This window comes from Cetorhinus maximus, chromosome 26, assembly GCF_964194155.1.
Source record: "Cetorhinus maximus chromosome 26, sCetMax3.hap1.1, whole genome shotgun sequence".
In the NCBI taxonomy this organism is placed as follows: domain Eukaryota; kingdom Metazoa; phylum Chordata; class Chondrichthyes; order Lamniformes; family Cetorhinidae; genus Cetorhinus; species Cetorhinus maximus.
Window position 1 is genome coordinate 27,476,543 of NC_135904.1, and position 72,089 is coordinate 27,548,631.

A 72,089-nucleotide genomic window follows, 5' to 3' on the forward strand; every position below is an offset into this window, starting at 1 on the left:
CTCAGTGGGGTTGCAATATAAGATTGAGGAATTAATGCTTCAATTATTCAGTGCCTTGGGCAGGCTCCACCTGGAGTGCGCTGTTCAGTTTTTGACACAGATCCTCAAGAAAGGCAACCTGTGTTTGCAAGGGTCACAGTGCAGATTCAACAGAATGATGTTTAATCGGTTAAATTATGTTACATGAACCAATTGCGCTCCTTTGGAGTTGAGAAGGTTAACGAATGACCCACTCATCTTGTTTGAAATGATAAAGGCTGGTGTTCTGAAGATGTGCAATATAGACTATTAATTTGTAATGTCATCTGCTTTTTGAAAGGAAGCATTTTGTACTAAACAAAGGACTCTGGCCTGCAGCAACTACCAAGTTGCATTTGTGAAGGTCACAAGTCACTTTTTGGAGACACAGCGTTTACATTGTCTCTCAGAGACAATGGCTAAGAAAAGCCCCAGGTTGAAACCAGAGAGAGATCACATGACCCAGAGCTTGGGTGTAAAATATACTGGATTTGAACTTTGAACTAATAGATAGAGGCTGCCACAGGGACAGTTGGGGCAACAGCCTTACCACCCATCCCCCACCCCCACCCCACCCTCTCCCTGAAATCTCTCTCAACAAAACTGAGCCCAGTTTGTGGTTTGAAAACCGACCAGAAGATCTCATTGCTGCAAACCAACAGTTCTTGAAGGAGGATTCCAGTTCACCACTGGCTTCAAGAGTAAAGAGGATGAACAAACACGACTGCAGAGTGGCTGCTTCAGTGAGAAACCAAAGTATCAGCAGCTGCTGTGGGAAGTGACTCTTTAGCTGTGAACAAGCATTCAGACAGCCCATGAATATTTTTTCTGACTTCACTGTTTTTTTTTTACTCGGCTAAGTTTTAACATCTGATACTCTGTAAAGTTTTATTGCTTTTGTACACGCCTGGGGAAGTTGTGTGTGTGTTTTTTGCATTAGTGAGAAGTTGGACATGTTTGTATTTTAAACCTCTATGTTAACAATTTCTGTATCTTTACCTGAGCGAGTTTCAGTAATAAAACAAACTCCTTACTTGTTGACTTAAGGAATCTGGCTGGTTTAATTCTTACACTGAGCTGTACACAATTAAGTACATATTGAATTGGCAGCACCACATCATGGGGCAGCAGTGGTTGGCGCTACTTCCTCACAGCTCTAGGGACCTGGGTTTGATCCTGACCTCGGGTGTCTGTCTGCGTGGAGTTTGCACGTTCTCCCCGTGTCAGCGTGGGTTTCCGTCTGGTTTCCTCCCACCATCCAAAGACGTGCTGGTTAGGTGGATTGGCTATGGTGAATTGCCCCTTAGTGTGTGTGAGTGTGTGCCCTGTAATGGACTGGTGTCCCGTCCAGGTTGTACCCTGCCTAGTGCCTGTAGAGGTAGGCTCTAACTTCCCGCGACCCTGAATTGGACGAAGCAGTTCTGGAAAAGTGAAAGTGAATGAATATCACATCTATTTTAAAATTTAAACTCTGTTATAACCAACCCAGGAGTGGGACAAAGAGAGGGGTCAGCTCACCCCACCTAACAATAGGATTGGCAGGATGAGGTTTCCGTGATCAATTAAAGAAAAGATTAAAATGTTTAGAAAATGTTTTTACCATGCGTATGTTGAGGCATCTCATTCTGGCGCGTGGACATTTTTTCTGATTTTACATTCTGCTTTTATTGATTTTAAATTTGTCAGTTCCCTGAGGCAGAGTGCTGCCTCGGAGAGCTTTCCTTCCCCGTTCCCCCAGTGCCCGCGCTGACTTCAGCGCTCGCCCTCCTTCCGGCCCCAACCTGGTAGCACTGGGCCTTTCAGCACGCCTTTCACACTGGCTGGCCAGCCAATGTGAAACCGCGGGTTGGGGGCTGATCACAGTTGGCGGCCCAATCCCGGGCTGCAGCCAAGCCCACCAACCGCGGCCGCTCATCAATCTGAAAACTCTGCCCCAAGAAGCTGTCTCTAATACAAACAGTGATACAAATCTGGAACTCTCACTCAAAAAACTGTGCATGAAGGGGCAATTTTCAAGACCAAGATGGATTAAATTTTGTTAAATAGAGTATAAAGGGATGAGCAATGGGTATCTAAAAGTGATGAATTGTTGAGTATTGGAACTGCTTTGGATCAGAGCTTGAGGGAGGTGCAAGTGGGTTCAGAATTTGGCTGCCAGATGAGAGCACATCAGCTTCAGTCTAAGTGAATTGTGCCAGAATCAGGCCATCCCTGTTTTGTGCGCAGCTGGTGATACTCTCGCCACATGATCTTCTTCCTCCTGCTCTAAGGACCATCTTCCTCTTTGAGCTCCAGTCCTTGCTGCTACACTATGTTGTGGAACACACGGAGAACCACCATCATTCCGGGTATCCTGACTGATGCATACTGACAGGCACCCCTTGATCTGTCGTGGCATCTAAAGCTCATCTTCAGTACCTCGACTGATTGCCCAATGCCATCTCTGGTTGCCAGGGGACTCCTATTATACCTTTCCTAGGCATAATTTTCTGGACTCCTAATGGGTACCAACAGCCATGTCTTCAGTGAATCTGTCTCCAAGGAGGTATCCATTAATTCTAGAAGTTTTCATCACCTATACAAAGTCTTGGTTAAACAACACCTGGATTACTACAAGCAGTAGATTGGACAATAGGTTGAGTGGAACACTTTGTTGCCTTTACGGTTGGAGCATCCCATTTCTATTGTACTGTTTGCTTTTCTTACCTTGGGAGCTTTCTTAAGGTACCAACATTTTCTGCAATTCTCTCCAGATTCTGCAGGCACTGTGAACAACGCTGGACCGATCCACAACCTCCAGCAAGCATGTCTCTGGAGAAGGTATCAAGGATTGCTTAGCAGAGCAGCAATATTCATATAGCAACAGCTTCAACTAGCTGTCCATCAAAGGAGGCCTTCCAACCCATCCTATCACTTGACTAGAGTCTTCATTTAATGTTTCCACATTTTTTGGTTCCCGCCATTGTTTTCTCCCCACCCAAATGCTTTTGCATATTTTTGACAGTGCATTTTTATCATCACATTAGTCTTCAAATGCAATTATTTTTGGCAAACTGCATTTGGCCACTTGCTGGCCACTTGACTTTAAATGATAATTTCCCTTTAAGCAGTGACTGCAGACTGCGGCACAGCACGAAAATCTTTGCTGCACTCTCACTCGCATTGTGTGAGCTCTCCACAGGAGGTGCATTTTCAGACTGGCAACTGAAACTATCATGATGAAAGGCATCCAGGAACGATCACATGAGCAAGCTGGAAGAATGCAGGCATGCAGAAAGCCTGCAGAGCACCAGCCTGACTCCAAAAATTCCTCGTTTAAAAATCTGACATCCCCTCAATTGGGTAGTAATGCTCAGTTCTTCCTGAGTGAGCACATACTGGGATGAAAGGTGAGGGGAGCTAAATGTGATATTAACCTGAAAATGGGCACGCAGGATCACGATACACAATTAACCCATGCCCGTTCATTGTGATACAGACAGCAACACAACTTGCTTATCTCTTTGGCATCCAGCCAGCTCTAAAAACGCTCTTGAGGTGCTGGACACATCAGCAGGGGGACAGCATCATGAGTGGCGAGGACCACTCAACGCTAACCTGCACCTCTTAAAGGGGAAGTGCATTGTGGCAGGAGCAGGCACCAGCAGCCATGCAGCATGTCACTCTGATGTGAAAAATATTACAGAATTGGGAGAGCATGGACTCCAACATTTCCAGACACTGCATTGGAGACCCTTGCGGAAGAGGTGGGAAAATAGGAGAGATGTCCTTTATCTGCAGGGGACCAGGAGATTCTCCAGACAAATGCTCAGTTGGCAGTGGCAGCAGTTAGCTATGGACGTCAATGCTAAGAATCAAGCACTGGAGGATGAGGTCGCACATGTGTTCTTCAGCAGAGCCTACAGAAGAACATTGATTGATATGCAGTAGCTTTGGGATGCACAAACCTGTTGTACTGTCCTGGGAAGACAGCATTCATGTTCCCACAGCCGCCACTTCACCAGTGACCCTGCTGTGGTGTGGCAGCCAGCCCAGACTGCCGCTCCCCGTGATGAGGTGGTGCAGTTTGAAGTCGGGACCTCAAGGCTCAGAACTGCTCCAGGGGTGTCCTGGTAAGACAATATAGTCTTCCCGACCAAAAGTCAGCAGTCTTCCACCAGCCATGCTCCATTGGTACTGCATAGGACACTAGGCCAAAATACCTGCAAGATAGGCACTAAGGGAACCAACATAGGAATTTGGGAACAGGAGAGGCCATCAGCTCCTCGAGCTTTCTCCAACATGCAATGAGATCATGAGTGATCTGCGACCTAAATCCATGTACCCGCCTTTGGCCTTCATGACTTGATACTTTTGGCTAACAAAAATCTCAAATTTATAATTAACAATTAACTAGCATCAATTGCCACTTGCGGAAAAGAGTTGCAAACTTTCACCACCCTCTGTGGGTAGAAATCTCTCACTTTATCTCACTTTCCACAGCTCGCCTGCTTCTTGGAAATGAGGCCTGTGGCCCGAAATTGGGGGCATCATTGGTTTTGCCACTCAGCCACAATGAGTGTACCCTGTGCCCCTCTGTGACTGCAAATGGGTGTGCCCAATTGCTATGCTATACTCTTTAAGCTCCAGGGTGCTGAGAATAGGAGACTGTAAGTATTTCAATAGTTAGGTATCACATAGCTCTGAAGTGTGGAATCCTGGTTCTCCATTACAGAGCGCTCCAATATATCAAAACTGGTGATGCAAAGTTAATAGCTGCGTTCGGCAATTGTGTGGTATTGGCACGAATTCAGAGCAGCATGGCAATTGATTCTCTTGTTGTGAATGGCTTGGCATATCCTTTGCTTTCCTAGTGTGTTTAACATCACTGTGAATTTTGGACCACTAGCCAGTTACCTTATTCAAAAGGCAAGCAGCACTGGCTTCATGAGCAACATCCTGGTCCTGTGGCAAAGGAAACTGTCAAAGCAGAATGGCCGGTGGTCTCATGAGTAATGATGCCAAGATGCTCTGCCACAAGAAATGTTGTGCTGGCTAAAAAGCTTGGTCTGGGTTTGCATGACTGGTAATAGGGTTGTCTCAGCGACAGGTGACCTAACTCATCATTTTCTTACCTCTACAAATGGAGTTAGGAATAAACAAAAGCTAGAGTATCCAACCAACCTGTTCACCACTGGGTCACGTTAAGCTAAATATGAAAGCAGGAGATCAGTTAGATTGAAGTAGACAGTTTTTAAAACGGTGTTTGAAGTTTTCTCAGAGCAATTGAGAGCTGCCGCGAAGCTAGAAATGATGTAACTTTTCATGAGGCTAAAAGGATCACTACGAGATGAAGCAGGTCAGTAAATTATGTTCATCAACAAAGGCTTGCAATTACACAAAAATTATCTTAAATTATTTTTCCGTTGCTTAAAATCTGTCACGAATCATGGTTGAAAGGATTTCTCTGGGCTGGTGCCAATGACTGACAAGTCCAGTGCTTTTCAATAAACCCTTCAAGGCATCCTTGAGATCTGGAGAGAGAATTAGGTTGAGCTGGCATCAGACCCAATGGGCATTAGTAGTCTATCTGCATAAAGTTGGAACTGCCAATGGAATGTGCTGTGTAGATAGAAGACCTTAATTAACCAGTTCACTGGAAGAAAGTGAACTCCACACTGCAACACCTAGTTAATGGCATGGATTTTATTTATGCTGAATTCTTAAAAGTTGCTCTAGGCAATGGAGGGAGGATCCAGTTAATAGTCTTAGAAATCAGTGCCAAAGGCTACCTGCTTACTATGGAGTTGCTCTTCTAAGCTTGGGGAATAGGATTCCGTTTGATGTGTTTGATTCTAGAGCATACTTGTGGTTTCTATCAACAAGAACAGGATTCTAGTAAAACTGAAAACTGCTGAGAAATTTCAATCCTATCAATGATTCCTAAGGAGGTTCCTATTGAAAAACAAACAGGCAGTACTTTGTTTTTGTATTCTTGTGCTTACCACGTGGATATGTTGTTCAGTGTAACAGTTCAGGCAAATTCACTTATATAGCTTTCAGCAACTTTTATAATGATTTTGACCTGGCAGCTCACATGGCCCTCGCAAAGAAACTATAAGCCATGGGAGTAGCACTGAATCGTTGGATTTGGTCCAGGGTATATGTTGCCATTTCACGAGGCACATTAGGGCAGGTTGGAGTCCCATTGAGCCAATGGAAACAGAAGAAAGGCAAAGGTGCTCACTGTCACCCAAACTATACCCATAAGGCATTCAACAACATCATAAAGATTGCTTTTGAAATGCCTGCTTCAGGTATTTCTCGAAGAATTGCTACTTTTCGCTGATGATACGTTGTTGACAGTCTCCCCTGAGCATCTCGTGAACTTCATTGCCACATTCAACAATGGCCTAATCTGCAACATGTTTGTATTGGATATCTACTGCATGATATGATGGCTCTGGAGACCTTGGAAGTATATGTTTGGAAGATACAAGGGCCAGCTGCCTTAATTATTGATCCCTTTGAAGGTTCTGGTGAATGCCAACTTTAACTTACTACAATTTAAACAATTTTAACAATTCTACAGATCCTCACTGAGAAGATTCACATTTTTCCTATTTCCCTTCAGTGGTAGCTATAGTCCCCAGTGCAGGTAAAACTTGAGATAAATGAAAATTCTCTCTCATGATTTAAAATTGCTAGGCATGCAACAGCCAAATGCAAGGTCCAGAATAAAGAGGAGTTGTCACAAGAAGGGGCAATGGTTTTGAGGAACAAGAGTTCCAACCTCATTAATCTGTCACTCAGCATCTTGGAGGCAGGTTATAGCCAGAATTCTCCCCTCCCATAGAGTTCATGGCGGGCAAGGGCGAAGAATATGCCAGGATGAAAAAAATTTGATTTCCCGACAGTGAGAAATGATGGCGGGAACTTGCGATCCCTACTATTATGGCGGGTTAATGGTGGGTCACCCTTCCCACTGAGGCTCATTGGGAAGCGAATTTCCATGTCACGTATGCTAATTAAAATGCCAACAGACCAGAATCGTACCTCCTGGCATATCTTCTGCTCCGCCAGCAGGAATCCATGCCAGTCTGATTCACGACCAGACAAACCCAGCGTTCATGGCGAAAAGTTAAGAGCACTTACCCAAGAAGCCACGGCCTGGAGCACCGGGTGACTGCACGACCCCAGGTATGGTGCACGCAGAGGGGGCAACCCGAGGATGGGGTTGGTGAGTGGGGGTCACTGGCAGACACAGGGGGTGGGGGTTGGAACATACAGGAGGGGGTTGGTCTCCCGGAAAGCTTGGGTGTGATGGGGGGGAAGTTGTTCAGAGGGAGGGGTCAGTGATGTCAATACTGGAATCTTGGGGAATGAACCGAGGGTACTGGTGGTACTGGGAGAGGTGGCAGTGGGATGCTGGAGGATGGGAGGGCGAGTGCCCAGGTGTGGTGGGGGTAGTTCTCATGGCGAGGGTGGGGGGTGCCATTGGCGGAGTAAGAATTTTCACACGGATCTGGGGAATGGGCAGGATCAGAGTGGGCATGTCGACTGTGACAGGTGTGGGCTCAGCAGGGAGGGAAGGCATTTGAAGTGTGATGGTGATGGGATTTGGAGTGATGGGGGGAGGTTCGAAGGTAACTGATGGAACGGTGAAAGTAACACCGGTGGCAGGGTATCGATGGTGATGGGAGGTACGGGTGGGTACAGGAGGAGGGTAAAAAATGGTGGACGCGCACCTCAGGATGTCAACCCCCTCGATATCCAACTGAAAAACTTCTAGGTGGGAGGAGGGTGATCGGGTGGGAGGAGCTGAGGGTCAGGTTAACTGGACAACTGAAGGAGGATCCTGATAATCTAACCTGATGAAGCAAAAGATCTCTCGATAGGATATAGAGGGCAGTGGAGGCAAGAGGAAAAGTGTGAGTGAGAGGCTTCTCGCACATGACTTGCATGAGCCTTGGCAAAGAGCGATGCCTCAATGTGCAAGCGTCATTCAGAGGTCATGGACCCAACCTTGTGCCCCGCTGGAAGGGAGTGGGGAGCACAGAGGCAATAACACAAGCAGTAGCAAGATAAACCCAGGAGACCTCCATGGTGAAATGATTCATGTATTTATAAAGGTGCTAAAACTATATACAATGATTGTACACCCATGCCACAAGGGTGAACTTAACACTTGTTCATTTTTCTTACCCTACCACTATGTCTAGGTGCTTCCTCGACATCTGGAGCAGGGCTGGAGGCAGCCTGCAGGCTAATAAACCCTCTGGTCAGTGATGACATTGGCGGGCGAGCTCTGGAGGGCCCCGACCTTCTTTAAGTCTCCTGCTCTGGGGCAGGTGCACCCTCAGCAATCTCAGGAGCTGATGGGGTCACTGGCAGAGGGGACACCTCGGAGTATCCTGGGTGGAAGCCCCCAGGCGGTGCACCTGATGCTTCTCCTCCCTTTGGGTGCTCGAGGGCCCCTCCCTGACCCCTTGAGGTGTAGGGGCATCTGGAACAAGGTCGAGGTGCCCTGTTCCCCTCTCGTTTAGCCACTGCACAAGCTTACCCATGGCTAGAGTGATGGAGTGCAGATAAGAACACATATCCGGCAGAAACTCTGCGTTCTGCAGGACCAGGGGCTCCGTGGCGTCGGCCATCCTCCCCAGAGAGACTCCCATACACACACATGCTGGAGCCACGACATCAGAGAACATGCGGACACACTCCTCCATCTCTCGTGCCACTCTGTTGAGAGCCTCTGACATGTCTGCCTGATGTGCCCCCTCGTCTGGCTGATGCTCCAGCATCTTTCCCATGATCACTTCCAGAGGCTCATCGCCTGGCTCACACCCAGCAGGGGTCTCTTCTCCAGCAGTCCTCAGAGTGGCAGAGACCTTGGCTGTCACTGCCTCCGCCTGCTGTGGACACGTGTCCTTGCAGTGACCACCAGAGTGTCAGCCCGAGCGTAAACTAGGTATGTGACCCACAGAGGTGGGTGTCTCTGGGCCATTGGACGGTGTGGGGGTGGGGCCCGCTCACCGACGGGAAAATAACACGGGATGATGTCGGGAGGAACCCCTGACGTCATCCAGGTCCCTTTAAATTTTTAGGAAGGTGGGCGGACAGCGAAATCAGCTGTCCGCCCGCCGACCTGTCAATGGCCAATTGAGGCCATTGATAGGCTAATTAAGATAATTAAAGACCTGCCCGTCCAACCTTAAGGCTGGCGGGCAGGCCAGGAGCCCCAGCGGGCTCCTGATAATACATGAAACCTCATCCACTGGCGGGATGAAGTTTCATGTCCGTTTGTAAAAACTTTAATACATTTTATGTGATATTTATTAACATGTCCCATCTCGTGTGACATTGTCACTTGAGGGGGACATGTTAATAATTTTTTAATTTTTCTATTTTTAAAGTTTTCTGGAGACAGCACTTTGTCTCAGGGAGCAGTGCGCACTTTGACAGCTGGGGATTCCCTCCCCCTCCCCTGCACAGGAAGTGCATAGCACTTCCCGTCGGGGAGGCCGCAATTGGCCCATCCACTCAAAATGGCGGCGGGCCCCGTTTCGGTGGTGGGGGTCAGCTGTCCGCCCACCGCCGAGCCGGTGGGGCCCGCACGCCCACCAAGGGCAAAATTCTGCCCATAGGCTTCTTGGATAGCACCTTCCAAAGCTGCTACCTGTACCACCTAGAAGGACAAGGGGAGCAGACTCATGGGCGAGAATCTTTCCTATGGCGGGCAGTCTGGGCGGGGGCGGGCAGGGGCGGGTGCGGAGCCGATCGCCACCTGCGATCATCTGCGTGCCGCCATTTTACGCGGGTGGGCCAATTAAGGCCTGCCCAGCGTAACACGCGGCCGGTAGCGCTCAGCGGTGCCTGTGCGGATGGGGGGGGAGTAGGGAGAGTTGGGGCCTGCGCTCTTTTGCGCATGTGCGCGAAACAGCACAGCAATCTCCCCGAGGCACGGAGCTGCCTCAGGGAGATTAAGCAGATAGCAAAACTTTTTTAAAAATAAAGTTAAAAATTATTTAAACATGTCCCCTCATGTGACAGTGTCATATGAGCTGGGCCATGTTTGTGAAGTTTACAAAATGTATTTAATTATTTTATAAAACCTTCAGGAAACATCATCCTGCCCGTGGATGAGGTTTCCTGAAAAACGCGAAGGCCGCTTGGGATCTTCGCCTGCCCGCCCACCTTCAGGTTAGACGGGCAGCATTGTTAATAAGTTAAATTACTTTTTTAATGACCTTAATATACCATTGACAGTTCAGTGGGCGTACAGCTGCCTCTGGCGCGCGCCCACTGAACTAAAAATCAAAATGGCGCACAATGACGTTGGGATGCACGCCCGACGTCATCACGGGTCATTTTATGCGTCGACATGTCGGGCCCTTCCCCACACACCGACGGCAACATTCTGCCCATGGGAACACCGCCACCTGCAAGTTCCCCTCCAAGTCACACACCATCCTGACGCAAAACTGCAAGGCTGTCCCGTCACTACCGCCGGGTCAAAATCCTGGAAGCCCCTCCCTAACAGCGCTGTGGGTGTACCCACACCACGTGAACTGCAGCAGGTCAATAAGGCAGCTCACCGTGACCTTCTCAAGGGCAACTAGGGACGGACAACAAAAATGCTGGTCTAGCCAGCAATGCCCACGCCCCACGACAAAATACCAGAAACTCAGTGGCGATGTGAGTTTGGAGCGAGTAGAAGGCTCACCTACCCTAGCGGAGTGGATATCATTGACCCATTTCCTTCACTGCAGTGCGGTCCTCAGTTGGAGCGCACAGCCCAGACCACCCTGGTGACCTCCTCCCAGGCTGCTCTGGTCAGACCGAGGGGCTTCCTGTTGCCATTCCCCCCATCCTTTCCTCGCCCAGGGAGGCATCACTGAACAGGGGGGGGGATGGGGGGGTGGGGGGGGGAGCGGGGTGGCGCCGGTGCTTGCTGCCTTCTCCTCAGCATTTTCACCATCTCCGAAGGTCCTGGCACAGTGACTGAATGGCTGTCTGGCTACCTCTTAAATATGGTGCCCGGACATGATAGCCGACTTGCTGCCCGCCCCATCGCGAGATTCGAAGTGAACCTTGCAGCTGCATAATGAATTAGCTGAGCATCACGCCATTCGGCGGGTTTACCCGCTACATCCTACGGGGGAGGGGCGAGGGGGGAGTCCCTCCAACCTCCCACCCCCGCCACAATCCTTACACCCGGAGCGGGAGGCTACTCCCTATGTCTTTGTCAAAGCCCCACTCACAAGGACCTGGATTGTGTTGTGTGCGAATGTGATATGGCATTAGAGTTGGACATCTGGCGCATCTAGTTGGTTGAAACATTGCAAGGAGCTCTGCACAGGTCTTTCCATCATGCTGAAGGCTTCAGTTTGAAATATAGCCGATGCGGAAGCTCTGAAATTTGGGACGACATCAACTGGAAGGTTTTATTTGGAGAACATGTATTTAAATTTTAGTGCCTACTAAGATTAGGCTACAGGGAAGCAAATGGAATCACTGTATGATGAAGAATGGAATGCATGCTGTGTTCAAGAGGACGGTGGTAATGCATTCATATATCTCATGTGCACTTGTGCAATTCATGAAGATCTGTACTCCATTATCTACACATTGGATAGGCTCAAACCTGCACTTAACATGGAATTTTAGACCAGTTACATCATAAATATTGTTTTCTGTTGACCAAGCAGTGATTATCCACTTTAAGAAGAAGTTTAAGTGTAATTCCTGTGGAGCTTGCCTGGCTTCAAGATGTTCCATCACATGTGGCAATTAAGATGCAATGGAGTAGATCTTGTATGGCAGTTGATAATTTACCAGTCACCCTTGGAAGAGTAGACCAAATCACTGGGAGTTGAAGTTCTTCCCATTCATCGCCACAGAACAATACAAAGTAACATCCTAATTATATAGTGGTTCTAGCTGGACCAACAGTGAAAAGCCTACCAATGCTCTGTGTTGGCAAACTTCACACTTTTAGGTAGTTAAGCCTCAGCAGTACTCTTAGGGGTCACTAAGCTATGTCCCTTCTCAGCTTGCTCTTTTAGGAACATCAGATATAAGTAAATAGAATGTGTCATGCATGAAGAGAAGGTACACCCATGTCAGATAAACAAAAGATCAACTTAAGAGTGAAATCTCTGTAATTCAGTTTGAAGTCTCTAAAACATTTCACACGTATTAGACACCCAGTGTACCAAAAAAAACCAGCCATTTAGTTTGTGTAGCAAAGATTGGCAATATAGCTGCATATCTCGTGTCAGAATTACATATTTGATTAATTATATCATCTAGGCAACCAAAACAGTAAATATCATAAAACAACCAAGTAGACATGATCCTGGCACAGAAGCAGGTTGATAAGTCAGTTGGATTCAAAGGGATCATTTGATAATTTTTTTTTTGAAAAGCCAGTTTTGCTTAAGCCACAGCTGCGAGATTCCTTCGCAGATTCGCTTTCAACCTAATATTACAGCAGTCATAACCCCAGCACATACAGACATAATTGCCCGTGACATGGGGGCTGCAAACTGGCAGAGGCTTGATAAGCATTACATACAGATGACAGAAATCAGAGATGTATTACTGGTGCTGTGACATATTGCATTACCATTGTGAATAAAATAAGAGATATACTAAATGCTTAGGCAGTTCAAAGCTGAACCATTTCTTGACTCTCTGGTGGGGCCATTATCTCCATTTACTGCCACTGATAGCCTGGTTGCAACTGTCATCCAGGGATCCAGTTGCATTTCAATTCAATAGGAACTGCTAGGCTCATGGTGAATCATGGAGTCCTTCAACACTTGAAAAGCAATTTATGTTAATTTTTTTTTACACTGGTTTTTCCTGCTCCCTGTTAAAGAGCCATGTGACATGTAATCTGAACCTCCTGATATGGGGATAGGTTCTGATAGCAATGACATTAAATGGTTTATCCCTGTTAGAATATAAATTACTTTTACTATGACAGGCCTTTGGGAATGATGTACTGTCAATTTAATTTCATCGTAACATCATTTAATGTCATCAACAAACCAAGGGATAAAATTACATTTTAACATGGAATTTTAGACCAGTTACATCATAAATATTGGAATAAGCTATCAAGCTCAGTTTATCAGTATGCCAAGGAACAAAAGGTTCAAGTCTAGCATATCAAATAACTATTTTATGCATTCAAAAGTAAGATATTTAGACAAAGGTTTGGCTTAAAGGTCAACTGTCAGTGTAGGAACATATTGCATATTTATGAGGCTTATTTCTGTAAATAATAATGGGTCAGTCTCAGTAGTGATGTTATTTATTGTTATTGCTTATTTTCAGTGTTTATGATGCCTTTAAGGAATCTTTCCACATTTGAGTGACTAGAATGACTTGCCTATTGGACGATAACAAATCTTTTAATAAGGAACAGCTCCCCCCGTAGAGTTTGTGAACTGATTACCATTAAATGCAAAAGGTGTTAATTCAGGAATCCTATGTCTACGCCTGTCATGTGATCACTCTAGGCATTGGCTGTGGTCAAATATTTTGAGTTGTTCCTCAAGTTACGAGAATTTTTTTTACTTGTCCATGGGATGTGGACATCACTGGCTAGGCCGGCATTTATTGCCCATCCCTAATTGCCCCTGAGAAGGTGGCGGTGAGCTGCCTTCTCGAATCCCTGCAGTCCATGTGGTGTAGGTACACCCACAGTGCTGTTGGGGAGGGACAACTGCAGAAGATCAAAAATAAGGAAATGACAATCAGTGAGAAATTCTTGCTCACATCAGTCTAAACTGGCACTCTGTATATTAGTAACATCATAATTCAATTCGGATTACCTCTTTGGTGTATTCCTTTACAATTAATTGAATGTAGTTTCTTTGACAGGTAACATTGATAAAAGGAAGGTCAAATCTATTTAATTTTTCAGAAAACTGGCAGAATTCAGCTCCTTTTCTGGAACCTTTCAGTTATTTCACCTCAGGGCACACTGGACTTATTATGAAAAGAATTTGCAAGAGCACAAACACTTACTGAGAGAATTAGGAGGGACAGGTGAAATATAATCCTAGCTTTAATTCATCTCCACCAATAGCGAGAAAGTTTAACATTACTACAACCAGTACCATGAAGCCACTTTTCAAAATGGCATTATCATCGCTGAATCTCCCACTATCAACACCCTGGGAGTTACCATTGACCAGAAACTGAACCGGACTAGCCATATAAATACTGTGGCTACAAGAGCAGGTCAGAGGCTAGGAATCCTGCAGCGAGTAACTCATCTCCTGACTCCAGAAAGCCTGTCCGCAATCTACAAGGCACAGGTCAGGAGCGTGATGGAATACTCTCCACTTGCCTGGATGAGTGCAGCTCCAACAAAACTCAAGGAGCTTGACAACATCCAGGACAAAGCAGCCCGCTTGATTGGCACCCCATTCACAAACAATCTCTCCCTCTACCACCGACGCAGAGTAACAGCAGTGTGTACTATCTACAAGATGTACTGCCGAAACTCACCAAGGCTCCTTTGTCAGCATCTTCCAAACCCACAACCACTGCCATCTAGAAGGATAAGGGCAGCAGATACATGGGAACACCACCACCTTGAAGTTTCCCTCCAAGCCACTCACCATCCTGACTTAGAAATATATCGCCGTTCCTTCACCGTCGCTGAGTCAAAATCCAGGAACTCCCTTCCTAACAGCACAGTGGGTGTACCTACACCACATGGGCTGCAGCGGTTCAAGAAGGCAGCTCACTACCACCTTCTCAAGGGCAATTAGGGATGGGAAATAAATGCTGGCCTAGCCAGAGAAGCCCACACCCTTTGAAGGAATAAAAAAAAAATTAAAAAGACCCACAGTTATCTTTCATATTTTGAATAATCCATGATAACATTCTTTTTGCTTTCTTCCTACCAAATCATATAATTTCTCAAAATATGATTAATCAGTTTACACTTGACATATATTTATGAAGCATCATTCTTTTAGAGGATGAAATGGTGACTGTCCCGGCACTTATACATTTAGGTGTTCACCATGTCAGAAAGAATGATCTTTCTGTCTTCCACTAAAAATGAAGGAATAAATTTTACAAGATACAGTCTCAGTCACTTATTAAATGCAATATCCAGTCAGTGGTATGATGTGTCAGAAAGTTACCCCTATCTTGATTATGTTAATTAAATAGTCCGTGCGTGACATTCCAGCTTCCTTCATTTAGTGCCAGAGATAGATGACCATCAACGTGATGTTCACCTCTGAGAGCGTGTGGGGAAAAAAGTATTCCTTAAATGTTATGTTGTCATGTTTTTATTCGTTTTGGCTTCATTTTGCTATAGAATCCTGTTTACCCTGAGCAAAGTTAGGCTAAAGAAAGGACGTATTGAATTTACGCAGCTTCATTCATGTCCTCGTAATGTTCTAAATGGCTTTACAATGAAATATCTTTGTAACGTTGGAAACACAGTTGCCAATTTCTACACGCCAAGGTCTTGGAAGTAGCAATGAGATAATGAACAAGTTGCCTGTTTCAGTGATGTTGGCTGGTTAGGGAACCATGGAGAATTCTCGGCTCTTCTTTGAATTGTGTCATGGGGCAGGACTTTCCTCTCAGCGTGCGGGCGCGTGCCTGGCACGCCCGAGCGTGAAACAGCGCGCGATGACGTCGGGTGAGCATCCCAACGTCATCGCACACTCGCGCGATACTTCAGTTGGCGGGCGTGCGTGAGAGTTGGCAGCGTGCCCACCGACATTGAAGAGGCCCAGTAAGGCCCTTGATCAATTAATCAACCTGTATTTTTCGCTGCCCGTCCATGGGCGGGATGAGGTTTCCATAATTAAATTTAAAAAATAAAAATTTTGCAGCAGAAATTTCCAAAATCTACATTTTAAGGTGAGTCAATCTGCTGCGTGGACATTTTTTTCTGGAATTTTCTAAACTTTATTCATTGGTTTAAAACACTTCAGCTCCCTGAGGCAGCACTCTGCCTTTAGGGAGCTTTCACTGCACACTCCCCCGTGCCTGCACTGACTTCAGCGCTCGCCCTCCTCCCGACCCCACCCTGGCAGCGCTGATCACTGAGCATGAAATCACGGTCAGGGGCCAATCACAGGGGTCAGGCTATTTCCTGGCCGATCCCAGGCCTGCCCGCCGTGTCTGCCTGGCAACCTGAAAATCCTGCCCATGGGATCTTTTGCAATCACCTGAGAGAGCAGATGTTTAATGCCTGAAAGAAAGCGCCTCCAACAATGCACCACTCCCTCAGTAATGATCTGAAGTGCCAGCCTACCTTAGGTGCTCAAGTCTCTGGAGGGAACCATAAATCCACAACCTCCTGCCTTTGAGGTAAGAGTAATACCACTGAGCCAAAGATAATACCTTAACTCAAAGCTGAAGAGTGAATAATTAGATGGATTAAATATGATTTAAAAAATGCCAATCAAATGAATGGCGGCATTCTTGGTTATACTATGGTAGGTGAAATAAGCGGTTAATAATTGACAGTATCCCGACGTGTGGGATAATGTGGAGATGGTGGTGTCCATCTCCAGAGGCCTAGGCTAATGCTCTAGGTACACTGGTTCAAATCCCACCATGGCAGCTGGTGGAGTTTAGAATTCAATGAGAAAAATACTCTGAATTGAAAGCCAGCCTCAGTAATGATGACCATGAAACTATCCTTGATTGCTGTAAAAACCCATCTGGTTCACCAATGTCTTTTAGGGAAGGAAATCTGCCATTCTTACCACATCTGGCCTACATGTAGGATCCAGATTTACAGCAGTGCGGTTGACTCTTAACTGCCCTCTGAAATGGCCTAGCAAGCAAGTCAGTTCAAGGGCAATTAGGGATGGTCAACAAATGCTGGCCTTGCCAGCAATGCCCACATCCCTTGAAAGAACAAATTGTTTAAAATATGTACTGTATCCAAACACTTGACTTCATGAGATGGCTCTGTTTACACACATAAACAGAGCTCTGCTCCTTGATCAAGAGCAAGGACAGTGTTACCTGTTTTCCAAAATATTTCTACAGAATTCTGCTTCAACTTATAAAGTGCTCAAAAAGGTTAAGTAAGCCCCAGAGAATTTTTAAATCACATTGCGTAGTGCAAAGCCAGCAACTACAACTTGCATTTACAGTAAATAACACCTTTAATTAAAGGTGCTTTGCAGAAGGAAGTACAGGGAAAAGAATCCAACACAAGGGGCACAATTAGGAGAGGAAACCAAAAACTTTGTAGCAAATTAAGGTTTTAAGCGGTGGTTCGAAGACAGAAAGAGAAGTAAAGACGCAAAGAGTTATATGGAGGGAGTTGCAGCAAGTGGAACCAGCTCGGCTAAAACTTTAGCCATTAGTGATGAGGGAAAGGAAGGGATGAAACACACAGAAGGTCGGAGTTAAAGGCTGAAGAGTGCAGGAATGAATCTGAGGCTGGAAGAGATTACAAAGGCACAATGCAGCTGTGGAAGGATTTGAAGGTCAGGAGGATTTTAAATTCACTGTGTAGTGGGCATTTAACTGTGTACATCAGTGAGGATGGAAATGATGAGAGGGCGGGATCTGCTACAGGATGTTGCATTTCGAATAAATTGGAGCTATTAGGAGGCAGGCAAAATTGTGAAGGAGGAAGTAAAGAGTCTTGGTAACGAATCAATATGAATTTTGAAACTCAATTCTGGGTGGAAGGGATTGCAAGATTCAGCATAGCCTGATTCAACCTGAGTGACTGGCTGTGGGGAAGAGTGCCGTTGGTGACAAGGGAGTTACATTCACAATGGGGCTGAAAACAATTGCTTTGCCATGCCAGGTGCAACTGATAGGAATAAAGTAATGATGAAGATGAGGGAAAAAGGCATTCATTGTTCAATTGTCTATAATTATATAGAATTAATCTGAAACCATAAATAACTACATAAGTAACTAAAAAGCAATTATTGCAGCGATCAGGGCAGAATATATAATAATATTATATATTGTTCATGAGAACAAAATTCATTGGTTCTGGTTTTAATGATATTGTCAGTTCCTCCCTAATCTGTTATATATTTTGTAGATCATCATTCATTGTTTTGTGCTAGAGGATTCAGATTGAATATGATATCCAGTCTTACTCAACCAGATCTAATTGGGGGGAGGAGATTTGAGCCTCCACTTTCGTAAAATGATGTATTTGTTGAGTAATGATAAGATGTGCCATAAACTCTGGGACAGCTAGCTGAGTTACAGTGATATATCTTCATATTAAAGAGGCTCTTGATTGAGGGATGGATCCATTTAAAATACCTTCTTCAATAAAGTAAATTTTCGAGAGTGGGGACATATTGGTAACCCATATGGAATATGGAGACTTTGTTTAATTTCCCCAGCTTTTTATTATTGATGCAAAATCCATCACGGTGCATCTTCTCTGCTGCTAACAAAAGTCTACCTCCATGTTTAAGTTTTTTTATTTGTTCGCAGGATATTGGTGGCACTCGCAAAGCAGCATTTATTGCTTATCCCTAGTTGCCTTGAGAAAATGGCTAGGCTGTCTTCTTCATCTGGCATTAAGAGAGGAATTTTACCATGGCTGTTACATCTTGTGGTTCTCAGAAGTTTGAAATAATCACATTTTTAAACTCAAATGCTGGAGCTTTATCGATTGTATTCCTTAGGCCACACCATGTGGACGGATATGTTGTCAGTTTGATACACAGACTGTAGTGCATCAGTGAGTGGTGTGGCACTCTGGATGCTTATGTTCATATACTCATGAACATATAATTCCCAAGTCATATTGCAATAATATCACAATGTAAAAGTCCTCATGTTGATGGGCTTGGAGGCAACTGGTTGGGGATGGAGGTCGGGGGGGTGTCAGTAAAGTGGCAGGGAAATGCATCGGAGCAGAACCTGGATGTCTTCCCGCTGCTGGGCAAATTACCCAGGGGCAATCGGGTTTGCAAACGCGCTGGACAATGGTGGGCAGGCAATTGAAACTGTTGAGCAATCAATCGAGAGCAACTTTGAGGTACCTTTTAAATTTTCCCTCAGGCGCACTGATTCTGGAGATGGCAGCCACTGAGTATGGCCGCGTTGTTGAACAGGCTGAAAGGGATCCATTTAAGCAAGGGAATGAAAAGTTGAAGGAATTGCTTACTCACTCTCTACGGGCTCCACACTCGCCTCACCCTCAGTGACAGAATGCCCTGCTGCAACCCATCCCATTTCCATTGCCTCCTCCTCCTGCTGAGTAACTATAGCCATGAATATCACACCACCTCCCGTACCTCTCTGCAGATTGGCATTATGAGCATGCTTCTCTGCAATCACATATACATACACAATGTCACTCTTGTCTCATAGCCCAGCTCTGTTTGTCAGCCTGTGCCAGTTTCCATGTCCAGCATCATGCCACTTGGATCCCAGCTGCGATTGGCCGTTCGATCTTGTCAATGCAGTGATTAACTCTGACTGACTATGGACTACTGGTGCGAGACAACGCTGCATCTCACTGTGGATGCTGGTCCCTGGTCATGCCCAATGCTTGGATCAGCCACCTCATTGCACATCTCTTGGGTGGCATTTTAGAACATGCAGGGCGCAAGCTTCTCATTATAAATTCTACTCACCTTCCTAGGCTGCTCCAGGTCACTGAAACGCCCGCAGAACTGCATCCATGTTTATCCAATCGCCCTGCGGTTTCTGGTTTCCTTGATCACATCTTGCCATGTTTTCCTTGGTGAGCCCTGCTGGCCTCCTATTCTCAACCACTGGGAATAGCACTTTCCTCCCCACCACCAGAGAGGCATCACTAAACATCTTTCCTCTGACTCCAGCCATTCCGGCACAGTTTTCCTTGTTCAGCACCCCTTCCGATGCCTTCTATGTGCGCAGTGAGAAGACTGCTTGACTGTCCTTTAAATATGGTGCCTTCCTTTGATATGCCAGGACTTCCTCCCACTCGCCACCCATTATTGGCCAGCTTGCTTAACTGTCGGACGTTAATTGGCTGTTGACGCGAAAATCCCCGAGGATTCCCACCACCCACCCATGCGGGCTGACAAGCCGAATTAGACCCTGGCATCAGAACACCCTCTCAACTGGGAAAATCCTGAATTGTGGACTTACAAGTGCCCCAGAGCAGGTGGACTGGCAGGTCTCCTCCTCTGTAGGACATCGGTGAATGACTTTGATTTTTATGATAATCTGACTGCTTTCATGGTCATTGTCTAAGCTGCACAAGGTCATCATTAACTGCGGGAATTGATGAGTGGAGACTGAAAGTAATTGCAATCAAGTTGTTTGCAGTTGCAGTTTCCAAAGAAATAAATGATTGCACAAAGAGTGGTCATTATTATGGCTGTTGAGATGGAGACCATTTCTTTAAGCACCTATTTCTCATGTTTTCTTATCCTTCACTTTTATTGTCTATTCCTAGGCCTGGATTTTCTGGCTCCACAGCAGTGAATAAGGAAAGCCATTCAAATCTCCGTTTACTTTAAAAGGACCGGAAGATCCCGCTGGTGGGAGGGGGGGGCGGAAAATCCCGCCCCTGGATTTTTACCAATGACCCAGCAGTTTGCATGGCTGTGAAGTTCTTGGGAAGGAGCGGTAAGATATTCAGGAAAGAAGCATTCAGAATCACAACTGCAATACACAACGAAATGGTCACTTTTCAAGCTTCCCAGATATTGCTGCTTAAGTGGTGGTAAAAAGTTTTCAGGTCTGGAGGCATTGTCAACATAAACTAATCGAAAGTCTTGGTGGGATTTTTCACATCCGCCCGCCGCCAGAATCGTCCGGTCCAGCCAAAAGTCAATAGGCTTTTGACTAATGACAATTTTTAGTAGACTTTTGGCTGGGCTGCTGAATCTCCTGCAGCAGGTCCCACCACAGCGGGCCAGCAAATCCCAGCCTCTGTGTAAAACCAAATGTGCAATTTGATGCAAAAGGCACATCTTTCCTAGGGTCTTTCAAAAAGTGAAAATAGCAGCCAGGGATCCCAACCATTCACTGGTAACTACTTTGAGATAAGGACCAGCAGTGCAGCTGTATGCAGCAACTCTTGATTCCACTCAGTTGTCACCTAATCCCAGAACATTGTGGTAACACCCAGGATAGATCATGCATCACTGTCACTGATGTCTGGTTCCTCTTGTTTCCTGCATTGTTGCTTGTTAAAGGGTTTGTGCAACAAATTTCAGTATTCACACATTGCACATGAATTGGACATTGCAGCTGGTGTAGGTGTTCTCCTGAGATAGTGGGTTCTGAAAAGAAAAGCATTCACTGTGTTGTTCCTGACAGAAAGTTGACTGCAAGGTCTAGTCTTCAATTGAACTATGTTTGATTATGTGCGTCTGCTTATTATTAATGCTCATTGTGCTTGATTGGTTAAGCCTGGGTGTGGACTCAAAGAAAAGTAAACAAACTGTAGAAGTTACTGGAAGCAGAGAGATGTAAGCATGGAGCAGACATTTTAAAGCACTGTGAATAAATACCTGTTACACATATAAAAACTATTTGCATCTCTGCATAGCTCCAAGATATAAAAAATGCAACACAAAGGGCCTTGTATTCAGGTTCTCCTCTGTAACTTGGCTTAATACAGGGAGTAGGCAGGAGCAGAGAAGCAATATCAGGTAGCAAAAAAGGTAAAGTATAACCCAACAATATGCAACCAGTGAAAAGACCAGGCCCAGCCTCATTGGAAAGACAGAAAAGCACTGCCTCCAGAGTCTGAGACTTAGTTTGTAGTGGTTACAAAGCTTTGCTATTTTCTTCAGGAAGACCTAGCCAACCTAGAACACAGGGCTGCTGCCTATAGCCATCAATAGTTATGATTCTTGACCCATTTTTGCAAGTGAAGATTTCAGCCCAATACCCCTAAGAAGCAGTCTGAACATTTGAGATAAAAATTTATGCTAGGATCTGTACCATTGTGAATGCCACAAGAGTTCCTTATTCCAATGAAGAATGGTTTTCTATTATGACTGCAGATATTGCTAATGAAGTCCCTTCTCCCCATTGGACCTTGTATTTTACATGGATGCAAAAGGCCTCCTGCAGATGCTCCTGTTCCCAAACACAACAATCTCTTTTCAGTAGTGGGCCCTGTGAGATCCCTATGTGCTAAGCAGAAACCATTCTGGTCCTCCAGGCGGTAGATTTTTAATGACCATCTGAGCACAGAGGTAGGACCTCAGTTTAAGATCCCTGACAGCGCAGTACAATACTGAAGTGCCGGATGAGATTATGTGCATGAGTCCATCATGTAGGCTCAAACCCACTGACTTGGAGCCGAGATCACCACCAAATGAGCCATGTTATCATTTAATGTCACTTACTGTCACTCAGATACAACACCAAGTGATGGAGATTAGGATTTGGCAGACCTAGAATCCATTTTAGTTTGTGTCTCTTCAATTCAATACTAGCAATATATGAAACTTCATTTTTAGCTATGGTTAGGAAATAGCAATAATTTAAGTACTTTATATTAGTATTTGTATGTGTTAGAAATGAGTTTTAGCTTTAAAATTGAAGTTTGCTTTGTATTTTTGTATCTGTGTTAAGAAAGGTCAAATTGAGTTTTAGTTTCACTTTAAAAAGGTGCCTGCATTTCTAATGAAGTTTTTATGACTGTTGCAACTAAGATAAACAAACAAGAGTAGAAGAATTGGGCTGTTGCCTAGCCACAGGGGTCCAGAGAGGCAGGTCCCTCCCACAGACAAACAGAAAAGCTAGAAACAGCAGTTTGTTTTAGAAACTGTTTGAGTTCAATTGGTTTTGAAAGTAGCTGCCAGGAGAGACTAGAGAAAAAGGGGATAGATAGTAAGTCCCAAGCTAAAGAAAAATCCCAAGAATCCAGGGGAGTGGAACAGGGGGAAGACCCAAGCAGACCTTCTAGTCAAAGGAAGGGCAGAAACCTGGAAAAGGTCCTGTTAATGAAGCAAAGAGTGAGGGGCAGAGAGAAAGGCTCCAAGCTTCAGATTTAAAGAGACAAAAGCTACAGAAAGCAGATTTAAAGCGAGAACAGCTTGCAAGAGGCAAGAAGGTCCAAAGAGATAGCTGAAAGTCTGTAACTCTTTGCTATGGGCATGTGGCACAGTGGTGTACTGTTAATGCTGAGTCAGTGAAAGAGAGTGCGTGGAAGAGAGCTTGAATGCATTTGGTGACCAGGGGAGAGGAACATCAGAAAGAGAGTTTGAAACCCTGGAGGTGAACCCTTGCGGAAGGCGTCAGAGAGAAAGTGTTGATTTGGGAGAAGGTTCCAAAGCAAGTTCTTAGAGAGTGGAGATTGGAAATCCTCATGTGAAAGATGGAGTGCAGTGAGACCGGTTGGCTCACAGTGTGACAAGCTTCTGGGGGGAGTTGATAAGAGACCCACAGCATCTGGTTGAGGTGGCATCTGTCACTTGGTTTCAGAGTGTGGTGCGTCTGACCACAGGGTGCCCATTGTTTTATATGGACTGTGTATTTACTGTAAACATTAATGTATAAGATAACTTTTGCAACTTGTGTTATCCTTTCAAATCTGTGCAAATCTGTAAAGGTATAGGTCTGGGTGAAGGAGTATTGTAATACAGCTTATCTTTTCTTGTTGAATAAATGTTTTATTCTTTTGTTAAAAGTTCATCAGCTGACTCCTCTGACTCTGTTCGGCAGCTACTCTCCACGTATCTAAAAAATAAATAAAAGTTCGGACCTATCAAGTTGGGTTCCACTCTGGGATCAGGTTTGACCAGGGGTAACCTCAACTGGGATCATAACACTACACCAATTTCTAAGGAAGTCTATTGAGCTAGTTGGAACACCAGAAAGTGCACCTAGAGGGATGTATGCTAAGGGGCTGTCTACGAGCACCATTAAACTTCAATAACTCCCCAGTAGGCTTGAGAGTCTCAGTTCAAATGTGGGGGCAGTATAGGGATGAAATAACAGCCAACCCTGATTCTGCCCTTATGTGACAAGTACACACGTAAGGAGCTGCTGAATAACAGTCTGTGTGGTAGATGAAGCCTGATCAATTTTTTGCATTTCTCAAGCTCAAGAAAGCTGTGGCCAATTGTGATGTCCTGACTGTCAACGTGGCTGAGACTAATTCAATCAGCATGGTGTAGTGATCATCTTTATATATTTACCATATCTGATAAGTGTGTATAGAAACATTGCCAGCTATCCAAATCAGAATTAGTTGATCGTATATATTAGTTGTTCACGGGAGGTGGTAGCGGAGTGATATTGTCACTGGACTGGTAGTCCAACAACCCAGGTTAATGCTCTAGGGACCTGGGTTTGGAGTCATATGTAGATAAGGATGGCAGATTTCCTTCCCTAAAGGACGTTAGTGAGCCAGATGGGTTTTTATGACAATTGGCAATGGTTTCATGGTCATCGTCAGACTTTTAATTCCAGATTTTTATTGGATTCAAATTCCAGCATTTGCTGTGGTGGGATTCAAACCCAGGTCCCTAGAGCATTAACCTGGGTCATTGGACTACCAGTCTTGAACTGAAAGTCATTGTATACGTGGAGTATTGATGGGTTCGCATAATTGCATTGATTGCTGCCTTCCTGCCTTAGTAGTTAGTAGCGATTATTTATGCAAGATTTTGATGGGCTTTAATTTCGTGTAAGATGAAGTCTTTCTCTGGGTTGATTGTTTTAAAGGGAAGAATGCGTATTCTGTCTCCTCTCGTCTGGTTTCAGGCGACAATCCACACTGCACTCAACAAGCCCGGGCATGTCCAGTCCCAGGCCTTCATGGGCTGCAGGGTTCTACACTTAACTCAGCAGTTGGGTCCTCTGCCATAAAAGTCCAAAAGTCATATCCTTGTTGATGATATGAAAAATGTGGGAATTTTGAGAACCCTTCAATGTTGTGACAACCAGGCAACAAACAACATTTGGAGATTTTTCTTAAAAATAACACAAGAGCCTTTATAAGTACAGTTTAATTTTACCCCTCTTGGATTTATTTGCAATGATATCAGTTTATATTTATATATTTAAGTATTGACTAGTCCAGAATGAGTGCCCCTGGCAGAAATTACATTCTTTCACTGAGTTCAGACAAGTTTAACGTGCCTTGGATTCAAATATATCTATAAAAGGGAGACAGTTTACTACATCTGTCACATGATTGGCCCTGAGATTTCCCCTAACTGTGTGGGTGGACACCCAATGCCAGCGACTCTGAAGCTCACAGTTGCCCTCCACTTCTATGCCTCTGGCTCCTTCCAGGGCTCGGTGGGTGATCTTTGCGGTGTCTCCCAATCAGCTGTCCACACTTGTGTCAAGCAGGTTACAGATGCTCTGTTCAGACGGGTATCCACTTTCGCTGCGACCAGGCAAGCCAGACACAGCGTGCCAGCGGCTTCGTGGAGATTTCTGGCTTCCCCCGCGTCCAGGGTGCTATAGACTGCACACATGTGGCCATCAAGGCGCCAGCAGGTGAGCCCGGGGCCTTTGTCAACAGGAAGGGCTTCCACTCTATGAACGTGCAGATAGTGTGTGATCACAGGATGCTGATTCTACAAGTCTGTGCAAGGTACCCGGGCAGCTCCCACGACGCCTACATCCTCAGACACTCCCAGGTGCTGGAGCTCTTCAGTGCTCCAGCCCGGCTGGATGGTTGGCTGCTGGGTGACAAGAGCTATCCCCTCAGAAGGTGGCTCATGGCGCCACTCTGCTGTCCAAGAACAGAAGCTGAGCAGTGGTACAATAGGAGCCAGGGCACCACAAGGGCTGTGATGGAGAGAACCATCGGTCTTCTCAAGATGCGCTTCCATTGCCTGGACCGCTCAGGGGGCGCACTCCAGTACCCCCCAGATCGCGTCTCTCTGATAGTGGTTGCATGCTGCGCCCTGTACAATCTTGCACTGGAAAGGGGGGATGCAGTTGACGATGAAGAGCTTGACGCCCTGGATGGGGCTGCACATGATGAATCCAGCAGTGCCTCAGAGGATGAGGAAGCACAGGGCGATGATGAGGGGCAGCACGCTGACCCGCTACTACACCAAGGAGGCAGGGACACCCGGGACAATTTAATCCAAAGAACCTTCAGCTAGCTCCACACACATGGATTAGCAGGAACAGCATTGCCTGGCACTTCCACACGTGGCACTTAGGTGCCACATCTTCCACCTGTTCAGCTGCAAATAAGGGCTTAGTACAAAAACATCAATGTCCACTCAAACACTCATGATAAATATGTGAGAATATGTGAGAAAAAAAAATGCACCACAAACAAAAGACCTTCAGCCATTGTCCAAAAGAAAAACACACACCACTTGTTTGCGATCAGAAAAGTATGGGTCCCTATTCTAAGGCCAACACAAAATCACCAGTGACATACCCGTGGAGTGCCTCAGGTGCCTTATGCTTATGTTTTCGGGTGGTACGTCTAGGTTCCGCCCCATCGCTCGGAGTGGCTTGAGAGACAGCCTGCTGACTCTGCTGTCCTATTGGGCTCAATGACCTTGGCGGGCGTCCTCTGGCTAGAACTGGCACCTCCCCAGTTGTTGCAGCCTCAACGGAAGAAACGTTGATTGGTAGAGGGGTGGAGGAGCTGCTGCCCTCATCCGGAGCGCCCTGAGAGGAGCTCGCAGCGAGTCCCTTTCGACCTCCCTGCTCATCGCAGATGCATGGGCACCAAGTGCCGCGCTTGGTTTCCACAACATCTCCCACATTGGAAATGACCACCCGTGGCCAGTACCACTATGAGGGCTTGCAGGTCAGAGCGTATCCCAATCTTGAAATATTCCATTCGATTGAAGCCCCTCTCTGTGAGGGTCGACAATCTCTCACTGGAGGAAGCCTGAAGCTCTGCCCTGAGGGTCAAACCTTCATGTGCACTCTGCCCGGACTCCTCCGTCGCAGAGATCAACTGAACCATTTACTCATGCAACCCTGCCAGATGCAAACGCACTTCCTGCCGCCTGTCCTGCGGCTGCTGCATTGGGGACAACTCCAGAGGCACGGTCATCAGTGCCGGACTCAGCATGTGCCTCGTCCCCTGCAGCCCTCCGGGGTTCATCAGCACTCTCTATCCCTACCATCTCCTCCAGCGATCGTGATGTGCCCTCTCCACTGTGACCCGGGACACTAGACGATGGTAAAGTCCCCACCGAGGTGTGTGTGTCTGCGCCGGTGCCTGGCTGGCTGAAATAATGTGCCGCAAGTTGCACTTGTTGGCCCTCAGGTATGGAGGGGGTGCCGTGGGGTCGAGGTGCGGGTCGCTCTGGTGGTGATGCTGAAATTGACAACAAGGACAGTGCATCAGTTAGCCTACAGTCAGTTCAACCTTTCATCCCTTTCCCCCCCAGCCTCATAAGTCGCTCACCCTTCAAGACCCTAAGGAGAAGAACATTGGTGAGGTGAAAAAGACTCAAGACGAGTCCCAAACATTAAACGCTGGTCAGATGGCCTTAGGAATGCCACATGGCATGTTATGTACCACAGGAGTGGGGAGAGTGCAGAGGTACCTGACCTGGATGCATTGTGGCCTGGATAGTTGTGGGGCTGAGGAAACATCGCAAACACTGGCGACATTTGCCGTGGATCACAGGAGATTGAGGGGTCACATTATTGGCCCTCATTCCGTGAGGGGCATAGACCAGGTGGGCAGAAGGCAACATTTCCCCTTGGCGCAGGGATGAGTAACGTGGTGGCACTTATCTAAGTTGAGTGCCATGATGTTCACAGCTGAGGTGCTGAGAACCTTTTGGACAAAGTAATGTGGGGTGCACTGGCTGAAAGGGTGCAGGCGGTCCCAACCCCCTCAGATGCAATAAGTCTTTGGCTATGCAGCAGTGATCCAATGGCATGTTAGACCATGTGGATAGTGGTCACAAATGGGAAAGGTGACTTTGGAAGGTGGTGGAGACGCGAATCCTCAAGGGGACGAGGGTCCCTTCTGTATGACCCACACATCAGAATGTCTCAGTCTGTGAATGAGCTGTGTTTCAGCATTAACGGTTGCAGCAACCATCAGTGGTTTGGATGGTGGGCAGACAGAGTGGATGGGACTGTAGACCTCAAATACCTGCCCGCCGGACACCAGCCTCGCCACCCCCGGCCGCCCTGGCCTCCTGACTCCTGCCCAGCTCCATGGCCTGCTCTTCAAAAGCTGTGAGGCACTGTAGGATGGCGCGCCCACCTCCAGTCCTCTGGTGCTCCCGGGCATTGTGGTGAGTTTTTGCTGCAAAACAGAGAAGAGGATTTATTGGAGCTGATCGCTCATGTACTCTGCACGCGCACGCCACACCCCAACCACAGTGGCCCATCTGAGGCCTCCAGCGGCTCCTGTCCACACTACTGGTGATCAGTCCCCAGAAGATAGTACGGCTGGTCCCAACCCCCTCCCCCAACGGCCACCTTGGACACATTCGGCGTCCATCGCTTTGAATAACACACAGCTCTTAGCGCCCATGGCAAGGAGACACAACTAGGTGTGGCGCCGAGGCCAGCAGATGACACTTGCCCAAAACACCATGAGGCTCCCCTTGCACCATCTCATTACCATCAATATGACATGTGTTGGAGTTCTGAGTATGTGTCTAGTGGCCTCCCCTGCAGGTTGCCCCCAGACTACTCAAATGCCACAAAGACCAACTTATGCTGCGGGGAGAACCCTTCTCCTCCTCAACCACTAAGGCTGGTGTAAGCATGGTCAGTACCCATTTGCCCACCCAGCGTGCGACAGATGCCCTATGCAGTAACAACAGCAAGACATGGTTAGGGGGGTCAAAGGCTAAGGCTGCCTTCTGGGTCAAATAGCCAAGACAGACATGGTACTCAGCTTCCAGAGCGCAGCAAATCATTGAATCATTTCCTGCACTGTGTGCCAGTGCGCCGCACATCACCATGGGCACTTACAGCATCACCCACCTCCTCTCACGCCTGGCTGGTGACATGGGGGGGGCCCTTCTCCTCCCATCCTCCAGATACAGAAGGTGCCGACAGATGCCCAGCTCTTGCAGGAGGACAGCAAGGCATGCACTGGAAAATCGGGGGGGCACAGTTGCCTTCCGCTGGCCTCTCCTTCAGCCTGCCCCCCTCCTCCTGCTCATGCTGCTGTCCACTCGGACCCCCCTCCCTCTCTATACGAGTGGCCATGGTGCACTGCCTCAGGCAGGGTGCCTGGCCACTCTTTATACAGGCTGCTGGCCCCCCATTGGAACCGGCAGTCTGAGGCCGCCCGCCCCCGCCACTATTTTCCCGTTCTCTATGGGAGTCGCTTACCCGCGGGGTGGCCTTAATTGGCCCACCCACGGAAAATGGCGGCGCGGCTCATTTCTTCAGTGGCAATCGGCCGCCCACCCACCGCCAAGTTGGTCAGGCACGAACGTAAAATTCTGGCCTTAGAGAACAAATTTAGCTAAATCAAGGGGAAAAATCCCAAAATCTATACGTTGGAATCCAAAACGCTACATTCACATTTTAAACTAGCCTGATTGAAGGAGAGTCTAACCACTGTTAGCTCCATTTCGAGGGATTGATCTTAAAGTGTCCAAGCATTCAAGGAAAGGGAAATATTAAAGTCCATTTAGTTCATTTTTATTTGAATTATGTAGAAGTTGTAACATGGAAACAAACCAGTCTTTACTGGTGTTGATTCTCAACACGAGTCGTGGTCCGAATCCCACATACTTGCCCTGTCCCCATATAACTTCATTCTTCTTCCCTTCAACCGCCTTCCAAACCTATTCATCAATATTGACATCAGGGGGGAGTTTTAACCTGGAGGAATAAAGGGTTCAGGTGGCAGGTGCTAAAAGCAGAAAATGTCAGTATGTCAGGAAGCTGACTCCAAATCACCAACGCCTGCATTTAACTCCAGTATGTTAGGCTGTGTGCATGTTAAGCCCTGTGGGTTGAGGCAGGTTGTCGATTTCAATATATTCATCGTTCAACCACTGCAATGTTGACATCCCCTTTGCAATATAATTCTGGGTCCATGTGTTTTCCAGCCTTCCTGAAAATCACCTGTGAAATCATAATGAGAACGCACTGGAAATTGAGGAGGCTGGAAACACGATAGGGAAATGCACCACCAAACGCTGAAACCTCACACATACTTCCTTGCCTGTTTATGTGAAAGGTTTAGTTCACAGCACGTGTGCTGAGGGGCTACTTCACACACTTTGGTGGTCGCTTTTACAAATGTGCAGATTTCTTAACTTTGGAGGCTATTTTAACAATTTTGGAGGGCACTTTGGAAGTTTGTACATCTAATCTGCATTTTGGCATGCTGATCTATCAGATGTGGGTGTCACTAACACTGTGTAACATTGGACCTTAGATGAGGGGCAAGATGATCAGCACCAGCAGCACGAGCAGGAGCAACAGCAGCAAATGAGAGCCAGCAACAGCAGGTTTAGGAGCGGCAGAGACATCTATTCAAAGATCAATATATCTTTAATGAAAACCATTCTGTAAAGTTGGTGATCCTAAATGAATTTGCTAACTCAATATCCTGATCAAGGTCTTTTAAGGGCTTGTGGCATAAAAATCATCCTACAAATGCTTAATGACTTCTTAACAAATTCTTTTTCTTCAGCCTTTGCCAAGGCAGCAACCCACGCAATGTAAATGAGTTAACCTCCTTGGTAAAATAGCAGAGAGAAGACCTTGGTTTATGGAGCATTCAGATGAATATTGAATAGAAGAAATTCCAAGTTTTAAAATATGAAGCAATTCACAATTATCTTCCAGTGATGTTCAACCACAGAGTCACAGACCTATTTAAGTGTCTTGCATCGTGGTACGATTATTCAAGAAGGGTGTTAGGGATAAACCAGGGAACTATAGATCAGTGAGTCTAATATCAGTGGTAGGGAAACTTTTGGAAAAAATTCTGAGGGACAGAATTAATCTCTACTTGGAGAGGCAGGGATTAATCAAGGATAGTCAGCATGGTTTTATCAGGGGGAGATCATGTCTAACAAATTTAATTGAATTTTTCGAGGTGACTGGGTGGGTAGATGAGGGTAGTGTAGTTGATGTCGTCTACGTGGACTTCAATAAGGCTTTTGACAAGGTCTTGCATGGGAGACTGGTCAAGAAGGTAAGGGCCCATGGGATCCAGGGCAATTTTGCAAATTGGATCCAAAATTGGCTTAGGTGGCAAGGAGGCAGAGGGTGATGGTCAAAGGTTGTTTTTGTGACTGAATGCCTGTGTCCAGTGACGTACCACTGGGTTCAGTGCTGGGTCCGTTGCTGTTTGTAGTGTACATAAATAATCTAGACATGATTGTAGGAGGTATGGTCAGATGACACGAAAACTGGCAGTGTGGTAAATAGCAAGGAGGAAAGCCTTAGACTACAGGATGATATAGACGGGCTGGTCAGATGGGCAGAACAGTGGCAAATGGAATTTAATCCTGAAAATTGTGAGGTGATGCATTTTTGGAGGGTTAACAAAGCGAGGGAGTACATGATGAATGGTAGGACCTTAGGAAGTACAGAGGATCAGAGGGACCTTGGTGTGCATGTCCATAGATCATTGAAGGCAGCTGGGCAGGTAGATAAGGTGGTTAAGAAAGCATATGGGCTAGTTGCCTTTATTAGTCAAGGCATTGAATACAAGAGCAGGGAGATTATGATTGATCTGTATAAAATGTTAGTTAGGCCACATCTGGAGTGCTGTGTTCAGTTCTGGTTGCCACGCTATAGGAAGGATGTGATTGCACTGGAGAGGGTGCAGAGGAGATTCACCAGGATGTTGCCTGGGCTGGAGCGTTTCAGCTACGAAGAGAGACTGGATAGGCTAGGGTTGTTTTCCTTAGAGCAGAGAAGGCTGAAGGAGGACCTGATTGATGTGTACAAAATTATGAGGGGCATAGTCCAGGGGTCAATAACAATGGGGCGTCAATTTATGTTAAGGGGCAGGAGGTTTAGAGAGGATTTGAGGAAAAGTTATTTCACCCAGAGGGTGGGGGTATCCGGAACTCACTGCCTGAAAGAGTGGTAGAGGCAGGAACCCTCACAACATTTAAGAAGTATTTAAATGAACACTTGAAATGCCACAGTATGCGAGGCTACAGGCAAAAGGCTGGAGAATGGGATTAGAGTAGATAGGGGCTTGATGAATGGCGCAGACATGTTGGGCCGAAGGGCCTCTTTCCATGCTGTAAAACTCTATGGGCAGGATTTTTCCATTATCGGGTGGGCGCGTGCCCAACCCAACGGGAGAAAAATGGTGCACAATGACATCAGGCGAGTGCCCCGACGTCATCGGCACTCGCGCGATATTTCGTTTGGCGCGTGTGCGTGAGAGGCGGCAACATGCCCGTCGACAATTAAGAGGCCAATTAAGGCCCTTAATTAATTAATTTAATTTAATTTTTCATTGCCCATCCAACCTTACAGTTGGCGGGCAGGTGAAAAGGCCAAGCGGCCTTTGCATTTTTTTGCATCTCACCCACGGGCGGGATGAGGTTTCGACCATCGATTTAAAAAAGCAATAAACACTTTAAAAACCAATTTTAAACATGTCCCTGCTCATGAGACGGAATCACATGAGGGGACGTGCTTTCCTTAATTTTAAAACCTTTTATTTGTAAAGTTAAACATTTTCAGCTCCCTGAGGCGGCTCTGTGCCTTCAGGGGGCTTTCTGTGAGCGCACCCCCACATACATGCACTGACTTACGCACTCACCCTCCTCCCCTCCCCCAACCAGGCAGCGCCGAGCATTTCAGCCCCTGATTCACGCTGGCTGCCCGTTAATTGGCCAGCGTGAAATCGCGGTCGGGGCCCAATCGCGGGCGGCAGTCCGTTTCGCGGCTGCTCGTGGACCCGCCCACCGCGCCTGCCTGACGAGGGAAGCCCCTCCTCTATGTCTCTATGTTGCTGGAAAATTTACAAAAAGAAACCTGTTATAGTACCTGGAAGTTAAATTCCTTTAGTAACTTATGTTGAATGTTTACCGTGAATAATATATGAAGAGTCTTTGTATAACTTCTTGTAATTGTAATATTTATTTCCTGTAACATTTTCCCTGTCACACTCTGAACAATGCCACAGGAGACCTAATAGTATTGTTGATAATATTTTAAAGGGCTTTTGATGCAATCAAAGTTCAAGAATTAGCTGATTAACGAAATAATGGCTATTAGTAGCCAGTAAATATTTAAGTCACTACAGTAGATGCACGAACCTCTGGATCAATGAGCTAAAACAAGACTTACGACAAGGTTGCACAAAAGGGAAATATACCAAGGTTATTTAGGTCCAATTTAATATTTTTCAATTGAGGCAGTGGGATGAAAATTGAGATAATGTTTTCAGACAGTAACTTAATTTGTGCTGCTGATTGAGTTCCTGAATTAAACTTGCAGGAAAATATGACATCTGTAGATTAGTTGTCAGAGGACAGGATGGAGCAGAGGGCAGCCAGGTTAGACAAGAAGCACTTAGACTTTGTTAGCATGGTTAGTGGGCAATTTTCTAAGAAAGAATTGAAAACCTCTTGGGGCGAAATTTCACTGTGGAATATCACTAACCGGAGCATTTATGGGAAATCCCTTTGTCCAATATTTTAATGAATGTCATAAGCCATTTCTATTAAACAGGCTTTTAAAATACTGGTCAGTGGGCTTTCATACACACACACGTTTGCTAACCCACACAGCTTTTATACGATTGTCTGATATGCTCAAACCAAATTACTCTCTGCACTTTTGTAACGGCAGCATTAGCAAATTTTAGGTTAACACCTGCATTTAAAAAATGCACAACAGATTGAGTATAAGTTTATTAATCATTTGGAAAGGAATAGCTTAATATATGTGTTAAAATATTGAACTCCACTGACAATACGAAAGTGAAAATAGCGAGGAGGGCTATTAAAGACATTGGGATGAGGTATAAATAGGTTAGCAGAATGGGCAATAAGGTGGCAGATACAATTTAATATGTGAGAGGTAATATATTTTGGGAGGAAAGTTAGGGATGAGAATGTATATGTAATGGAGAGATGCTGAAGTGTGTAAGCAAATAGAGAGATCAAAGGTCCCAGGGGTGGAAGTCCTGCCGACAGGAGCTGCTGGCCAATCAGAGGCTGACAGCTCTTCATTGCTTGGCTTCTGCTGGCAATGCACTCACCCAAGGCCCAGGACTGCAGGGGAACCCAGGCTACAGGTGAGCAATGGTGGGAGAGGGATCACAGAGTAGGGGTCTCGGGGGATGGGGTTTGGAAGCAAGGGAAGGGGGATGGTTCTCAGCAGCCCCGCCCCTTCCCAAGGCCTGGTCCCTTGGTCAGGCACTGAGGGCCTGACAAGAAGGAAAGCTTCCCTCCCCCTACCCCCCAACCCCCGATGCTGAGTGCCTTGGACAGACACCAGGCCCAGATTTTCGCCATGTCAGAGGGCCTCTCCGCTTTGGCAAAATGGCAGTCAAGCCTGGAAATTCTAAGTCCCACCCCTGAACACAACACTCCCTATTTTCACAGTGTCAGGACTGGAGTCGGGCCAAGGTTCACTTATTCTCAGTTCACAAAGGCAACTGGACATTTAAATCACCAACTGCCACTACTGAAATGGGATTTTGGAGGGAGTGTGAAACCCAGGGTGTGCACAAGCTTTGGGGAGTCAGGAGGTGAGTTACTCTTTGCAGAATTCTCAGCCTCTGACCTGCTCTTATAGTCACAGTATTTATATGGCTGGTCCAGTTCAGTTTCTGGTCAATGGTAACTCCAGGATGTTGATAGTGGGGGATTCAGCAATGGTAATTCCATTGAATGTCAAGGGGAGGTGGTTAGATTCTCTCTTGTTGGAGATGGTCATTGCTTGGCACTTACGTGGCACAAATGTTACTTGTCACTTATCAGGCCAAGCCTGAATATTGTCCAGGTCTTGCTGCATATGGATACAAACTGCTTTAGTATCCGAGGAGTCACAAATGGTGCTGAAGGTTGTGCAATCATCAGCAAAAATCTTCACTTCTGATCTTACGATGGAAGGAAGCTCAGTGATGATGCAGCTAAAGATGGTTGAGCCTAGGACACTACCCTGAGGAACTCCTGCAGTGATGCCTCGGGACTGAGATGATTGATCTCCAACACCACAAGCATCTTCCTTTGTGCTCAGAATGACTCTAACTAGTGGAGAGTTTTCCCCCTGATTCCCATTGACTTCAGTTTTGCTAGGGCTCCTTGATGCCACACTTGATCAAATGGTGCCTTGATATCAAGGGCAGTCACTCTCATCTGACCTCTTTGTCCATGTTTGGATCAAAATTGTATTGAAGTCAGGACCCAGGTGACCATGGTGGAACCCAAACTGAGTGTCAATGGGTATGTTATTGCTGAGTAAGTGCTGCTTGGTAGCACTGTTCATGGCACCTTCTATCACTTTGCGGATGATTGAGGGTAGACTGATGGGCAGTAATTGGCCTGGTGGGGTTTGTCCTGCTTTTTGCAGACAGGACATAACTGGCCAATTTTCCACATTGCTGAGTAAATGCCAGTGTTGTAGCTGTACTGGAACAGCTTGGCTAGGGGACGCAGCTAGTTCTGGAACACAAGTCTTCAGTACTATCGTCAGAATGTTGTTAGGGCCCATAGCTTTTGCAATATTCAGTGGATCCAGCCATTTCTTATGGCATGAACTGAATTGGCTGAAGACTGGCATCTGTGATGCTTGGAACTTCAGGAGGAGGATATGGTCCTGGGACACTTTTGAGAGAGGTAAAACACCCATTGAGGGAGGTACGGCATGCTTTGGGATTGGTAAGTCATGCTTTGGGATAGGTAAGGCATGCTTTGGGAGAGGTAAGGCACCCTTTAGGATTGTTAAAAGTAAACATCATTGTGTGTAAAAAGTGCATAAACTGTCAAAGCTGTTAAATCTGTCAAAGAACTGCCTAAGAACTGTCTAAGCTGTCAAAGAACTGTCAAAGCTTTCAAATATCTGTCAAAGGATATTAGGTGAGTTGGTATAGAAGGGGTAATGACAAAGAGTGGTGGTTGGAGTACATGGGTTGGCATGAGTTGGCACTAATTTGGCATGGGGCTATACAGGGCCATGGGCATGTGGGGGACATTGGGGGTATGAGGTTCCATGGGGAGGGGGGGGATGGGGAATAAGGTGGCATAGGTTGGGAAGCCCAAAGTAACCCTGACAGGATTTGATTTCCAAGCTTCCTGTATGTTGAATCCCCTGCCTGCCGCTGGTGAATGGAGACGGGGTATGAAGGCCACCCATGAGACTTAATCGGGCAAAGGTGGGAAAGCAGTGGGATCCCCACCCACCTCCCTCCCACTCCATTAAATGCCTCTCTGCCACCAACCTCGCCTTGGGGGAGGGCATTAAATTCTGGCCTAAAAGCCTTCCCATAATTAATTGGTGGAATAACTTCCTTCCACGCTGTAAGCTTTTATGGTTTTATGGCTGGAAAAGATACTTCATTATATTCATTGTCAATATCAGATAGCACAATTTCATTCCATGTGTATTTGATATGATTAGATTGAAATACTCCCATTCAAGGCTCTGCATACAAAAGGATCAGAGAGTCAGAATTATGAAGATTGATTTTAACCCAGCAGGAACATTGCAGGGCACTAAGATGGCGGTGGGATTTTGTACCATATTACTGACCTCTGCCATGTTAACTGACCTCAGTTCTAGCACAAAAGAGCTGACACGCCCAGGCAGAGAAGTGGATAGTTTACATGGAAATGTCATGTCCACAGGTACTCATAGTTCTCCAGCTTGTCACTTGCATGGATAAATGTCCTGTGTAAAATTCTAGGGAGTCAAAGTGCTACTTGGTTCTGAAGTCCATTATACAAAAGCCTGATCTACCTCCATGTGTGCTCAGTTCCTTTAATGGTCGCTAGCTCTTAATGAGGGGCAGAACCTGCTCAATGCAGTAATGCCAAGAGGAATTGTAATGCCCCCTTAACAGATTTGGTTTTCATCATTTAACTGTAACAAGGTACTGAGCCTGGGAAACAGCCATGTCAAGAAGTGTGGTGATAGCCATGGCTCAGTTAGTAGCAGTCTCACCTTTGAGTCAGAAGGTTGCAGGTTTAAATCCCACTTGAGAACAAAATTCTTGGTTGACACTTCAGTGCTGGGACTGAGGGGGGTACTCAATTGAAAAGATCCCACAGCAGTACAGTATTTTAAAGAAGAGCAGTGTTCTCCCTGGTACCTTGGCCAATACTTATCCCTCAACTAACATCACTGAGAAAGATTATATGATTAATTATCACAATGCTGTTTGTGCAATCTTACTGTGTGCAAAATGGCTGCCATGTTGTCTACATTATAGCAGTAGGTATACTTCAAAAGATGCTTCATTGGCTGTAAAACACTATGGGATGCCCTGAGGTTGTGAATGGTGCTATGGAAATGAAAGGGTTTTTTTTGTATTTACCCCCCAGACATATCTTTAAAGATCCAAACTCTATTTTTTCTTAAATGTTTTAATTTTCTTGTCTTTATATTATCCTGGGTCTAAAACCTAATCTGAAACCTTAATTGGCTCAGTGACAGGATTTGTTCAGTTTTAGATTGGTCCAGTGCTGTGAATTTCCCGTACTCCCAACTGTCAAGTCATCTCAGGTGCACAGATTTAACTGAACAATACATGCATGTGAAATAACATAAGTTTATTCCCAACCTTTACAGGTGACAGACACCTAAAGTATGCTTTACTACGGAAATTGTGCAGCAATTTTCTTTTGTGTATTTAGGCTGACTGATCTCAATTGTCATGGTATCCAGCCTGGCTGAACCTCATTGTATGTGCACCCCTATTGTCTGGTTTTTTTATGGAAAAAGGTGTGTCTTTTCTTACCCTTATAGTGTGTATTCCACTTAAATAATTCAGCAGCAAGCTTTCTTGAGTTTAAAGTAGAGAAGGTCATTTATTTTCACACACTTACCCCAAATAAACGCAACATCACAAACTCGGTCTCACACACTCAGTCTCACTCGCTCACACACGCACACGTGCACATAAAGATTGGATACAGATAACAATAGTGAACTTTTACATAATACAATTCATTTAGTCTCTGATTTATGATTTCCTGTCCCCCCCCTCCCCCTCCCCTCCCCCCCACAATCCGTGGCAGACCTGTGGTTTTTTGAACGGTTTTGATGGTTTAAAATTGAAGTGAAGGTCTTATAAAGCGAAGAGTTCACATCAGGATGTGAGGTTCCTTGTAGTCGAATATCTAGGAGGCTAGTTCTCAGGTAAACTATAAAACCGGAACAGGTTAAGTACTTTGGCTGCTTGATGACTTGCAGATGGATTCAGAGCTGGTTCTAGACTGGCTGATGACTTATGGCTATTAAAAGGCAAAGATGGCACAGCCTATCTCTGCAGCTGTTGTCTTATCAGTATTCTTCTGCAGTCTGCCCTGTAGAGTAAGGGGTTAATATCAGAAGCACCCTGATGCTTAAAAAGCGTGTGAGGGATAGGCCAGAAAATTATAGGCCAGCCAGTCTGCCTTTGGTGGTGGGGATATTATTGGAAACAATTCTGAGAGACAGGATAAATTGTCCTTTAGAAAGGCACAGATTGATCAGGGATAGTCAGCAAGGTTTTGTTAGGGGAATATCGTGTCTTACTAACTTAATAGGATTTTTTGAGGAAGTTACAAGGAGGATTGAAGAGGGTAGTGCAGCGGATGTTGTCTACATGGATTTCAGTAAGGCATTTGACAAGGTCTCACATGGCAGACTGGTCAGGACAGTGAGATCTCATGGGATATAGAAGAAGGTGGCAGGTTGGGTCCAAATATGGCTTGGTGACAGGAAACAAAGGATAATGGTCGATGGATGCTTTTGTGAGTGGAAAATGGTTTCCAGTCATGTTCCACAGGGCTTAGTTGGTGCCCTTGCTGTTTGTTGTATATAGTAATAATTTGGACTTAGGTTTGGGAGGCATGATTGGGAAATTTGCAGATGACACAAAAATTGACTGTGTCGTTGATAGCAAAGAGGATAGCTGTCGACTCCAGAATGATATCAATGGTTTGGTTGAGTGGGTGGGCAAGTGGCAAATGGAATTCAATCCAGAAAAATGCGAGGTAATGCATTTTACATAGATTACATAGAAAATAAGAGCAGGAGTAGGCCATTCGGCCCTTAGAGCCTGCTCTGCCATTCATTATGATCATGGCTGATCATCCAACTCAAATGCCTGCTCCTGCTTTCTCCCCATATCCTTTGACCCCTTTCGCCCCAAGAGTTATATCTAATTTCTTCTTGAAAACATATATTTTGGCTTCCACTACTTTCTGTGTAGCAAATTCCACAGGCTCACCACTCTCTGGGTGAAGAAATTTCTTCTTATCTCAGTCCTAAATGGCCCACCCCGTATCCTCAGACTGTGACCCCCAATTCTGGACTCCCCCACCACCGGGAACATCCTTCCTGCATCTACCCTGTCTAGTCCTGTTAGAATTTTATAGGTTTCGATGAGATCCCCCCTCATTCTTCTGAACTCCAGTGAATATAATCCTAACCGAATCAATCTCTCCTCATATGTCAGTCCCACTATCCCAGGAATCAGTCTGGTAAACTTATGCTGCAGCCCCTCTGTAGCAAGAACGTCCTTCCTCAGATAAGGAGACCAAAACTGCACACAATATTCCAGGTGTGACCTCACCAAGGGTCTGTATAATTGCAGCAAGACATCCCTGCTCCTGTACTCGAATCCTCTCGCTATGAAGACCAACATACCATTTGCCTTCCTTACCGCCTGCTGCACCTGCATGCTTACCTTCAGCGACTGGTGTACGAGGACACCCAGGTCTCGTTGCACATTCCCCTCTCTCAATTTATAGCCATTCAGATAATAATCTGCCTTCCTGTTTTTGCTACCAAAGTGGATAACCTCATATTTATCCACATTATACTGCATCTGCCATGCATTTGCCCACTCACTCAACTTGCCCAAATCACACTGAAGCACCTCTGCATCCTCCTCACAGCTCACCCTCCCACACAGCTTTGTGTCATCTGCAAATTTGGAGATATTACATTTAGTTCCCTCATCTAAATCATTAATATATATTGTGAATAGCTGGGGTCCCAGCACCGATCGCTGCGGTACCCCACTAGTCACTGCCTGTCATTCAGAAAAAGACCCATTTATTCCTACTCTTTGTTTCCTGTCTGCCAACCAGTTTTCTATCCATCTCAATACACTACCCCCAATCCCATGCGCTTTAATTTTATACACTAATCTCTTATATGGGACTTTGTCAAAAGCCTTCTGAAAGTCCAAATAAACCACAACTACTGGCTCCCCCCTCATCAACTTTACAAGTTACATCCTCGAAAAATTCCAGTGGATTTGTCAAGCATGAGTTTCCTTTCGTAAATCCATGCTGATTCTGTCCGATTCTGCCACTGTTATCCAAGTGCTCAGCTATTAATTCTTTTATGATGGACTCTAGAATTTTCCCCACTACTGACGTCAGGCTGACTGGTCTATAATTCCTTGTTTTCTCTCTACCTCCCTTTTTAAATAGTGGGGTTACATTAGCTACCCTCCAATCTGTAGGAACTGTTCCAGAGTCTATAGAATCTCGGAAGATGACCACCAATGCATTCACTCTCGCCCGCCCCAACCCTCTGACTATGCCCCTGACCCTCTGACACCCCCCGTGAGAAGACCTGACCAGCCCCCACCACCCAACACCCCACTTCGCCCCAACTCCACCCACCCGCACCATGGCCTCACCTGACTAACCTCCACCTCTCGACTACCCATCCAACCTCCCTAACTCCCCCGTCAACACATCCTGACTAGCCCTCACCAACCGACTCCCCCTGACCCCCCCAATCCAACTTGTTTAATGAAGGTCACATGACCCCTTGGCAGCCATCTTGAAAGTTCATCAGTGTTCATTTTAACAAAATAAAAGATAGTTCCAGGAACTTCTATATGAGCTCATTCCATGTGTAAAATTATGAATATGACATGTCTTTACTGAGCATGCCATCATATTGATGACCAGTCACTCCCTGTCACTCACTGCACTAACCAATAGCGATTGTATCTGGTCAGCCTGTTGAAGAAATTCTCAGTGGAAATGCCAACCACAAAATAAAACTTGGATGGTGCCTTTACAATAATCACTCCTCTAAATTTGCAAATGAGTCTTTAATTTTTTTTATCTGTCAGAAAATTGCACAGAGCTGAAAAAAATTATTTATGACAAATTTAATAACCAGTTGGACATAAATACAGGGTCGCAGTTAAATCCTTTTAAATAAATTACCTGTTAGCTCACAAATCTGATTCACTTAGCAAGAATAAGTTAACCAGAATTAAATATTAAAAAGGCAGTGAAATGAGCTAAACTGTTTTCAATGTTCACCTTATGTCAGCTAAGAAGACTTTGACAGAAAGTAAAAATACTTCATTTATGTAGGGCACGGTCTAGTGCAGACTCTGACTGAGTGTAATCTTTTTTTTTGTTGCAGAAACGCATTAAAAAGCTCACAATATGTTGATAATTGTCACATTGTCACAATATTACATTGTGACATCTCTAGTTTTCAGTAACCCTTACTTATGTTGCCCATATTTTATTCCTTCAAAAAGCCAACATATCAAATACTCACTGCATGTCACTTCCAACTGTGGTAGACAGATAATGGCAGTCTGCCGTGACCATAGCGACGGGTGACTTGACACTGAGAATATTTTTCATGATGTTATACATAAGTGTTATACACAGGGGATAATACTGTAAGATTTTAGACCCATCAGCTGAGGAAATGACAAGAGTAAAGATATAGGAGCATTAAAATTTGGATTATGTGCTGAATTTGAGGTTTCTGTGGTGCTGTTAAATCCCTGTTTTATATGGGGCTTGTCATTCACATCTGTGGATCGGTATTCCCAAGTTAGTTAGTTAGTTAAACTCTTCTCATCTCTACTACACGATGCGATGGGTTCCCTCCAAGTGTCCCATATTTTTATTTGCCATCTGCCACGTCTCCTGGGTTGATGACTGCTGTTGCAATGTCTGATTTAATGGAAAGTCAATCCAGTGTAACCTAAGTCTACCTCATCTTCTGTTTCCAACAACTACAGCATGTGATTGTGATCTTGTCAGCCTCTGCTCACCTAATCGTAGCCAAACCTCTAAAGCCAGTGACGATGTACTGACATCGTCAGGCCTTGATACCCTTAATTTTCAATTTGAAACCTTTAAGGGGAAGCTAGGTGGTACATGAGGGAGGGAGATATAGAAATATCTGCTGATCGGATGAGTATGAAGTTGGGTGGGAGCAGAATTATGTGGAGCATAAAAACCATCATAGACCAATTGGTCCATATGACTTATTTCTGAGCTGTAAATTTCAATATGGCTGTGTTGTGCTGCAGGTCACTCAAGGAGCCAGAGTTGCTGTGGGCAACATGCACTTTTACATGCCTGTAATAGTCTGGAGTTAAGGATAATGACAGTAAAGGCTCTAACATTCATTCCATCACATGGCTGACCAGTCCTTAACAAACAGCATTTTCACTATTTTATTCACGGTAATTTAGGCTCTGAAGGCTTTGAATGAAGTTGAAAACAGGAATCAACCCTGTTATCACTTTATAACATTCTCACACACTCATTTCTACTCCTTTGTTCAAAGTAAAAACTAGTGAAAAATTATACTCCTTTGGCCATTAAAAAAGGAAAGCTGGGCAAGGTGAAATCTGAGGGCTATCAATCAGATACCTGAAAAAAATCAAAAGGATAAGATGGTCAGATAAATTATATAGGCTTGTGTAGAATTTTGTTGATCTTGCGGCCCGGTGGATGTCATATAAGAGCCTAGCATGGAATTTCTCTCACTCTTTCCACCTGCCTTTGGCATGATTTGGAAGGATTTGGTGGTTGATACTCGATCTGTTTGGCTGCATTATGTGCACCCTTTCCTTGGCCATCAAGTCCTGGGTAGGACTCAAACCCGGAGCTTCTGGCTCAGAGGCAGGGACACTGCCCATTGTGGTTCAGTAGGTCTCATGAAGAAGTTCTGAATCTAGTATAGTTTAACAGTAAGTATTTATTAACTACTACTAACTATATACTTATATACACTATAAGATCTAAGCTAGGAGTTGTCTCCATGCTTGCTTCTACACACGTCTCTGCCCAGTACAAGACTGCCCTTCTGACCCAAGTCATGTGTTCCCTTACATCATAGTGTGGGCAGTACTGTACCCAGTACCAACTTAACCCTTTCTATGCTAGGCTCTTATATGACATCCACCGGGCCGCAAGATCAACAAAATTCTACACAAGCCTATATAATTTATCTGACCATCTTATCCTTTTGATTTTTTTCAGGTATCTGATTGATAGCCCTCAGACTTCACCTTGCCCAGCTTTCCTTTTTTAATGGTCAAAGGAGTATAATTTTTCACTAGATTTTACTTTGAACAAAGTAGAAATGAGTGTGTGAGAATGTTATAAAGTGATAACAGGGTTGATTCCTGTTTTCAACTTCATTCAAAGCCTTCAGAGCCTAAATTACCGTGAATAAAATAGTGAAAATGCTGTTTGTTAAGGACTTTGAATTCCCTATTAAGGAGCTATCCTGAGAAACACACAAACTCAATATTAGAAGTTCTAAACTTCTATTTAGAACAGGGGTTACTAATATAAACGATTACCCTCCACACCTCCGACTACCCTCCCCACACCCCCCCGACCACCCTCCCCATTCCCCCAACTACCCCCTGACTACTCTCCCCAACCCCCAACTATTCCCCCATCCCCGACTACCCTCCATACTCCCCAAACTACCTGCTAACTACCCTAACCACACATCCTCGACTACCCTCCCCAGCTCCCCAGTTACTCCCCCGACCCTCGACTACCCCTCCCCAACCCATGACTACTCCCTCAACCTGCTGATTACCCCCAACACCACCTCCCCAACTATCCTCCAAACTCCCCCTGACTACATCAACTGCCCCAGTTGTGGGCTGCTGTGTGCTCAAATCATGCCTGGAGAAGTGATCTCAGTAGAAATTTCTCCACCTTGCTCATGAATTAAATTCCATTTTAGTTCTGGTAATAATCATACAGACAGCACCAATCCACACCTACTTCAGTTAACAAAAATATGCACCTAGGAAACAGAGAGGTATAAATAAAACCATTCCTCACATCAGTCGATTTGGTTAACTGGCAGAAATTGCTGCAGCTGCAAAATGATAACCAAAATTCGCATTAAGCTTCATATGTTATTATCAAACAGACATAATGCTATCCTATAATACCTTTTTCCAGCAATAACATTGTGAAGGGGGTTCCAAGGAGCTTCATAGGAACAATTACTAGACATGAAGCCAAATAAAGGGATATTAGGACAGGTACACAAAAGCTTTGTCAAAGAGGCAGATTGTAAAGAATGACTTAAAGGAAGAAAGATGTAGATAGGCAGAGAGGTGGAGGGAGGGAATTCCAGAGCTCCTGGCCTAGACAGCAGGCCGCCAATGGAGGAGCGAGGGAAATCAAGGGTGCTCAAGAGGGCTAAATTGGAGGAGCGCAGATATCTCAGCGGGTTATAGGGCTGGAGGAGATTACGGAGGTAGGTGGGACAAGGCCATGGGCAACCTTGAACACAAGGACGACACTTTTAAAATCCTGTACTGTTCTCCTGTTGTACCATCACCCTTGCTGTTCATCACCTGGCAATAGATTTAAGGAACAGACTGGGCTTGCTTTATGTAACTATGGGCTATCACATTGCCATTGTTGGTCAACACACAGCATGTGGTTTACGTTACTGCCTCCAACATGCCAGAATTGGCATGCACTGGAAATCTACCTCCTAATTTAACTGGTTAAAAAAACTGCAATAATATTACAACAAAAATTTACCTTAACTTGCCTTGATTACAATTGTGACTATGTGTCAAAAACACTTCAGCGCTTTAGGATGTCTTGAGATTGTGAAAGGCGCTATATAAATAAACATTTTTCTTTTAATTTGAGGTGTATCCTATTTCAGAATAATAACATGTGAAGTGATTTTAAAATGTAGTGCATTTTAAATGTATGCTCCAATACTAATTAGATGTGATTTTGACATGGGGTGGCATTGTGTACAGAGTGGTTGAATGACAATTAAGTTTTTTTAATCAACATACATAAGGTGAGCATTAGAAACAATAGGATAGTGTCCACAATTGCCTCAAAGATGACAGTGAAATAAAGGATGCAGTAAATGCCAAAGTAAATGCGTTACATTTCAAAAATTCATCTCTAGGATGCAGGCATTACTGGCAAGGCCAATGCTTATTGTCCATCCTTGTTACCCCTGAGAAAGTGACGATGGAACTGAGTGGCCTGGTTGACCATTTCAGAGGGCCAGTTAAGGGTCAACCATGTTGGTGTAGTACTGCAGTTACTATATAGACAAGATCAGGTAAGGATGGCGGATTTCCTTCACTAGAGGATATTAATGGATCATTTGGATTTCCCCAATGATCTGGCAGCCTCATGGTCACTTTTACTGACAACATGACTGGGATTTTGTCAGTACCCTGGAACCATGCTGGGAGGCAGGAGGTGCGCTAAAATGGCATTAAATGGCATCCGGAGGGCTTCCCAGCTCAGTCCCACCACAGGTCCATTTTCCCAGTGGCCGGAATGACAGCGAATTGGGCGGCCAATTTAAATAATTAAAATTCTAATTAACGCACATTTTCCTAGGCCACTGGCATTTTGCCAAGGTATGGGGAGGCCACCAGCTGCATGGAAGCAGCCACCCAGTCACTTTGGGGAGGCAGGGTTGGCAGGGATGGGGGGCCTTGTTTTCCTGAGGCTTCATGCCCCAATGAGGGACCCTGGTAGCAATGGCCGCCCTCGCGGCCCTGGCGTCACCGCTGGAAGAATAATCCTCAGGCCCCAGAGCAGAAACACATTTTTCAATATGCCTCTTTTTCCCTTGGAGCTTCAGCACCTTGACTGGAGGTGCTGCCGAGATTGCAGAGCTACTCCCCTCTGATTGGGCCAGCAGCTCTGAGAGAGCGCCAGTCATCCCTAATTGGATGGCGAGCCTGACAGCGGCTTCTCAATTGGCCGTTCATGGGAAGGTTGCCTCTGTGGCCCAGTTGCCATCTGCGCTAGTTGTCCCATTACGTATTTTTATTTCCAGGTTTTTTTTTTATGCTCAAACTGCCGCAGAGGGATTGAAAATCACTTTCTCTGGAGGATCTCTGTGTTGCTAGTCCTGTAACATAACCACTACACTGGCCTACACATTCTATAATAGCCATTAAAATAGCCAAATTACATTCTGCAATGTATTTAACTTCAAGCATTGTAAAACTTTCCAATTTGGATTTACTGTTGAATAGTCAATTGACGTGCATGACTGTAACAGGACACAAGTGTTACAACTGCCTAGAGATGCACTGATAGGTGTTAAATCCAACACTGTACTAAATACTGTGATCTAGAAGGAATAATAGAAATTGCTACATATATTTTATTTTCCTATTCTATTTTCCAGAGGTGAAACCCTCTTCATTGTGAGGGTTTAATTGAATTGTGAGATTAATTCTGCAATGATTTGGCTACCTGTTATTTCCTACGGAGAAAGAGAGGCAGAGTGGAGCTAATGACAGCTTTTCAAAACTCCGGCACAGGCATGTTGGGTTGAACAGTCTCTTTCTGTGCTGTAAGAATCTGTGGCCCCAATAGTTACTGGGGGCTGTGACGAGATTGGGAGCTAGTGGTGGCGAGGAGGGCTTCCAGAAGGAAAACCCAAACGCATGGGTTTCCCACTGTCCAGCAGAAATTAACAGCAGGGTATCTTTCAAATATCTTCAGCAGGTTTATTGTATGACAGCCAGTCTGACACACTGGCCGCCTGTAGTGTGGGAAAGCCAGTGAAACATAAGGTAAGTAAAAAATCATGGAGCTTAGTATCGTGGACATGGAGGGTGGCAGGGTCCGAGACTGGGGCTTGGGAGTTAGTTAGAGCTCACGATGGGTGGTTTCAGAGATCAGAAGTGGAGGGAGTCAGAAATGAAGGATAAACACTAGGAGATCATGGGGCAAATTGGAGACTGGGGGATTGTGAGGGAGAGACCACGATCGTTACCAGAGGAGATAAGCAATGGAGCGCTGGGAGATGATGTGGGGTTGGGGGGAGTAGGAGGTTGCAGGATCCTGGGGGAAACATCTCTGCTCTCCCTGACCCACAAGCAGTGCTATAAAACCACTATCTCATGGATCCAGTCCTTCCTACCTCCTTTACCAAGTCCTGGGAAACCTGACCACTATGGGTTAAAAGTAAAAATCCTGTTAAAATGAGCTCTTAACTTAAACTCCTTTAAAGCTTTTATTGACTGACCCACCCCCTGAAAGTGGACAAGTCTCCCATCCTCAACCCACGTCTGCTAAAACTGGAGGTGGGCAATTTGATGGCACACTGGGGTTGAGTTTGAGAGTTTTAAAAATGTCTTGTTTCCCGCCAGTCTCCAGCACACCCATCCTTGGGGGTTAAACCTGCCCTATGATTCTAAGAAGTTATCACTTAAAGAAACATTCTCTAAAAAGAATGATTAAAGTAGCTGGATACAATGATGACTACAATTCCTTTCAGTTGAAAGAGAGAGAGCTGCATTTATTTGGCACCTATCACAATCTCAGGACATCCCAAAGTTTATTACAGCCAATGAAGTACTTTTGAATTATAGTCAGTGTTGTAATGTCAGAAACTACATCAAGTTTTTGTTTTCTGCTCTACACCTCTTTAGAACATTGCGCACTGGAAAGTTGGTCTGCTTTCTAAATATTTTTTGCTGATGATATCAGTCACCAAGTTAAGCATTAACGTTGGAGGATGGGATATTTATTGAGCCGTAGAGATTCCTACCCTTGGATAAAGATTGGGCAAACTTAGTTTCGTGGAAGGCTCTTATATAAACTCTACAGATGGGAAACTTTCATCTCATCAGTTTGGACTCGATTCAAACCCAAATCCCGGAGGTACGGGGAGAGTTTATAACCTATTGGATCAGTCAAACCCTTGGAGCTGATTTCTAACATGCTCAGTCAATTTGCTGGAAGAGGAACTAGGTTGCACAGCGAACTAAAATAGTATCCCTTTACCTTGGAAACTTGAGTTGAAATCCAGATCAACTGCTAGGGCAAAGGTCTCCCCCATCTCTGACAGCTGTAAAGGTCTGAAGGAAATGAGTTTGAATTGTCTCTGTCCAGTTCCTATTGGATGTAAACCATAGCATAACACCAAACATAATTTGGCAATTGGCAGTTTCAATCAGAAATGTCACAGGGACAGCTAATATAGGAAATTGAAATGTCACATTGATGTAGTAGGATGCTCTACTGGGGCTGAGGGTGAAAGCACATTGTTAAGACAGAACAGCAAAAACTTTACTCTCTGTCTGTAGTGTGCCGCATGTTGCCTCTGGTACAAGCACTATCCTTGATTTTCCACTATGCATTAATTTAGACTGGTTAATACTGGTGTTAAACCAACAATGCTTAGAAAATCTAGGTTACTGAGTGCAAAGAATGAGAAGGGATTTCAATAACCGGGACTAAAGCCATCTTAATGATAAAAACATTCCAACAAAAATGTAATAAATACATTTTTTTCAAATTTCAAAAGGCTGATGTCCTTGGGAAAGCAAAACTGTTTGCATTTTGTTTCCTTACAGCTTTCTGTAATTAGTCCTTCAGTTGAGTTTGTAGAATAAGCAGGAACATATTTATTGTGAAAAAAATATTGTTGATCTTTTTTGAAAATGAGGGACAGGGAGTGAGAGATAGAAACTTCTGAGTATAGACAGTCCTTACAGCTTTCACAATACAGAGTACTTTGTACAAGGTGCTCATAGAATCATCCTTTCTATGCTTCTAATGGTGGATATTGAAAGGTAAATATGTAAACTGGACATTAGCCAGAGAATATTGGTGCAATATTTAGAATTTTAAAATTGGCTTTTTGGAAGTGTTTGGGAGTAACAAAGACTGCTGGTTTTGTTTGGGCGACTTCACTCTGGGCTCATATTTACCATATCATGGGCCAGCCAACGGAAGGGAAGAAACAACGCCAGAAGATCCCTGATAAGGTTGCTCTCATGATCTCTCTCAATCTTTCAGAGTTCTTTATCACTGAGCCAAGCTCCCCTCAATCTTCTCCCCTTTCCCGTTTCTAGCCACGCTAGCACTCACCTTTGCTCTAATCATATTAATACTGCACCCATCCCCACTACCACCAACTTCACTAGATGTTGACAAGTTGCTTTCTCCTGGTCGCAGAGTCAAGAACGAGTGGCCATAATCTCAGGATAAGGCATCAGCCATTTAGGATTGAAATGAGGAAAATCTCTTTGCTCTGAGCGCTGGGAATCTTTGGAATTCTCTACCTAGAGAGCTGTAGATGCTCAGTCGTTGTGTATATCCAAGACTGAGGTCGAAAGGTTTTTGGGCATTAAGCAAATCAAGTGATATGGGGATGGGGCAGGAAAGTGGGCTTGAGGTAGAAGGTCAGATATGATCTCTTATTGAATGACAGAGCTGGCTTTTAATAATTGAAACTATTCTCAATTTTAGGGTTATGGCAATCGATGAGTTGTCTTCTTACAAATTGGATTGTCAGCAATAACTTTCTGACTGAACTATACTCTAACACTGCAAGCTTGATGGAACTTTAATAAGGTGTTTTATTTATTATTTGTTGGTGGTTGGATTTACTGGTTACTGCTGCTCCTGTTTCATACGTTATGTTTTCTATACTGCTCTTGTGAAGCAATTTGGAATGTTTTACTATGTTAAAGGTGCTATAAAAATGCACATTAATATTGTTGATAGAAAAGCCATGATTTATTTTAATCCTATGATTTTCATGGCTATTGGAGGTGCCATTTGGATTGTAGATGTTATCTAGAGGTTTTGACAAAGGTGATAGGACCACTGGCTCCTGCTAAACCCTAACCTCCTAGACCACAGTCTTCAATGGAGCTCAGGCTGCACTGACTAGGATAATATACCTAATCCCAGAGTGGTATAGCAGCAGGCTGTACATCTTTAGTGTCACCTTACATCTCTGCCAGGCCATTCGTATTCCTACTGAGGCAAGTTGAGCATTAGGGGAACACTGTGAAATCCTTAGATAAAAGCAAAAAACTGCGGATGCTGGAAATCCAGAACAAAAACAAAAATACCCGGAAAAACTCAGCAGGTCTGACAGCATCTGCGGAGAGGAGCACAGTTAACGTTTCGACTCCGAATGACCCTGTTCTGTTGAAGGGTCATTCGAACTCGAAACGTTAACTGTGCTCCTCTCCGCAGATGCTGCCAGATCTGCTGAGTTTTTCCAGGTATTTTTGTTTTTGACTGTGAAATCCTTAATATGCTAGATAAGAAGAACAGTTCCTACAAGGACATTGATAAAGCTACAAATATGAAACTGATGGGCAGGAAAAGACTAGCTGGTCCTTCAGGCCTGCCAGACACTCAGGAGGCTGCAGCATCCCTCTTCCCCCCCTCCCCTCACCCCTTCCTCCCCACACTCCCCATAGCCATGTAATCTCCCAGGAGAGACAAAAAAAAACAGAGAAAAACTCAGGGCCATTAATACCCATGTGAGCGAAACCAGCCCAGGAGATCATGTGGACCAAGTGTTATCCGTAAAGCCACTTACCATCTAAGTGTTGCAATCTCTGTCCCATTCAAGAAGTGATCCAACTCCCTCATAAAGGCAAACAGAGAGTTGGCACCCTTCACAGCAGCCAGCGATGCATTCCAGAGGCTCATTAGTCTCTGAGAAAAGGAAAAAAAGCACTCAACATGCAGTCTATTTCTACTGTTGTGCAGTTTAAACAGTTTACACTACAGAGATATTGGCTCAGCTTCAATGCCTCATCTGACTACAGGAAATGCAATGTGCAGGGTCAGGAATATGGCGCATGCCCCTGATAACCAACAAGTATGCTGGCACTAGCTGTCTTAATGAAGCCAACATCTTTATTGTGCATAAAATCTTTGCTGTACAACCAAGTATATGTAACAGTGCGTAGAGGAAATGTGGAATAAGCTGCATTCCTGATTTTACTGCATTAGTTCCCTGAAGGACCAGCCCTTTCCACTGATGGAAATATCTACGCTAATCATAAGCATCGTATTGCACTTCACTACTTACACATTAACGGTTCAATTATTTTAGTCTTTTAAGTGAAGTACAACTACAATTCTTAAAGGGTTAATAGAAAACACAGCCTCAATAAGGCAGCTTGAGGATTTATGTTTCGTTTAATCGACATCGCTGTGCAGGAACCTGTAAAAGCTCATTCATAAATTGATAGTATTTAAATTTACAGTCTTCTCACCTAGATATTTCATTTTTCTTTTAGGAGTCTCTTAGGTAGTCCCTTTAGCAAAACAATTGTCCTCTTGACAAAAAAAATACTGCTTTTGTTTGCAGAAGAAAGGAGCCCAAAGTCTTATCTCCAATTTAATGACATTATGTACAAGTGATGGGATGATTCATTTCAGCGTGATTTCTCCTCGGAAATAAAGAGAAGTTTCGCTCGATGGCAGTGCCCCTTTAAGACAATCCCCCAAACCACTGTCATGGTGCTCAATGACATTAGCAGCGAAAGAAAGATTGATGGCTATGGAAATCCGAAAAGCCTTCTCCGATTTATTCGTAACGAATAGATGAAAGTATTTGGGGTTCTGTACCCAGCACTGCTTGACGTATGAACTGCAGTCATCCCACCAAAGCGGATGTGGCGGATGAACGAATGAAGCCAAAAGTATCATTATTGTTTAAGGTGCTGGAATCGAGGACACCTATGGCAAAATAAGCTATGCGTTGGGGATTGCCTCGTGTCCGAGCACACATACAGATGCAACCTGTGGGCCACACCATATGATGGGTCCCTTCGTGCCAGGGGAACAGCTCCCCCTAGGGACAGGAGAGTAAAAGTGTGCACCATACGCAGACCCAGCTCGAGCAACCCCCTGCTGGGTCAGCGTGGAGCAGCGATGGCACCAGGACAAGAGCATTATCCTCCTTGGTGATATGTAAAAGGGGAAACTGTGCCCCGGGCAACACAAAAGATAATTGCTTTGGATGGTGCTTAAGCAGTCACAAAGAGATGTGAGGGGGTCTGGCAAGTAAATAAATAAAAAAAATAAAGACAGCCTCAACTTACAGTAAATGATCTGCAGTAGGTTTGATTCAAATAATGTAAATCATAAAATTACATACATTAAATAGAGCTTACAGCATGGAAACAGATCACTCAGACCAACAAATCTATGACAGTATTTACTCTCCGCATTGCTTCATCTAGCCCCACTGACATATCCTCTTCTTCCTTTCTCCTTCATCTGCTTATCTAGCTTCCCTTTAAAGGTAAGTGCAGCTGACTTCATGGAACAACGGTGTGAGAAAACTAAAATCTAGTCGGGCAAGCTGGTCAGCACTCGATCACCGTAGCACATCCTGTGGATGGAAATACATGCCTTATCCCCATACACAGTCTGCATGCTTAAATCCCATTAACAGAATGGTGAGACTACTTCAGGGTGTTCCAGCATCAAGGCATCCTCTGATTTAATGCTAAATTCATTTTATATTGGTCTAACACTTTGTCAGGTTTGGTGAGACACCACGGATCCATAGGCACATGGAGAGATATGGGAATTGTAATGAAATGTGAAAAGGTGTGGATTTTTTATATATACAGACAATTGGGTGAGTGAAGGATTGCTAGCACGTTAGAATGGCAAACTTTCGAACCAAATCATGATGCTGTGGTTAAAAGGGCTTGAATATCAAGGGTGGTTTTGAGAGTGGAATAGCATTGCTTTTATGGTTCTGTTAAAGCTTCTGTTATAGCCGCTTCCAGCTACTTGCCTTCGATTAGTAGGAGAGAAGCAAAGAGGATTTCAGGGAAATGCCAGAAAAGATGCTGTCAATCCATGGCCCCAGTGTAATTTGCAAAGATGAATGAAGTGTTTTTTAGACTGTCATCGCTCCTGTTCAAACGTATTTGCATCTCTTGCAGCCTCTGCCACTTGTATCTGACACTCGGTCTTCTGGGTAACGTTACAGGGATGATCTCACTGCTAATCACCTATCACATGTGATGAATTTCTGCAGACTCAGTCCTGACTTGTTAAATTCGGAGTCAAGGGCTGTGGCTTCATTCCTGGCAGTTATTTATCAAAGATGACAGCTCACAAATATCTCAATCTGGGAGAAGGCACTCTGGTGACACAGAGGCTCTGTGTGAAATTGCAAAAGTCAGCAGTCAGCGTTTATTTCATCAGAGTTGATCCAATCATCAGAGCTGGTTTGACAGTTGGGATTGTTGCTGCTCCTGGTTGACTATCCTATGGTCATTTTAATCTATTCTGCGCAGACCAACATGAAACACTGATATGAAAATGCAGAAGAAAATCTCACAATGTCTTCTGTTTCTCTAGACTTCTTTTAACTGTTGTCATACATCGGGGTTTCAGAGTAAGCCTAGTCACTATACTTCAGCGTTTTAAATTCATTACTTGAAGCAAGCAAAAGGATAGGAAATGTTATTTCAAATGCTTTGCTACGGCTGACTTTATTCTGTTTGTTCTGTATCATGGTCTTGGTCTGTTTTTTCCCTATATAAGAGAAGAAACTTTTAACATTGCCCAAGGGACAGAGGCAGATTCTTTATAAGAGTTTAGTGACAACCTGAATTATGGATTAAGTTGAGGTGTATGTGTGACCCATTAATTTGCCAAGTTCAATCAGGTTTTATCTCTCTCAATGCAAAGCCAAATGTTTCCATTAATATGTTAAGATGACACCCCCTCATACTGAATTCATAACCAGCTTTTTATTTTCTATACATTGACGATCATCATGCATGATTGTTATGATAGAGGTCAGAAATTACATGACCAGGCTGACTGACAAATGTTGCACTGAAATACGCTTTAAAAACATGTCGCTCGTGCAGTTGCGTCAACAAACGCTAAATGTCCTCAATGAGTAACGTGCAGCAGTTTTCAGCAAACAACAGCTCCCATTTATTAAATGCTTTTAAGACACAAAAAATATTTCCAAGGTGCTTCGCAGAAACCTGGCGAAACAGACAAAGAACGAGGGCGTTTGAATGATGATCAAAAAACTTGGTCAAAGCTGTCAAACCTAACAAAAGTTTGTCCCTGTGCAGTTAGCAATTTCATGGAACACCAAAGTAATGTTGATCATTTGTTTCCTGAAAATTCAGCAAATCCATAATTGGACGAAAACTGTTCATTTTGGCATGTAAAATAATGGTTCTGTAGACAATTGAAGAAATATGGGCACTGTTTTGCTAAATTATGTAAATCGCCTGCTGTCGCTACTAACTGCGGGAAAAGGAGTCATAAATCTTTTACAAAAACCTAAATGTTCTTATTGCTGTAGTTGTCAAACATTAGACTCTTTGTTTTGAAAAGCTTGCTATTTGGGTTCCATCATAGATTTCAACCAAATGTGGAGGAACCTTAAAGCACCATGAATCAAAAAGTGTAATACCTCACCTTATCGGTTTGAGATGCCAGGGAAATTCCCTCCAACGATGAGGAGCAAGCAAGATTGTTTTCCCATAATTTCAGGTTACCATATATACCCGAGTAACAGTCAATCTTGTGTATAAATCGACCCCGACTTTTGGCCTCTTTCTATTTCCCATCCCCTCGCCACCTCTCCCGCTCACCGCTTCCCTGTCTGAGAGAAGGACTGGGGAGTGGGAGAGTCAGACAGGGGAATGGTGACAGTTGGAAAGGGGAGTGGGAGAGTTGGAAAGGGGAGTGAGACAGTCAGACAGGGGAGTGGGAGAGTTGGAAAGGGGAGTGAGACAGTCAGACAGGGGAGTGGGAGAGTTGGAAAGGGGAGCGGGAGAGTCAATAAGGGAAGCGGGAGAGTCGGACAGGGGAGTGGGAGAGTTGGACAGGGGAGTGGCGAGACTCGGAAAGGGGAGTGGGGAGAGTCGGGCAGGGGAGTGGGAGAGTCAAACAGGGGAGTGGGAGAATCGGACAGGGGAATGGGATAGTCAGGCGGGGAGTGGAAGAGTCGGGCAAGAGAGTGCGGGAGTTGGGCAGAGGAGTGGGAGAGTCGGGCAGGGGAGTGGCGCGAGTTTGATGGGGGAGCAGCGAGAGTTGGGTAGGGGAGCAGGAGAGTCAGGCAGAGGAGTGGCAAGTGGAAGAGTCGAACACGGGGAGCGGAGAGGCCATTCCGAAATGGCGTTGACCGGGTCACGCACGCTCTGTCGACCCCAGGACAACACGACGCTAGAATGTATGTCCCGATACTCAGGCTAGGATTTTCAGCTTGGCGTGCAGGCGCGCGCCTGACATGCATAAGCGTGAAATAGCGTGCAATGACTTCGGCCGAGCGTCCTGACACGCTCGTGCACTCGTGCGATATTTCAATCAGCGGGCGCACGCGGGAGGGGACTGTTAAGCCCATTAATTAATTAATTAATTAATCGTAGTGAAATTTTCCCTGCCCGTCCAATCTTATGGTTGGCTGGCAGGCGAATAGGCCAAGTGGCCTTTGCATTTTGTGCGAAACCTCACCCACAGGCGGGTTGAGATTTCCAACAGTGATTTAAAAAAATTAAAAATTTTAAAACTCATTTTTAACATGTCACTGCTCATGTGACAGAGTCACGTGAGGGGATATGTTTTCCTTATTTTTGAACTCTTTATCTTTGATGTTAGAAATCGTCAGCTCCCTGAGAGGGCTCTGTTTCTTCAGGGAGATTTCACTGAGCGCACCCGCCCGTGCAGGTGCCAACCTCAGCGCTCGCGCTCCCCATGCCCCCTCCCCGGCAGCGCTGAGGTTATCAGCACGCGTTTTACGCTGGTTGGCTGGCCGTTGATTGGCCAGGCAGCGTGAAATCGCGGTCGGAGCCCGATCGTGGGCGGTGGCTGCTCCCGGACCCGCCCACACAACGAGGTAGAAATTCTGTGTACACTGACCCTATTATATCCACAATGCTAAAGTGAATGATTCGGACCCCTTGAAAATATTTACTCGTATATAAGTCGACCCCCTACTTTTTGCCTAAAAATATTGTCTCAAAAACTCAACTTTTATACAAGTAGTTGGGAGGTTAATGCTCCATTAATCATCTCCATATTCAGGTTCTGCAAACATCTTCAAAAAATTACTCCCATTGGCAGATGGTCTGATAGTCACATCTTCTTCTTCCTAGGCAGTCCCTCGGGATCGAGGATGACTTGCTCCCTCTCTGGTTTGATGAGCTCTGCGTCGGCTGATAAGTCCAACGTGTGACCTGCAGACTCTGCCACACGTAGGCTTGGCAGTGCTTGGCAGGTCGGGTAGGTATATACAGGCATGCCAAATACAAAACGAGTTCATGGTTCTCAAGAAAAATGAAATGAATGTGAAATGATGTCAGTTAAGTTTCTGCAGCCCAGCTGAGGTGAAGCAGGTTTCTGCTGCAACTTCTGTAAGGAGAATCGAAATATTACCTTCCACAGGCAGAACTTAAAACTCACTTAAACTCATAACAGAGGTCAAACGTTGTTTGTTTTTTGAGCTGGTATCTACTGATAACTCTGGGTGCCCTTACGCCCCTGACAAGCCCCAGGGTAAACATGCTTCTCCCAGGAGTCTATGGTATTTTCTATTTCCCTTTTATGCAGATATTGAAGGAGACAAGGTAATGTCAAAGCTATGATGTCAAAACTGATGTTCTGTAACTGGGATGTTCTTAATTGCTATTGGTTGCTAATTAGCTTGATACAGTAATTTATGAGCACAAAGCTCCACCTGAATGATGGATAACAATGCTCAGCATTTCTTTAAGAAACTGAGTGTCACTTTGTACCTCTGGCTCTACCAGATGATCTACAAGTAGCACTGGGTGGAGGTTTTGCAAGTTAGTTGTATTTTATAGGTTTTCCAAAGCTGACTGGATAGGGGCTGAAGCTCAGTCCATGGTGTTTTAACTGAGACGTTCTTTGTAAAAAAGCTAATCAGTTAATATTACCATTATCATCAAAACGTATGACACAATGCAAAGATACATAACCAGAAAATGCTGGAAAAACTCAGCAAGTCTAACAGCATCTGTAAAGAGAAAAAAAAAAGAGTTAACATTTCGAGTCCTTATGGCTCTTCTTCAGAGCTAATACAGCATCCTCAGTATTTTGCTTTTAGCAAAGATATATATATTATAGCCATCACATTATGCTGAGGGATACCACCATGTCAAAGTTCAACACATTCACCTGAAGTTGCTATTTTACCTAAGCGATTAACATATTTAAGACAAATGGGTCAATGTATCATTAAAATAACAAGAAGGAAACAGTTAATTAACATTCAAACTCACAGCCAATGCAGTGGACCAGTTATCAACAGGATTTGGATTGTACTCATGGAACCATTCACTGCAAAGCAGAAGACAACCATTCTGTCATTATGCAGGTCACTAGTTAGACCACATCTGGAGTACTGCACCCAATTCTGGGTCCCGCACATGGTGGGTGATTATAATAGCCTTGAAAGAGATTCGGAGAGAGTTATAAGAACGATTCCTCACTTAAAGAACCTTAGTTGTTCAGATAGATTTAAAGAAATAGGTCTATTTTCTTTAATTCATTATAGACTTAGAGGTGACCTGGTGAAATGGAGAAAGAAAAGACTTGCATTTATATAGCGTTTTTATGACCATGTAGTCACTGTTGGAATACTCCCTCAAACAAGAATGTAATAGTGACCAGATAATCTGTTTTTATGATGTTGATTGAAGGATAAATATTGACCAGGGAACCCTGCTCTTTGACAAAATAGTACCATGGGATATTTTACATCCACCAGAGTAGGCAGATGGGGCCTCAGTCTAATGCCTCACCTGAAAGAGAGCACCTCCAACAGTACATCACTCCCTCTCTACTGTACCTAATGTCAGCCTTGATTTTTGTGTTTGAGCCCTGGAGTCCCACTTGAACACAGGACATGTGATGTAGAGGTAAGAGCAAAACCAACTGAGCTACAACTGGCACCCAGGCCAGCAGCAAGGGCCTCTAGGTCTGCCTGGGGCAATACCCCTCTCCATGCCAGCCTGCTGCTAGGTGCCCGCCACCAGGGCAGTTAAACTGCCACCCCCACCAGTTCGGGAAGCTGGAGGCCGACTGGAAAATTCAGATCCCATCCGCCTCCATTCGTGCTCCCAAAAGACCCCAAAGTCGTGCCCATGGTGCTTTTAATTGGGAACTCAACATTCTTTAAACAGAAAAGATATGCAGTCAATTTTACAGGTAGGGTTTTACAAAATAATGAAAGGGCTGTACAGTACATCCATGGCTAGATTATTCCAGTTTAGCAGAGCATCAGAGGACATGCGTTTAAACTATACACAAGTAGGGACAAACTGAAGGTTAGACAGTTCTTCATTTCTCAGAGACAGAATTCAGAAATACATTGCCAGCTGGTGGGCTAAGTGCTGGTGTCACAAACACTTTAATCGCAGAAAATGGTTTGTCTTCAAGGGCTAAGGACATTTTGGAAGAATTTGTGTGTTAAAAGACACTGTCTCCGAAAGTATTAATGCAGGACTCTGATTGATATTCCTGGAAAAAGCATCCTTTTACAAGAAAGGGTAATTAAGCAGTCGTTAAGAAAAACTGTAAACCTCTTGACCCTGACGGACTGTGTACAAAGGGCATGGGTTTTATGGCTCTGAAAAAAAAACAAGCCTAGAACTGTGTTTTAAAAAGTGGGTTTTGGTGTTGCTTTGAGAAGAGAAGGACCAACTGCTTGAGTAAAAAGACAGCAGCCTTTTTGCAGTCCAGCACTAGTCCACAGCCAGAAGTGAATATATGCTGCTCCTGAGTTGCTCTACATGCTGGAATAGAGCACCCTTGCATATTCCTTGAGTCTGTCTGAAAAGCAGTGCCAGAGTCATTGATTCTTTCATGGATCAGTGCTGAGAGATGAACCGTATAATTCGGACGCCAGTTCAAGGACTCAACCATCTACCCTTTGCCTTTGAACCATTGACTCTTAACCTTTGGCAGAATTCTTCCATTTCTATTTTTATTTCATTATTTTTGGACGTGCATGTGTGTGTGTGTGTGTTTGTGTATGCGACTTAGTGTATCTCGAAAGAGTAATTAGTATAATTTCATATTCCATACTGTATGTTGACAAGTTTTGCCTTTCTATCCAACAAGACTGGTTTTATAATAAACTAATAAGTTTGTTGTATATTGAAAGAAGCCTGGTTAAAGTCTCTTTTATTCTAGGTAATAGTGGTGAAGATAAATAATTGGCCATTTTGGTGAGTGAATTGATCATTTGAACTAATTCTGCGAACTGTGGAGTAGTGCAGATAGATCAATTGTGCACTCCTTCCATCCTGGTCATAGCAGTTGGCTTTACAAGGGAGATGGATTGGTCCTTCCCTGCGGCAGAAATCACACTATAGAAGATAAGTGGGTTTACAGGTAACACTTGGTCCATGTGATCCCCTCAACTGGTTTTGATTGCCTGAGGGGGTCCTTGAGGAATTTACCAGAGTATTTTTCTTCCATATTGCCCCTGGGGTATTCTCCGTGTTCTTTGTGTCTGTCTCATGAGATTTCATGGTTGTGATAGGCAGGGATGAACATGAGGAAATCCCTGGTCATGATGCTCTGTTCCAAAGTGAGTGTATGGCTGGTTTGATGGGCTGGCTGGTCAATCACCTACAAGAGATGCTGATTGATTCAAATTTTACAACAGCCCTTCAAAAATCACTTGCATTTATATTGTGCCTTTCACATACGCAGGATGTTCCAAAGTTTCATATTTATGAAATACTTTTGAATTTTAGTCACTGCTATTGACACTAATTATGACGTTTATAAGATTGTTATGTTTTGGAACTGTGCCTTTAATTTAGGGTAAAATGAAGGGGGTCATGTGACCTGTTCTGAGGTCTGCCTGGCAACAAGCCAGTCTGGTTTGATTGTTAGAGTTTACAGGGGCCCAAAATGTTTTGCTGGGAAGAAGATGCAAGGTGGAAACAATGGCAGCAGCCTAAGTGGATAGACTTTAAGTCTCTAAAGTCCCAGAAAAGTGTTGATAATATTGGGTTGTAAGCAGTTGTGCTTTAAACTGACCATTCACTTCCATGATAAAAGCAAGTTGGAGTCTCAAGGATAGCTAATCATTGTTTATACCTGGATACAAGGCCCATGTGATTCACATTTCCATGGGGTGAACTTTGAGAGGGGAAGGGTCTAAGATATCCCTGAAAACTCACAGACAAGGTTAGTCTGCTAAAATCTGGGAGAGGGGGAGAGCAGCTATAGGCAGAAAGATGCCGTGGTTAACCACACAGGAATACAGGTGGGTGCTCACACTTGGTTTGAAAAGACTGAAGTCATGAGGAGTTAAAACAAAGCCGAAGGATTTGTCCAGCTAGTGCTAGAGGAAGAATCCAACAGGGAAAAAAATTACTATGAGAGACGGTTCTAAGATTAAAAGTTCCCAGGTTGAGAAAGGAAGAGAACAAACATAAACCCTTGGGAGCTAAGAGTCACCTTGGGCTGAATCTGTGAGAATTGAATGTCTACTTCAGGACAGTGCAAAGTCTATCTGTGAAGTGTGTTTTCAGTTGTGCTAAAAGAAAAAGGGGGATGTTCTGTTTTGTGGTTTAAAGTATAGGTTGGCTACAAAGATAGTCTTTTGTTACAGTACCAGTCTTAAAACACGAAATCTTGTCATGTCACCCTTTCAGTTATTAACTGGAAGCTCGGATTTCTTTTTAAAAGCTATCGGTCCCTGTCGAGATCATAACAACTTATGTTGCCATTTCTCAAAAAAGTCCATTCCCAACAAAATCAACGAATCAGATCAGTGAAAAAAAAGTGTCCAAACTCCTTTCAGTCTTGCTGGGTTTTTTTCCAATCAGCCATTTATATAGCACTCAGGATAAGAACCTTAGAGTTCCTGGTTCACCCAGGGTCTGTCCAACTTCCAGGCCAGACTAGTAGACTCTTGGCCAGACTAGTAGACACTTGTCAGAGCTACAGCTAAAGCAGTCTGGTAAATTTCCCCTATAAGTGACACTGCACTTGTTGTTGAGGTTTTTTTCACAGATGGCAGTCTACTACCACCATTATAAATTATTTTTTAAAGAATGAAATCAGCCATTCAGAGACACAGCACAATGTAAACAATGTTCAAAAAATACGGCCTTATTTTTCAAAAGGACAGCTAACTTCAAATTGAAAGTAAAAACAGAAAATGCTGGCAATGCCCAGCAGGCCAGGCAGCATCCGTGGAGAGAGAAACAGTTCACATTTCAGGTTTCTTTTTTATTCATTCGTGGGATGTGGGCTTCACTGGCTGGGCCAGCATTTATTTCCCATCCCTAGTTGCCCTTGAGAAGGTGGTGGTGAGCTGCCTTCTTGAACCGCTGCAGTCCATGTGGTGTAGGTACACCCACAGTGCTGTTGGGGAGGGAGTTCCAAGATTTTGACCCAGCGACAGTGAAGGAACGGCGATATATTTCCAAGTCAGGATAGTGAGTAACTTGGAGGGAACTTCCAGGTGGTGGTGTTCCCATCTATCTGCTGCCTTTGTCCTTCGAGATGGTAGTGGTTGTGGGTTTGGAAAGTGCTGTCTAAGGAGCCTTGGTGAATTCCTGCAGTGCATCTTGTAGATGGTACACACTGCTGCTACTGTGCGACAGTGGTGGAGGGAGTGATTGTTTGTAGATGTGATGCCAATCAAGCTGGCTGCTTTGTCCTGGACAGTGTCCAGCTTCTTCAGTGTTGTTGGAGCTCTACTCATCCAGGCAAGTGGAGAGTATTCCGTCACTCCTGACTTGTGCCTTGTAGATAGTGGACAGGCTTTGCGGAGTCAGAGGGTGAGTTACTCAACGCAGGGTTTCTATCATCTGACCTGCTCTTGTAGCCACAGTGTTTGTATGGCTAGTCCAGAGCAGCTTCTGGTCAATGGTAACGCCAGGATGTTGATAGTGGGGGATTCAGTGATGGTAATGCCATTTAACATCAAAGGGCTATGGCTAGATTCTCTCTTGTCGGAGATGGTCATTGCCTGGCACTTGTGTGGCATAAATGTTACTTGCCACTTGTCAGCCCAAGCCTGGATATTGTCCAGGTCTTGCTGCATTTGAACATGGACTGCTTCAATATCTGAGGAGGAGTGAATGGTGCTGAACATTGTGCAATCATCAGCGAACATCCCCACTTCTGACCTTATGACGGAAGAAACGTCATTGATGAAGCTGTTGAAGATGGTTGGGCCGAGGACACTACCCTGAGGAATTCCTGCAGTGATGTCCTGGAGCTGAGATGACTGACCTCCAACAACCACAACCATCTTCCTTTGTGCTAGGTATGACCTCAACCAGTGGAGAGTTTCCCCCTGATTCCCAATGTCTCCAGTTTTACTAGGGCTACTTGATGCCATAATAATATAAAGGCAAAACACCGCGGATGCTGGAAATCTGAAACATAAACAAAAAATGCTGGAAAAACTCAGCAGGTGTGACAGCATCAGTGGAGAGAGAGACAGAGGTAATGTCTTGAGTCCATATGACTCTTTTACAGATCTAAAGGGAGGTGGAGATGTGGTGAAATATATACTGATTAAGGGGGGTTGGAACCGGTGAAGCTGGATAGAAAGCCAGTGATAGGTGGAGGCAAAGGAGAGATGGCAAAAGATGTCATAAACAAAAGGTCAAAGAGTTGTTAATGGTGGTGGTACTGGCTAAAGGAGGTGCTAAAGGTGACGTTAAGAAAGCAAAATGTGATAATGGCTGGACCAGGGTAAGCATTCTGGAAAGTGACAGATGGCCCTAGTGGGGGTGGGGTGAGATGGGGTAGGGAGATGGTGGTGGGAAGAAAGATCGAAAAGGCTAAAAGCTGGGGATAAAACAATGAATAAAAATGGAAATAAATTTAAAAAATAATGATAATGAAAATAAGTGGGAAAAAAATTAATAATAAAACATTTTTTAAAATATAAATTAATATGGAAAAAAGGGGGATCGGAAAGGGAGTGGGGATGGAGGAGAGAGTTCATGATCTAAAATTGTTGAACTCAATATTCAGTCCAGAAGGCTGTAAAGTGCCCCATCGGAAGATGAGGTGCTGTTCCTTCAGTTTGCCTTGAGCATCACTGGAACAATGCAGCAGGCCAAGGATGGACATGTGGGCATGAGAGCAGGGTGGGGTGTTGAAATGGCAAGCGACAGGGAGGTCAGGGTCACGTTTGCGCACAGATCGAAGGTGTTCCGCAAAGCGGTCACCCAGCCTGCGTTTGGTCTCTCCAATGTAGAGGAGACTGTATTGGGAGCAGCGAATGCAGTAGACCAAATTGAGGGAAGTGCAAGTGAAATGCTGCTTCACTTGAAAGGAGTGTTTGGGCGCTTAGACGCTGAGAAGGCGGGAAGTAAAGGGGCAGGTGTTGCACCTTCTGCGATTGCATAGGAAGGTACCGTGGGAGGGGGTTGAGGTGTTGGGGGTGATGGAGGAGTGGACCAGGGTGTCCTGGAGGGAATGGTCCCTACAGGATGCCAACAGTGGGGGAGAAGGGAAGGTGTGTTTGGTGGTGGCATCATGCCAGAGTTGGCGGAAGTGGTGGAGGATGATCCTTTGAATGCAGAGGCTGGTTGGGTGAAAAGTGAGGACAAGGGGGACCCTATCATGGTTCTGGGAGGGAGAGAAAGTGTGAGGGCAGAGGTGCGGGAGATGGGCCAGACACGTTTGACGGTCCTGTCAACCACTGTGGGTGGGAAACCTCGGCTAAGGAAGAAGGAAGACATGTGAGAAACATTGTTTTGGAAAGTGGCATCATCAGAACTGATGCAACGGAGGCGAAGGAACTGAGAGAATGGGATGGAGTCCTTACAGGAGTCAGGGTGTGAGGAGCTGTAGTTGAGGTAGCTGTAGGAGTTGGTGGGCTTGTAATGAATATTGGTGGACAGTCTATCACCAGAAATTGAGACAGGGAGGTCAAGGAAGTGAAGGGAAGTGTTGGAGATGGACTATGTGAAAGTGATGGAGGGGTGGAAATTGAAAGCAAAATTGATAAAAAAATTTCCAGGCCCAGGCGAGAGAATGAAGTGGCACCAAAATAGTCATCAATGTACCGAAAGAAGAGTTGTGGGAGGGGGCCTGAGTAGGACTGGAACAAGGAATGTTCCACATACCCCATAAAGAGACAGGCATAACCCCTTGATGCCACACTCGGTCAAATACAGCCTTGATGTCAAGTGCAGTCACTCTCGCCTCATCTCTGGGGTTAAGCTCTTTTGTCTGTGTTTGAACCAAGGCTGTGATGAGGTCAGGAGCTGAGTGGCCCTGTCGGTACCCAAACTGGGCATCAGTGAACAGGTTATTGGTAAGCAAGTGCTGCTGGATAGCACTGTTGATGACCCCTTCCATTACTTTACTGATGATGGAGAGTAGACTGATGGGGCAGTAATTGGCCGGGTTGGATTTGTCCTGCCTTTTGTGTACAGGACATACCTGGGCAATTTTCCACATAGCCGGGTAGGTGTCAGTGTTGTAGCTGTACTGGAACAGCTTGGCCAGGGGCCTGGCAAGTTCTAGAGCTCAGGTCTTCAGTACTATTGCCGGAATATTATCAGGGCCCATAGCTTTTGCGCTATCCAGTGCCTTCAGCCGTTTCTTGATATCAGGTGGAGTGAATGGAATTGGCTTAAGACAGGCAGGAGGAGGCCGAGATGGATCATCCACTCAGCACTTCTGGCTGAAGATTGTAACAAATGCTTCAGCCTTATCTTTTGCACTGATGTGCTGGGCTCCTATTTCATTGAGGATGGCGATGTTTGTGGAGTCTCCTCCTCCAGTGAGTTGTTTAATTGTCCACCACCATTCATGACTGGATGTGCCAGGACTTCAGAGCTTAGATCTGATCTGTTGGTTATGGGGTCGCTTAGCTCTGTTTATTGCTTGCTGCTTATGCTGTTTGGCACGCAAGTAGCCCTTGTTGTAGCTTCACCAGGTTGACACCTCATATTTAGGCATGCTCCCAGCATGCCCTCCTGCACTCTTCATTGAACCAGGGTTGTTCCGCTGGCTTGATGGTAATGGTAGAGTGGGCCATGAGGTTACAGATTGTGTTCGAGTACAATTCTGCTGCTGCTGATGGCCCACAGTGCTTCGTGGATGCCCAGACTTGAGTTGCTAGGTCTGTTCAAAATCTATCCCATTTAGCACGGTGGTAGTGCCACACAACACAATGGAGGGCATCCTCAATGTGAAGGCGGGACTTCGTCTCCATAACGACTGTGCAGTGGTCACTCCTACCGATACTGTCATGAACAGATGCATCTGTGGCAGGCAAATTGGTGAGGTTGAGGTCAAATATGTTTTTCCCTCTTGTTGGTTCCCTCACCATCTGCCGCAGACCCAGTCTAGCAGCTATGTCCTTTGGGACTCGGCCAACTTGGTCAATAGTGATGCTACCGAGTCACTCTTGGTGATGGACATTGAAGACCCCACCAAGAGTACATTCTGCACCCTCGCCACTCTCAGTGCTCCCTCCAAGTGGTGTTCAACATGAAACAGTATTGATTCATCAGCTGAGGGAGGGCGGTACATGGTAATCAGCAGGAGGTTTCCTTGCCCATGTTTGCCCTGAACTTCATGGGGTCCAGAGTCAACACTGAGGACTCCCAGGGCAACTCCCTCCTGACCGAATATCACCGTGCCACTACCTCTGCTGGGTTTGTCCTGTCGGTGGGACAGGACATACCCAGGGATGGTGATGGTGGTGTCTGGGACATTATCTGTAAGATAAGATTCTATGAGGATCATTATGTCAGGCTGTTGCTTGACTACTGTGAGACAGCTCTCCCAATTTTGGCACTAGCCCCCAGATGTTAGTAAGGAGGGCTTTGCAGGGTCAACAGGTCTGGGTTTGCTGTTGTCGTTTCCGATGCCTAGGTCGATGATGACCTTTCGTCAGAAGCTGGAAAAGTTAGAGACATAATAGATTTTAAGGAAGTATATTGGATGGTGGTGGGGAGTGGGTTGGTTGCAAAAAGAATAAAAGGCAAGGACTGTGATAGAGTATTAATGCAGAAGAGATTAAATGACAAAAGCGTTCATAGTGCAAGGCCAAAGGGAGTGGTAGTGGGACAATTAAAGAAACAAAAGATGTGTCCAGAGGAGGCGTGAATGAATGAATGGTAAGCAGCTGTTGGCCAAAATTAAAGGAAGAGAAAAACAAAACAGTTAAACCAGGACCTTCAAAGAAAAAGGAATCAACGTAGGGGCAGAGGTTACAATCTGAAATTGTTGACCTCAGTATTGGGTCTGGAAGGCTGTAAAGTGCCCAATCGAAAGATGAATTGCTGTTTCTCAAGCTTGCATTGAGCTTTATTGGAACCTTATAAGAGATGAGGACAGAGAGGTCAGTGTGAGAGCAAGGTGAAGAATTAAAATGACAGTTGACCACATTTGAATTGTTCACATTCAAGGGCTTGGCTAAGTAAATCAATAGGCCCAATTTGACTTCAAGTTGACTCTTTGGTCCTGTTACAACTCAGCAACTTGTCAGTTCTGAGCCATCGTAATAATTGTGTCCTTCATAAAGAAAGTGGACAGCAGGCCACATAAGACCGGATTTTACAACAAACAAGGCTTTTAATTGACTTCAGTAGTATTACCACCAAGCAAGATCTATTAAATGTTGCTTTCATTGCAGTTTGCTGTTGCTTCAATCCATTCACTTGCATGTTAGGTATCACTGAATGCAAAGCTGTTACAGGAAATTAAACCTGAACATTTGTCTGGTGTTAGAGTTTATGTATTTCAATGAACTGAATAATAATAATAAGCGGAGTAGTCTACAGAAATCAGACTGTAAATATGTTGCTCCGGTTTGGGGATCATGTGTTCACTTAGTTCCCAATCATTTCTTCAGTAAGTGGTATATTAAACATGAATATACAATGTTGTATTAATTCCACGATCACACACTCACAGTAGAGAAAGAAAGAAATTACATAACACTTGCATTGTATAACACTTCTCATGACCTCAAGACACCTCAGAGCGTTTGAACCAATGACGTACTTTGGAAATTTAGTTGCTGTTGTAATGTGGGAAAAATAAACAGGACCTGAAGGGAGATTGAACAGATATTAGGACACCACACCATATTCCCAATTCTTTAACCTAAACTCTCTGTGAGCACAACTGCTCTCTGGTAGCATGGGATTGGTGAACTAGGCTCTATATTTATGAACCAAAGAACTGTATATGGGCAGGAGACCCTGAACTAATAACGCAGTCCAATTTAACGCAGGACTGGAATCAAGCAGGCAGGGCACAAGGAAACTGGCCAGCTGCCCTGACCTTGGCTAATGTGAGACTGGGCAATTTTAACTCTTGGATTCCCAGTCCATTTCATGCGGGGATGTCAGGTTGCAGTACTGATCATCCGCACTCAGGTAACCCACAGGGACAGGGATTTGGAAAAGCGTTGTGTTAGGGGTGAGGAGCTGAAGTAGAGAAGCCTAAACTTCATCATTGTGGCCTGGAGGTGACTCTGTATTTGCACACAATTGCGTCATGAATGAAGCATTTTCTAGTTGCAAACTGTAGCTACCCATTTATTGACAGGCATAGCATTGCCATTGAGTCAAAAAAATGTTAACATTGTCTGGAGGCACTTGGTATTAGAACCATGCTGAGGTGCTTGTCCAGCTTAGGCCTGTGCCCAGCATGAGGTAGTGGAAAGGTTTTGAAAGAGACAATTGGGCTGCATGCAGATTCCTAGATGTGCCTCCTGGGCTATTTCTGTCCACTAGTCTAAATTCAACTTGCTCTTGTGTCATAAAGCCTAGAAAATCTTGACTGAGTCAGTGTAATAAACAACAGTGTCATCTTGCCTCGTCTGGGAACCTGGGATGTACACAGATGTGGTTGAAGCCGTTTATACATTAAACTTCTGAAAGTACAGTTTTCTTGCACTGGACTAAAGGATTCAGTTCTGCACTCCAGCATGTCTATTTTCCCAAATTCCTCTTTTTCAGGAGGATCTGCCATGATTAGCCTCTTTCATTTTCAGGGAGTGTAGTGAGTTGTGTCTCTCACATTGGAACCAAGACCTAAACTTGATATTTTTCAGTAGATGTAGGTGTATGGATTTGAACAATTTGACTCGGAGGGCTTTTCAGCAGCTTTAGAGGGGAGTCCCAAATCACTCAGCACTGATACATTCAAGACCTGGGCTTGAATTTTCAAGATGGCAGGGACCGCGCCATCCGAAGAGTCGACAGGGAACATATTCCTGCGACTCCAGCAGCCCCGATGCCATATTACACTCTAACGAGTGGTGTTTGGCACAAGGCAGCACTCCTGCCCCTCACTCAGGAGGAAGTCCCGCCTTGAAGAGCTGCCAGCCAATCTGATTGGCCGGCAGCTCTCCAGTCCCTCCAGGCACAGCACTGCAGTGGCCGGAAGAGGCAGTGCAGGGAGCCGCCTGGCACTAAGTCCCAGGGCCCGGAGGACAAGGTAAGTGGCAGGGGTCCCAGTCCGGAGAGGGTAGGGAACGCCTGGGGGATTGCGATAGGGGATAGGCCAGGGAGGGAGGGAGGTCCAGAGGTTATGGGCCTTAAGGGGAGGATATACCCAGTCAGATGGCGGCTTCTGATGGAGGTGCCACCCACCCACCCTCCCCACACCCCCAACTTGCCATCCAAGATCCAACTATTCCTTCCGAGATGTCATCTGCTTGCCACCCTAAAAACCTAAAGGGCCTTAATTGGGGCAAGGGCAGGCTTCACGTCCGAGGCCTTGTCCGCCCCAGCATAAAATCGCTCCGAGGTTGGGGCAGGCGGGAACCCAGAGGGAATCCCATCCTTGCAATTTCACGCTCACCCCCTCCACCTCAGGACCCGCCGGAGCAGAGGTGGAGCATAAAGTTCTGGCCCTGGTTCCTGCAACTGCAAATGATTCTGCTCTGCTGCCTGAGACCAGCTCACCTACAAACTTGAGACTGATGGCGGGATTAAATAGGTGACCAAGGCATCCACAGTTAACAGTGCAGTCTGCTTCAGTTGAGTCACGCCTTTGTTTAATAAGCTGCGTGATCTTAGGGGCTTTGAAGTGGTCTTGCAGTGATACATTGGGCGGAATTCTCCCATCCCGCCCGTGGCGGGTTTTGTGGTGGGTGGGAGCGGGGAATCCAGAGGGAGGCAAAAAAATCGGAAACCCGCCATCGTAGAAAACAGGTCACAATTCTCCCAACGGTGTTTTCACGGCGGGTCATTTATCCCATCGCCAGAGTGAACAGGAGTCTGCCGAGGAAAAAAGGAGGATGACCTCCTTGCGATGAAAGCCACTGAAAGCCATTTGCGTTCATTAGCGTGTCATGAATGCTCATCGAAATAGCTGCTCGCCGGAATTTTGCCACGTCTTCTGGTCTCCCGTCATGCCAGCGGGGAATTACATCAGCGTCAAACCCATTTGAAGAGGGGTGGCATGCACTCCAGTTCACTGGTAGCTTCGAGGTGAGCGGAACATACCCGCCATAGCGCTGCACCGGTCTTGTTGCGATGAATGCCACTCTGCTGGGGTTGTAGGGTTGGTTTGCTCCTTTTTTTTATTCATTCATGGGATGCGGGCATCGCTGGCTAGGCCAGCATTTATTGTCCATCCCTAATTGCTCTTGCTCAGAGAGCAGTTAAGAGTCAACCACGTTGCTGTGGGTCTGGAGTCGCATGTAGGCCAGACCAAGTAAGGACGGCAGATTTCCTTCCCTAAAGGTCATTAGCGAACCAGATGGGTTTTTACAACAATCGACAATGGTTTCATAGTCATCATTAGACATTTTAATTCCAGATTTTTATTTTGCTTTCATTGTCCTGAGGAACACCACTCATGCAGGCTGTACTCATGCAGGCCTCCACTTTCAGAGACTAGCACTTCAACCGGGGGGTGGGCAGTGAGTCGAGGAGTCGGACTGGTAAAGACAAAGGGGTAAACGGGGAAGGAAGGCTGTAGAATGGCAGTCAGGGGGAAGGGCGAACACGAGGGGGGCCTTTCTGGGGTCACCCTCTAACCTCTTGTTGCCTCCAGAGTGAGCAGGAGTCTGCCTAGAAAAAAAGGAGTAGACCTCTCTGCAATGAAAGCCACTGAAAGCCAGTGGCTTCATTAGCACTGTTAAAGGGCTACTCAGAACTCAGTAGCTTCACATCACAATCGCTGCATCTCAAGTGTAACACATAGGAATGTAGAATTTGGGAATGCAGGCAATAGTGAAGGAGGCACAGCTGTATCATATACGGCATTCCATCAGTGAAGGCCTGTCATCTGTTAACCAGATGTGACACTCCTAATGGGATAAAGGGCATCCACTCATTGACCATGAGCAACTGATTGGTCATTAATAAGCAGAGATTGGAGCAAAGAGCTAGTTTGGGTCAATCATCTCACTTAAACTTTAGCATCCCACACAGGGCTCAAGATGTTACATATCTGTGATGCCATCTTGGTCACCTCGATGTGTGTGTAAGTGTCTCAGGGACAAAACGGTATCAGCCACCATGCAAGTAGGCCAGAAACAACTATGGACCTTTTGGTCTATAAACATGTCATCTTCTGAGCTTCTCTTTCTTGCCCCTTGAATCATTAATGTCTTCAATGTTGCCTTTCAGAGAAAAGGTAAAAGAACATATGGATCCAGGTCTCAATGCTGCCTTTGTCAGGATCCTAATGCAATGGAGGAGGTGAAGGAGGGAGAGGCGACTCAGCGCACAGCTCCAGCAGGAGGGACATGGTCAAGTGGAGCCACAGCATGAACAGGAAGGTCAGGAGGAGAGACCCAGACAATGGAGGTGACTTGCTAGACCTAGGAGTGATCACCCAAGAGGCTTTTATTTACAAAAGAGTGAGAGGCAATGCAATGCACATCTGCACTTGTCCCAAGATCTGGTACATCACATATGCCACATTCTTCGTGAAGACCTGAAACCATGTGGAGTTGAAGGGTAATCCCTGCCCATCGCTTTGAAAGTGATCACTACACTTAATTTCTTGAACTTTGGTTCTTTCTAAGGATCAACAGGCAACCTGTGCAGCATCTCTCAGTCCACAACACATTGATGCATAAAGGAGATCACAGGTGCCCTTTACAGGAAGGCCCACCATTATGCCAGGTTTGCTCTGGATGAAGATTGCCAGGTTGTGAGATTTACCAGCTTCACCACTATCTCAGGCTTCCCAAGAGTGCAGGGCGGAATAGGCTGCACCCATGTGGCTATACGGGCTCCATGGCAGCAGTCCCCAATGTTTACAAACCACAAGGGCTACCATTCCATCAATGTACAACTGGTGTGTGATCACCGGAAGCACATACTGCACGTTTGTGCACGGTACCTGGCAGTTGCTATGACTCCTTCATCCTGAGTCACTCCCATGTGCCTGAGATTTTCAAGGGGCCATTACATCTGCAGGGATGGCTGCTTGGGGATTAGGGTTACTCGCTGAAATGCTGCCTGATGACACCGGTGCATCGCCCTCAGAGTCGTTCCGAGGAGAGGTACAAAGCTGCTCACAGCTCCACACGCTCCCTTATAGAGCAGACCATTGGGCTTCTGAAGATGCGCTTCAGATGCTTGGAACGCTCAGGTGGCTCACTCCAATACACTCCCGACAGGGTTTCCCGCATCATCACAGTGGGTTACGCCCTTCACAATCTGGCAATGCAAAGAGGTGACCCCCTGCCAGAGGATGAACTGGAGGAGGATGAAAGCTCATCGGAGGATGAAGATCCAGAGGCCCAGGAGCCTCAGGACGCTGCTGAGGGTCAGTATGAGCATGATCACGCCATGGAGGGAGGAAGACATGGGAGACGTGCCCGTGATATATTAATCGTTGACAGTTTCCAGGAAGAGTAAAGTCAAGTGAGGGAATATGGCCACATCTCTCCTAGTCCTCAATGCCATTTCCTTTCAACTCAGGGGATGTCCACCCACTTGCAGCGAGAACGAGTCCCGCATTCACATGTGCCACATGAATCGCCAGGCCATGATCTTTGCTTTGGTC

General features: G+C 45.2%; 1 long non-coding RNA gene across 1 annotated transcript; it reads right to left on the reverse strand.

The window, feature by feature from the left end:
- Positions 1-27,043: 27,043 nt before the first annotated feature.
- Positions 27,044-50,818, reverse strand: LOC144668190 (uncharacterized). Its single transcript, XR_013573451.1, has 3 exons — positions 50,674-50,818; positions 48,114-48,224; positions 27,044-27,256 (listed from the first exon to the last, which is right to left on the reverse strand). It is a non-coding gene; the product is annotated as an uncharacterized LOC144668190 (long non-coding RNA).
- Between the last annotated feature and the right edge of the window lie 21,271 nt (positions 50,819-72,089).